General features: G+C 40.4%; 1 protein-coding gene across 1 annotated transcript; it reads right to left on the bottom strand.

The window, feature by feature from the left end:
- Positions 1-22,837: 22,837 nt before the first annotated feature.
- ISPD (Nucleotide-diphospho-sugar transferases superfamily protein) lies at positions 22,838-60,666 on the bottom strand. Its single transcript, XM_087668139.1, has 11 exons — positions 60,251-60,666; positions 60,082-60,144; positions 26,444-26,499; positions 26,268-26,347; positions 25,158-25,243; positions 24,889-24,966; positions 24,624-24,692; positions 23,892-23,960; positions 23,771-23,817; positions 23,539-23,629; positions 22,838-23,212 (listed from the first exon to the last, which is right to left on the bottom strand). The coding sequence occupies exons 1-11, from the start codon at positions 60,476-60,478 to the stop codon at positions 23,147-23,149; spliced, it is 933 nt and encodes a 310-aa protein (XP_087524265.1). The 5' UTR covers positions 60,479-60,666; the 3' UTR covers positions 22,838-23,146.
- Between the last annotated feature and the right edge of the window lie 11,423 nt (positions 60,667-72,089).

The raw sequence follows: 72,089 nt of genomic DNA, 5'->3' as shown, positions 1-72,089 counted from the left end.
ATTAATAAAGTGGGTCCCTTGATCACTGTCAATCTTGATGGAGCATCCAAAGCATGAAATGACTTGCTCCTAGCGTAGCATCTTTACTTTCCACCCAAGGAATCCTTGTCCTTGAAAGTGAGGAATGGAACATTATCCAGAAGGAAATCCATTGGACAATTATAGAATTGAGCAATGGTTCTCGTGTCCTTTTCTTTAGTAGCCCTAGCCTGTACCCAATTAGTCATGTAGTCTATCACTATGATAATGACTGGAGCCTACGAATATTGAGTAGCAAGTTTCATAGGTCCCATGAAGCCTATGCCCCACTTCTCAAAGTGTTGGTGGGAAATCACTTGTTTGAGTTTGATTTTATCATTTCTAATAGACAACTTTTTCCATTATCACTCATCACAATTCTTGACAAATTGGGCTTCATCTTTAAATAGCATAAGCCGCCATAATTGTGATTGAAGCATTTTTCTGGTTGTGGTAGTTGCATAAAAATTTCCTCCACCAATGTTACCATCTACCCCGTGTAACACAACCTCTATCTCATGTTCACATATCCATCTCCTAACATAATCATCCTACCCCAAACATTACAATTGACCATGGATTAATTTGTATGGTGACATTTTAATTAAGAGGCATGTGAGTTGTGCTTTTTTGATTGGCCATTCTAGTAGAACTTTCTCAAGGACATTGACAATATTGTCTACCCATTGAGGTGTTACATCAGCCTTGAAGAGCTGAGCTTCCATGATCAATATGGAGCATGTGACCATTGAGACTTGGTCATCAACTCCTATGGTCATCTCGCCACTAGTCACTCTAACAAGTGATCTACAATGAAGTGTTGTTTTCCCTTAAGCAGAACAACTAGGAAGTAAAATTCTAGTATAACAAGAGGAGCCAACGAGTGATGTGTTTGATAGCATAGGGCTTATTCACAAGATAAAGTAATGCTTGATGGTCCACAAAGAAGGTGAAAGAATGCATACCCAAAAAGTAATGGTGAAACGTCTTTATTGTATAAACCATTGCTAAGCCTTCACATTCTATGGTTGAAATTTTCATTTTGGTCTCAATGAGTTTTGAACTAGAAAAATTCACTAAAAATCCATGTTATGTTTATCGAGCTGGTACAACACACAACTCTAATCGCAATTTTGAAAGTGTCTATATGCACATGAGATGTCATTGTCAAGTCTGAGGCTCTTAAAATGGGTGTAATCATTAGAGCCTATTTTAATGCTTTGTAGGAGGCTTGGCAATCCTCATTCAATGCCTAAGTGACTAGTAGCTTATAAAGTGGTTGAGCAATTGCTACATAATTCAACATAAAGTGACAATAGTGCCTAGTATAACCAAGAAAACACTCTACCCCCTTTAGGTTAGTGGGTGGAGAGAGATAAAAGTGGATGCTTAGTGTAAATGCACTGTGTGTTATTATGGGTATACTAAGTAGTGCGGATGGATATAAGGATTCGCACAGATGCAAGTGTGACACACCAATGAGTCATCAAAGCACCCTAGTCTTCTTGCACTTCTTGCTATCCCCATTTTTACTAGGTTGGATCCAAGTAGTGGAGAAGAAGAGGGGGTTATTAATGGCCACTAGTATGAGAGATACATATATATGTTAAGGTAGTTATGGGTGTAAAGTATGTGCAATGAGTGTGTAAGAAGCTGGGAATAAGGACTTGGTGTAAAATAATATTGATATTATGCCATGTCACACTGACATTGGTATAAAAGGAGAGGACATGTAATTTTTCACATCTTTTTGACACATTAATACAATTACTATCCTTCTCTCCCATCTTGCTCACAACTTCCATGGCTTCTCTCTCTTTCCTATTTTTCTCTCTCCAAATCTAGTATTTCTCTCTCCTCGTCACTCTTCTTCTTTCTCTTCCTACAGTCTTTCTCTCTCTTTTGCAATATTCTCTCTTTCTCTCTCTCTAGTTCACTCTCTGACAAGTGGTATCATAGCATTGGTCTTTGATCCATTCTTTTTCTTCTATTTTCAGTCCTATTTTCCTCCATCAAAATCAATTTCAGACAAGTATTGTACAAGACAGTGACTAATGGAGTGCTGCAAATCATCTACAATTAGTAAGAGACTACATCTAGAGATCTCCAAGGTTAGATATGGCGGAGGATGGCTTAAGTGGCACAGGTCGTCATCAAATTTCATGCAAAACTAGAGGTAACTAGGGTAAAGGAAGGTTAACCGGGCTTAGTTAGAGGTTTAACTCTAGTTACTTTTCAAAAGGGAGCTTCTCTTCTCTCTCTTCCAAGCTTTTGGCTGAAACTTGAATGGTGGCTACCAAGAAATCTTCCAAGTTCTCTCTCTGCTGATCATCCCTCACAACCAAACCATGGGGCAATTATTCCTTATCACTTGAGCTTCAAGAAGAGTATCCTGGTCAGGTAGTTGATGCAGGAGATGGAGCAGCATTCAACCCGAAATTTGTGCCAAAAATTGCATTGATTTTCTTGCTCTCAACCTCTTCCTAATCTGATCTAGATCTTCCACAGATATATTACTTGCTTTGAAGCACTTCATCAGGCTCTATTTCACCAACTTCCAATTGGAGGAGAACTCTAATCTTCATCTCCTTTGTTCAAAACCCTAAAACATAGCAGGGCAGCCATAGCCAAAGACGTGGAAGCTCAAATTTCTTCAAATTTTGGACTTCTCCGATCTCCAAGGCTTCTCTAGTACTATGTACAAGTCGGATAGACTTTAAGATTCAAGACATTGTGGAGATTTCAGCTCATGGAGGACATTGGAGCTCAAATGGAAGGATTATTTTGGGGCTTTTCTTCAAGAGGCTTAAATCTTTGGTATTCAAGTGTTCAAGCAAGCTCGGGCATTGATTCTTCACGGATTTAATCATATTGGAGCTTGTATGGACTGATTCTATGGATATTTCAAGCTTTATGATGGATTTATGGTGGAATTTGAAGAATTCTTCCATCAATAGGATTGGAGCTGACATCTATCATCCTCTTAATTGAGGTATTTCTTTTACTCATCTCTGAAATCTCTCAATAATCCACTTGTCAATGCTTTTTTCACTTGTTGATGGGAGATTATTGATCAATTAATTCTCTAAATTGATCAATAGATCAGAGATTAGTGTTATTCCTCATTAATCTTAGCCTATTCCATTGAATTTCATTCTTGATTCAATCATTACTCTATCATAGATATCATTTGCCAAGTTTGATGCATAACCTTGACTTGTTTTGGTTGAATTCTTTTACCCAAGTTGAAATATTGTAAAAGGGTAAGTACTAGCAATCAGTGAGTCACTGAATTGCATTGGTAAGGCCCTTCCCCTATCCAAACTTTCAAGATTTCATTCAATTGCATCTCATGAAAGGGGCTGAATGAATATTTCAGAAATGCATTTCATGCTGATTGATTAGATTAGCAAGCTACTACCATGTTGATATACCCACCGAGGAAAAAGGTGGACGTCAGGGGAGATAGTGGGACAAAAGAGAGGTGACCCTCCCTCACTATCAAAGATCCCGAAGGGGTGCAACCAACCAACCTGGGGGGAACTTTGCCCACCTCCCAGTGATTTGGAGCCCGTGTAGGGAGCCTGTCATGTTGTTTTATCCCTCACATAGGTACAGCGAGTGGAGAATTGAAGATTGAAGACTTTCCAAAGGTTCAAGTATCTTCAGGTTCAAAACATGATAAAACTGGGATTTTACAGGGCACCACAGGGCATTTACAGGTTGTTACAGGTACACCCTTCATTACTAAAGTACAAGTGCATGTACTACAGGGTACCTATAGGTCCTATTCAGCCTTCTACAGAGTTTGGTAACCATTTGGGGTTATTATCTTGCCTTACAAGGTCAAAACAGGGCACTTACATGTTTAAACAGGGTGCAGGCCTAGACAGTTCAGACTCAAAAATCAAGTTGCAGAATTTTTTGTCCTAAATTTGTTATAGCATGCTATAGCTCATCTCGAAGAGGGAATTCTTGGCTTTTATTTGAACTAAAAATTTTTGAAATCAGAGCTATAAAAAGTTATAGCCATTTTTCTAATAGGGGGTTCTATAGGACTGCACTATTATAGCAGGACATAAGGGTAAAAATAAGGTCCATGAAGATTATGCTCAGAAAATCAGGGATTCCATGTTGGATAATGCATCTCAAGAGATCCCTGAAGAGCCTCAATAACAAGGGGAAGTTAGTATACTCAATAATACCTTGTGCATACATGAACAAAGACATAGGGAACGTCATGAGGCCATATTATCAAGAATGGAGCAAATGGTTTTGTCTACTGATCAAACGAAGTCTTCAATTGAGAAGTTAGTGGATTCAATGACTCAAACAAAGGCTTCTATTGATAAGTTGGTGGAATCTAATGCTCAAATTATGGCACAATTCTCCCAATGGATGCAAATGCAAATGGGATCTAAAGAAGCTAAGGAGAAAGATTATTCAAATAGTGAGCCTTCAGTCCCACTTCAGTCATCTAATCAAAATGGTCATGGACGTGGGATTATTGGAAGAAGAGGCATCCCAAATAGCCAATATGAAGTAGGAGAGACTTCACAACGACATGATGACTATTTGGGCAGTTTGAATGGAGCTAATTCTCAAGCTTTTGGGGCTGAATACTCAAATTCCTAGGGGTCCTATACCAACAGGAAGATTGCATAGTGGTTCTCAGCCACCTATTGAGAGATTTTTATCTCAATTTGGAGGTTCCATACATGATACTCATGATCAGCCTATTTTGGGACAACAACCATTCCATGAAAGAGAGCTAAAGGACAAGATTTTTCTAGCTAAATTTAATGGTCAGTCATCTTCACCATCTAATTTAGAGGAGTGGACCTCTAAGATGGAATCCTACTTTGACATATTCCCTAAAATTGTTGATATGAATATTTATTTTGCTTCCTTACATTTGGAGGGATTTTCCCATACTTGGTGGAGGTATATAAAAAAAGAAAACATACTTGTAGAGAATTGGGAAGCTTTCAAGGCACTTATGGCTGAAGTATTTGTCTCCCCTCTTGAAAAAGAGAAATTGGCATGGAGATGGTATGGTTTGGAACAAAGAGACCTAAGTGTAAGAGAGTACACTAACCAATTTCTCAACCTAACTATGTATGCAGAAAGCATCAGTGATGAGGCTAAGCTCCACAAGTATATGTATGGTTTAGAGCCATCTTTATCAGCTGATGTCATGGCACAAAACCCTACTTCCCTCTTTAAGGCTATTGAGCTTGCGGATCACTATGGAAGAAAATATAGAAGAGAATCTTCATTTCAATCTGGATTTGGACAGCCAAGGACTGTTTTTAAACAGAGGCAAGTTGGTAACACTTATGGCAGCAATCATGTGCCAAATGGGAGCTTACGAGTACCAACTTATCCACCATTCAATGCTTCTAGACCTCAAAGTAATTTCAGGACAGCAAACAATCCTAGAGTTGACTTCAAACAAGGGGACAGCAAGCCTAAATCCATTTCAGCATGAATCCTAAGTCTATTCCTATGGATCTTTACAAAGAAAGAAAGGAGAAAGGCTTATGTTTCAAGTGTGGGGAAAAGTATACACCTGATCATGCCTCAAAGTGTGTATACAAAAATGTCAAACCCAAGCTTCAGAGTATGTTAGTCTTTGAGGATTTTGAAGATGACATGGATGAAGCTAATGTAATTGCACTTAATGCTGAAAATGAAGATCTTGAGGAAGAAATGGGCAAGAGTATTTCTATGATCCATCCGAATCTTTTCCTTTTGATCCAGGTGGAAGTGTTCCTTTTGATCCAGGTGGGACTTGTCATGAGCTGCTTGATGCCACTAATTGTTCTATTTCCATGGATGCTTGGACAGGATCTAAGAGCCCTAATACACTCCGTATGAAGGGAAACATTTGTGGAAAGCCAGTGTTCATTCTAATAGACAGTGGCAGTACCCAACAATGAACCTTTCATAATTTTAGTAGCAAAGCACTACTTATATGAACTATAGTACTTATGCATTCCTTATTAGCTATACTAACATATCAAACATTTAATGTATTATTAAGATATTTATTTATTAATATGAAATTATAATAATTAATTGTGTGCTTATTTATTAACATTTATATCAATATAAATAATCATAGTAATATATTAGGCATTAATATATCAAATGAAACTTAGTTTTCATAATTATTTGCTAACTGTTAAGGTATCAAACAAAGAATCCAAAACATTCTCTACTTATGGAGCATCATATCTAGCATCCTCTCTAGGCATATCCTTGAGCTCGTGAACCATCTTAGAGACTCCAATTGTATTCTAGAAATCATGTACATCTAGCAAGTCACCAATCTCCCTCTAAGTCCTTGCATCCAAGAAAACATGATCCTCATAGGCTTCCTCATAAGCATTCAGAAAGTAGGCATATGCATTGTCCATCTCATCTACTTTTGGATAAGGTATCATCTACATGGGTACTCATAGCATCAAGAGTATCTCAATAACCATCATTTGTGTGAATACTGAAAGCATCAATAGTATCTATAGACACATCTTCTAAATGGTGCCATCAAAACATCACTAGTATCAGTAGAGACATTATCAATATGGCAACTCAAAGCATCACTACTCACTGCATAAGCATCCTTTGAAGAGGCATTCGTTGAATAAGTGCTCGAATTTACAATAGGCTCATCACAAATATCCATAGCAAGTCTATGCTCAGTCTTGGTAGCAAGTTGTGAAGCCTGAGCAAAAGCCAGTGCTTCCTTTGGTTGCATCAATATCCTTATTCCCTCCTCTTTCCACATCTGATGTATCTCTTCTATTTGTATTCTAATTCCTTCCTCTTCCCACCTCCTTTGTTCTTCCTCTTCCTGTTTCTCCCATTGTTCATGTTAATACTTATATGCTGCAGCAAGCCTCCTGCATAAATTCTCAAATTCCTTCCAAAGTTCATAAGTGACATAAGTTACATATGCAAGCTCACTCACCTATACACTAGCATCCATCACTTGATGTATCTTTTTCACACAAAGCATCTGTTCATCCCTAGAACCGTCTTGTGTCACGAGGGACTTATATGCTACAATGAGTATCAGATGCATAGCCAAAAGTTATCCCAACTCCATCATCTATGTGTATAATCTCAAGTAGTTGTTTAAGGTACTCTATGACCTCTAATTCTTGCCCAAAAAACATCTATGCATTTGCATCCATACTTGTATCCATACCTAACTCTTCACCTTGACCTCTAGGTCAAGTTCACCAAGATGTTAGGGAGCTACATCCTTGATAGCTGAAAGACACAGAACCGGGTGTCTTGAAGCAGGCACATTAAGTAGGGAGCTGGAACCTGTGAAAAATAAGATAGAAAAACTAGAAAAGCTACAACAAACACTAGTGAAATCACGCCTTGTCAATTCACACAGATCTACATCCCATTCTTGTACAAGATGTTGAGAATCACCAATCACACTCACTAAAACAGCCTCTTTGTATGGAGCTCCAGGGTCAAGGACATACAGGCTAACTTATCCCATATGCACAATGGTGCCTACTACAGTTTCCTACTTTCCTATAAAGCATTGTACTTGCTTCCTTTCTTAATGCAATGATAGTACTCTTTTCTTTTCAGTGAAGTGTCAATGTCATTGTCCACATACACAAGATTGTGTTTATGAGTCCAAGTCTCAATCTTGGAACCTAATTCACTTGTGTAACAAACAGTGTCTTTGTCTTCTCCATCATGAGTCCACACTTTTCATTTCATCCTCCATAGCTTCCGGTTTTGCCATGCTCTAGATCCCGCATTTGTCACATGGTATCAGAGCCCAGTTGGGCATGGCATTGCTTCTCTAGCCTCTCTTGATTCCTCTCAACCTCAGTCTAGCTCAATGTCAGCTCATGACTTCATCTCCCAACTCTACTCTCACTGAAGCTTCCATGGCAGCCATAGCCAGCAGCACCCTGTCAGATTGAGCTGCTTATATCTCACTCCATAGGTCAAATCTCTTGGAGCTTCCTTCTGGAAAAGTATTCCCCAACTCACAAAGCTTCACTGTATCACATCAATCTAGGACATTGGACCATCTGGAGCTCAGCATTGTGAAAATCATCAATCTCTGCTCTGTGTCTGCCATAGCCAGACAGGACCTACCTTACTTGGAGCTTCAATAACTCCTCAATCAGGCCATTTCAGCCCACGATTTCTTATAGGGAGTTGTTCCTCTACTCAAGGCGATTCATCCTGGTACAAAAATTGACTGCATTACTGTGCCCTGACTCCAGCATTGCGAAAATCACGGAAATCTGTCAGAATTGCGCCTGCTTACGTTTGAGATGCCTGCGTGCTGCATACAGTCCACGATGTCGACGATTATCATGGGGCTTTGATAGCCCATGAAGTCAGCTTCCTAGGCATATAAAAATTTTTGAAAATGATCCACTGTAGCTCCTGCAATCAGCAAAAAACCAGGCTGCCCCCAGAAACCCTAATGCAAAAGCCATAGCCAAAGCTTCAAAATTCTGACATTTCTCACTGTTTCTCTCACTGAAGTTATCAACAGTGATTTTAATCACTGAGCAATACTCTCTGAAGTTCATTAAAGTACTGTCACTCAGATTTGAAGGTATCAGCATCAAATCAAGAAGGGGAAGATTACACTTGGATTTTAAAAAGAGTAAAGGACTGTGCAGATTTGATATTCATTAACACTCAGTTAGTGTTTTTTAGCACTTGTGTCTCTCAACCAACTCTTCTACTACTCAAATCTAATAAGTCTGAAGTTGATTTGCTACTGTTCCCGTAAGTCTAACATGGGAAAAGACTCTCCAAATGCTCAATTCAAAGAGTCGGTTTTCACACCTAGCAAACCCGCATCAAGCTCATCTTGATGAAAAAGGGTCTCTGGGCCATCACAAATGGCAAAGAGAAGAAACCTCGGGACGCGGACCTTGCAACTACTTGGCAAAAGAATGATGACAGAGCCCAAGCCATTATCAAACTGGAGCTAGACGACAGTTATATCCACCATGTGGATAACTGTGAGACCTCACAGGATACATGGAAAAGACTTGACACCCTGTTCGGTGCACAATCTAAATCATCAAAGTATGGTCTCCTGATTGAGTTCTTCAGGCTTGAAATGAAGTCCAGTACATCACTTGCCACACATCTTAATTACATGGAAGGACTCCTAACCCAACTTGCAGGAATCAACATTAAAATGGATGAAGATGTTTGCATCAGTGTTCTACTTAAGAGTTTGCCTCCTGAATATAATAATGTATCAACAACTTTAATCAACATGCCAAATCCTGAACTTGTTGATATCCAGGCATCACTGTTAGAAGAGGAAAAGAAGCTAAAACTAAGGAAGAACCAAGTACCTCTAGAGATGAGCATGCATTATATGTTGGCAACAGGTACAAAGGCAAGAAGGATCAGCTCTTCTGCGACTTCTGCAAAAGGACCGGACACACCGAGAAGTTCTGCCACACAAGAAAGAGATCCCAAAAGGCCTATCTAGTCACAGTCAAAGAAGAAGAAGAAAATGGAGCAAAGGAAGAAGAAGATGAAGATGAAGACCACCAGGATCGGAAGGACAAGACTCATCAATCCTTGTACTCTCATAATTCTGATAGACTGTTTTAATAGTCTTGTATTTTCCTTGCCCTAATGCTTCCTACCATAAGCTTTGTAAACTCCTTATGTAACTTGGCATTACAATCCTTGTACACTTTGTGAGGCCCCTGTTACAGCCTCTGGATGTCCACCATGTTTATGGTACCCACACTTAGCCTTTTCTGCGATAGCCTCTGGTGTTTTGCCATGTTTGTGGTATGCCCACACTTTGCAGGTGGTTCTCATTACAGCCTCTACACACTTTGTGCCTTTCTAGTTGTGATTGAGGAGGGGTGTTGAGAATCAGCAATCACACTCACTAAAACAGCCTCTTTGTATGGAGCTTCAGGGTCAAGGACATGCAGGCTAACTTATCCCATATGCATAATGGTGCCTACTACAGTTTCCTACTTTCCTATAAAGCATTGTACTTGCTTCCTTTCTTAATGCAATGATAGTACTCTTTTCTTTTCAGTGAAGTGTCAATGTCATTGTCCACATACACAAGATTGTGTTTATGAGTCCAAGTCTCAATCTTGGAACCTAATTCACTTGTGTAACAAACAGTGTCTTTGTCTTCTCCATCATGAGTCCACACTTTTCATTTCATCCTCCATAGCTTCCGATTTTGCCATGCTCTAGATCCCGCATTTGTCACACAAGAACACCATAAAAATCACCTGCTCATACAGGAATAATAAGAAACACACTTGAGGCTATTAGCCCTCCACTTCATCCAAGTAAACTATCACTTGGGATTATCGTAGTTGATTTGCAACTCTGCTTAGCCCTCCACTTTGTTCGAGCAAACTAAAGCTCAAGAATGATCATAGCTAAGCCCTCAAATCACATCCAATCTTCAAGAATTTAATTGATACTAATAAGAGATATGACTCAAATTTTTGTGTAGTTTTCTTTTCATAAAGCAATGACTCACATAGACTTAAGGTCTTCTTTATCATATCATCTCATAGTTGAAGAGCTTGTTGGATATAATCATATTGAACTTAACCTGCAATCATCATATATACATAGCTAATTTTTCCCCTATCCATCATAAAGGAACACTTGCTTTATCACATCTTTGTACACCAAAGGTCAATAGAATACTCATATCTTCTTTTTAAAGATTACTCTTCCACATAGAGATCTCTAACATTGTTAGATGTTGCATTCTTAGTAATTGAAAGTGTCTCTACCGAGATGACCCTACTAGGTATTTCCTCTAGGGTACCTTTTCCCCTTTGCGAAATCTTCTTAGCGCCCTCCCCTTGGGTATTCCCATCATTTGCATGATGATTCACTAGCCTCAAGAAGAATTGTAGCTAAGCAGTAGGGGGTAATAGAATGGTGTTATCCAAACAATGGAAAACTTTGTGTAGGTTCTAGATGTATGCTTTCACACTCTAACTAAATTCTTGATGAGTCTCATTTAGGGCATGTGGCCAATATTAGCTTGCCTTTTCAAGAGAGAACTCCCTACAAAAATTAGTGTAAAACCCTTACATGTTAGTAATTGAATTTGCCACGAGTTAATAATTAATACCACTACGTTGCATTTTCCTTCAAAATTGTGTTGAACAACATCAAGTGATGCAATTTCTCATTGACTTGACAATTGAACATAAGTTTTTGGAAGTCTTTGATATGCAACTCTACATCTTCATTCAAACTTTAGCAATGAGTGATCATTTTAATAGACAACAATCTTTTAGATATACCAACCATAATGGGTAGCACTATCATTATGACAAGGAATACAAGGACAAGATCAATATATCCAATTTAAAAGGAGATAACCCTTCACTGCCCAAACTTGAAGAATGGCTCAACAAATTGGAAATGTATTTCACTACCCACGCAATGATCAAGCAAAGATTTGTTATGCAGCCCTACACCTAGAGGGATATGCACATACATGGTGGAGATACATGACCAAGATTGGAGAGAATTTTCAGACTTAGGAGGACTTCAAATTAGTCATGACTCAAGTATTCGTGTCACCAATGGAGAAGGAAAGGCTTGAAAGGAAATGGTATGATCTTAGGCAAAGGGGTTCTACCATGAGGGAGTATTCCAGCCAATTCTTAAACATTTCCATGTATGTGGAAGGCATTTCCGATTTACCCAAATTGAACAAATATATATTTGGTCTTGATCCAAACCTTTGAACTAAAGTAGGGGCAGCCAAGCTTACAAATGTTCATGCAACCATTCAATATGTTGAGAGGTACAGCCAAAAGTATAGAAAATACTTAACTTCATTTCAGCCCAAAACAACAAGAATGAATTATCAATCAAATCAGCCTATGAGATTTGGATAGCAAATCAACCAACAAAGAGAAGGATTTAGAGCTGAAAGCAGTTTTCAAAATAATTTCAGCAAGGTTCCAACCTATCCTACAGCATATGCTTCAAAATAGGGCAATAATTTCAGATATAATGCTGATCCAAAAGGAGATTTCAAAAAGGCTGAAGGTGCAATTAGGCAATATCCCAATAATAACAGTAACAAGGCACTTCCTAATGATAAATCCAAGGGTCTATGTTACAAATGTGGGGAGAAATGGTCTCCTGAGCACAAGCAGAAGTACAAGGGATATATGGCAAAATCTAACATGTTGAATATTGAAGACTCTAATGAAGAGGACACACAAGAAGGGCATCTTTTGCAAGTAGAGGTTGTTCCTACTTGTGATGAGATGCATGAGCATGATGATCATGATACACAGGAGGAGTTAGAGCCGGTTAGTAATTTTCCTTATGATCCTGGTGGATCAGAGATTGATGATCCTTCTATAGTTTCTTGTTAGCCCATGTTAAGTTCCATATCTCAGGATGCATGGATGGGTTTTAAAGGTGAAAGTACACTTCGGTTTAAGGTTACTATAAATTCAAAGATTACCCATATTCTCATTGATCCGGGCAGTAGCACACATAGTTTTGTCGATGCCAAATCATTATATGAGCTGAAGTTACTACCTCAAGAAATAGAAGCTCCACTGAAGATACAAGTAGCTAATGGTGCCCAAGATTTGAGTAAAGAGATATGATGGCATACTCCTATTGAATTATCGTAGACTTGCACTATTATGACGGACTTGATTGTCCTAGATATGGGTCCTATTAGCATCATCATTGGCTACGATTGGCTTAAACAGCTTGGAAAATTTTCTTTGGATCTAAATCAGATGTTCATAGAGTTTGCTTGGAATGGGTAGCAAGCAAAACTTAATGGCATGGAGAGAAAGCAAGTGGAAATAATCAGCAAACAAGAAGAAGATGAAGAAGGAAATTAATTCTATGTCTTGCATTTTCACACTTCTTCTATCAAATGCAAATGAAAATTAACAATGTACTTCACCTAAGGAGCAAGATCCATGTCTATGTAAACTTTTGGAAGAGTTTAAGGGCATATTCCAACCACCTAGATCATCCTATTTATCTAATGCGTGACAATAAACCCATCAACAAACCTCCTTATAGGTTATCCAAGTATGAGAGAGAAGAAGTAGAGAAACGGGTTAAAGACTTGCTGGAAATGGGGTTTATTCAACCTAGTCAGTCACCTTTTGCTTCTCCCATACTACTTGTCAAAAAGAAAGATGGGTCATTCAGGATGTGTATTGACTATAGAGACTTAAATGGTCATTTAGGATGGGTCATTCAGGATATGTGTTGACTATAAGAGCACCATAAATAATAGGTACTCAATTCCCCGCATTGATGATTTGCTAGATGAACTCAAAGATGCAAGAGTTTTCACAAAGATTGACTTGAGGTCAAGATATCACCAAATCAGGATGAAAGTAGGGGATGAGTACAACACAGCTTTTAGAACAGAAAGAGGTCTTTACCACGTCTTAGTCATGCCATTTGGGCTTTCAAATGCACCTGCAAATTTCCAGGCTCTTATGAACAAGATTTTGCAGCCATTCTTGTATAAATCAGTCTTGGTATTCTTTGATGACATTCTCATCTATAGCAAGAATAGAGATGAACATCTGAAGCATGTAAGAGAAGTCCTTCTTACCTTGAGAAGGCACAAGCTTTTTGCAAAGGAAAGCAAGTGTACCTTTATGGGGCTGATGAAGTAGAAAACTTGGGTCATATAGTTGGTGAGAAAGGGATTATGGTTGATCCAAAGAAGATCCAGTGCATCAAGGATTGGCCCATACCATAGAATTCTACTTCACTATGAGGATTTCTTAGACTATCTTCTTTCTATAGAAGATTCATCAAGAATTATGTCCATGTAGCAGCTCCTCTTACTGATAGATTGAAAAAGGAAGCTTTCTTTTGGGATGCTACAGCCACTAAGAGTTTCAATGAGCTGAAAAGTCTACTTATTTCAACACCTATTTTAGTGTGCCCAGACTTTGCTAAGGAGTTCACTATATTTGTTGGTGATAGTGGCAGAGGTATTGGGGATGTTTTATGCCAAGACCATGGTGTTATTACTTATGAAAGTAGGAAGTTGGATGATAAAGAAAGAGAGCTCCACGTCTATGAGCAAGAAATGTTAGCCATTCTTCATGTGATCAAGAAGTGGCACCACTACATTTATGGAAGCCATTTTAAGGTGAAGAGCGACCATCGTGTGCTGAAATATTTCCTCTCCCAGCCAAATCTTTCAAACAAAGACGATGGTTAGCTACACTTCAGGGATATGATTTTGATATTTCTTATATGGCAGGCAAGGATAATGTAATGGCATATGCTTTATCCAGGATGTGAGCATGTTCTGTTGCTAGCATTTCTACCATACATAAGGATTAGATCCTTGACATTCAAGAATAATATCTTTTAGATGAGCACACTGCCAATATTATGAAGAAATTACAACAAGATGATGGATCTAAATTTCCCAATTTCAGATGGCAAAATGGACTTCTTTGGTTTAAAGGGAGAGTATATTTGACCCCTCAGTCATTTAGATCTCAAATATTACAAGAGATGCATTCTTCTCCTTTGGCAGGACATATTGGATTGTTTAAAACCTTTGACAAGATTCATAAATGCTTCTATTGGAAGGGACTTTGGAAAGATGTCAAGAAATATGTGATGCAGTGCTTACCATACAAACAAAATAAAGATTCAAATCTATTGCCTAGTGGTCTACTTCAGCCTCTTTGCCTATTCCACATGGTAAATGGACTAATATTAGCATGGATTTCACTACAAGACTTCCTACCACTAAGCAGGGCTAGAATGGCATTTTTGTTGTGGTTGATCGTCTTACGTATTTAGCCCACTTCATACCTACCAAAGTCCAATATTCAACCAAATAGGTGGCGGATCAATTCATGGAAGAGATTTTCAGACTTCATGGATTACCTATGAAGATTGTTTCTGATAGGGATTCCAAGTTCATGGGGAATTTTCGGAAATGTCTCTTTACTTCCATGGGTACAAAACTAACTCCAAGTACTGCCTATCATCCACAAACAGATGGCTAAACTGAAAAGGTCAATAAATGGTTAGAAATCTACCTCAGACACTTTTGCCATTATACATAGAATGCATGGGATCATTGCTCATCTTGCGGAGTTATGTTACAATAATACTCATCACATGAGTATTGGTATATCACCATTTGAGGCATTATATGGATATAAAGTCCAAGTACCTTCAGTATTGTTTCATGATAGAGTGAATCCTCTTGCTCTTCGAGAAGAGTTGGAAAAGATGAAGCCTTAATGAAGCAGTGCAAAAGAAAATATTTGAAAGGCACAAGAGACAATGAAATCATATGCAGATGATAAAAGAAGGCATGTGGCTTTTGAAGAAGGAGAATGGGTATTTTTGAAAGTACCTAAATCCCGTTATGCTTCTCTCAAGGGTGGACATAATAAGCTTGCTCATCGCTATTATGGTCCATATCAAATTAAGAAAGTTGGGGATCTTGCTTACCAACTTGATTTACCTTCTACCACATGCGTTCACAATGTTTTTCATGTGTCTCAACTCGAAATACATTGGACCTAACATACAAGTTCTTGAAGAACTACCTCCTCTTGATGAAGATGGCTTAATCATGTATGAGCCTGAAAGAATTGTTGGCAAGAGAGAGAAGATTCTAAGGAACCATATTGTTATGGAATATCTTGTCAAGTAGAAGGGATTGCCTATGGAAGAATCATCTTGGCAATATGCTACTTATTTGGATCAGTTCCCATGGCTTCTTCAAGAAGATGGTTAGTTCATTGCATAGTGGACAGCTTGTTGTACTAATTTTCCGTCATGAAAATAATTGACCTCCCAACATCAAACTTGGAGTTTGATGATATGGATGGATACCTTATGAAGTATAATTCATTTCTACCTCTCAAATGCGACAATCCGCCATTTCAGTCAAAAGTTATGGGTCATTTATTATTGCTATCCTGTTCAAGACAGCATTCCAGATTTCCACTGTTTCGAGCTTATTTTGGAGATCCTTTTCAATGGAAGATTATCTTCATCAATGGACAACTTCAACAAAGATATTCAGCATTGGCTTCTCACTTCTTACCACTTACCATTCATTTTTCCTTTCACCCTACCAAAGTTTTGAGGACAAAACTTTTTGGGTAGGGATGGATTGTAATAAAGCCATTTTCATGTTGCTTTAATTAGGAAATTAGCCTAGTTTGGATTGGACTATAATAGGCAAGAGGGTGCCAATGTAAATCATCTTTTAATCATTTTACACATCTCTAATTCTTGGAGCTTGAAGGTATTTCCTTCCCCGCCATTGTAAGGGGTGAGTTCCTTGCTGCAGCCATCATCAATTGATTCTCAAGCTTCCATGGCTTCAATATCTCTTGTAATTCTTGGTTGTAAGACATCTTGAATTAAGGAATGGCAAGCTATGGTTTCCATCATTTCTTGTTAGTCTTTGTGTAAAATTCTCTTGAAGTGGTAACCTTCATTGCGAAAATGGATGCTGCCATATTTGTATAAGATTCAAGTATTGTGGCTAATATTGAAATTTGGTATAAAAAATTTGGTCGTGTGAATATGCAACAATTGAAAGACATGTAGTTCAAACAAATTTTGTATGGCTTGCCCAGGTTTAGGGTTGATGGGATACATAAGGTATGTAAAGCATATCAATTTGGAAAGAAAATAAGGTATGCATTTCCACATGAAAAGCATGTATGCAAGAAGCCACTTGAATTATATTTTGATATAGGGGTCCTACAAAGACTGCCACTTTGAGTGGTTGCAAGTATTATGTTTCCTTTATTGATGATAGTACTTGCAAAGTACGGATTTACTTTATGTATGAGAAAAGTGAGATATTCACTCACTTTAAAAGCTTTAAGGCCTTATTTGAGAAGAAGATAGAATTGCATATTAAATGCTTAATGTCGGATGATGGAGAGGAAGAACATCTCTCCAATGAGTTTTCTAGTTTTTTGCAGAAAAGAAGTATACAAGGGTAATATACATGTAGATATACTCCATAGCAAAATGGAGTTGTTGAGCGAAAAAATAGGTATATTGCATAGGTGGCTCGTGCATTGATGTCAGAAAGAAACTTGCCTCATTACTATTAGACTAAAGCAGTTGCTACTATTGTATACGTTATGAATAGGATACCCACTGCTGCAATACATGGTATGACACCTAAAGAGAAGTTAAAAGGTAGAAAGCCAAATGTATCACGTCCTCAAAGTATTTGGATGTATTGCTTACTATATGCTCTTGATGAGTTGCACAATAAATTGAATCCCAAAGTAGAAACACGTGTATTTGTTGGATATTCTCTTCAGTAGAAGGGATATAAATTGTATAGCCCTATTAAACGTGATATTATTTTTTATTAAATGAGTAGTTGGTATAGTAATCTTAGAGCTAGCAAGGATATTGTTTTTTATGAAATGAGTAGTTGGTATAGTAATATGTAGAATGTAGTTAGGATTGATGAGCATGAAAGTGTGATTGTGCAAAAAATAGGTTAATAGTCACAAACATTGAGTGGAGCATAAAAGTTTTCTAGTCATGGTTCTATTGATAGACTTGTTAGAAGTGGTCATATCATATGTTCATCGTACCACACCTGTATTTATGGGTATCCTCTTTATTCTTCATTTGGAATTGACCAACCTATTTTATGGTAGGACTCTTTTATTTTTTTCTATAAAAGGAGAGAGTGTGCCCATATTCCATTGTCAATCCACCCATTCATACACTTGCAAATTCTTGGTGTGGAGAGAGGGAGCTTTGTGGAGTGTATGAGTTGGCTTTGAAATAATGTATTGTTGTCATAATAGATTCCTATTTACCGGTCACATCTTGCATATTGTCTATTTCATCGCAATCATGTGTCTTTCATTATTCCGCTACATGTTTTTCTCTTCTGACATTGTATCAAATGTTTAGATTGCCCGAAAGATGTTCAAGGTTTATTGATAGGGGTATGATTTTGGCCCACTTGCTAACTTTGTGTACTTTTTTTGCATATTTTTGTCACCAAGGACCTGCGCTACTGCTAAGACTAACGTCCTTTACATTTGTAGTCTATAGTGTGCGTCAATCTACTGTCATTGTATAACTGCCTTGTCATGTGTTCATCTTGAAGGCTGCCATGTATCGAAATAATGCGTTGTGGTTGGTTGTCCCCATGTGTCTAGTGGCAGGCTGATTGATGCTGCTTCCCTCAAATTTCTTTTAATATGATGTGTCCCACTAACCTTGTGATTGTTGTGTAGACCATTGCTTATGTGTGTGCATTGACCCATGTTCTATCTTCGATGTACCTTCTACTTGCATGGACATGACTACCTTGACTTGATTGCATCAACATGACTACACTTTTGTATTCATGAGGTGCCCAATTGGTTACCTCGCCTAGCTTGCAACATTTCCAGACCTTTATTCACATGCGGAGTTCATTTTGATGGTTGTTCTTGTGCTCTTATGTTGTGGTTAGCTCACATGCATTTCATCCCTATTGTATTAGCTATGTGCATGCATACATGTAATCACTTACTCTATGCTCAAGTTTTGCAGGCATTCACACTCCCTTTGCTACTCTCTCCTAATTGAGGTAATATGCATGTACCTTTCATTTTCATTCACTTCATTATGATCATCCTTGTGCCCTTGCGATTACAAGATTCAATATTCCAACGCATCTCGTGGAGCTGTAGTTGAGTGTTTGTGTGCTTACTAGTGCTTTTCAAACATGATGTTGGATTGCTCTAGCCTATGGAGGAGTCTCTACTTCCATCATGATGTAACACAGTGGCAATCATGCATATGAAGGTAAAGGGACAAAATGGTGTGGCATAGTGTCACATTTGAAGAGAAAGAAGATACGAAAGACATGCTGTTACTTCGTGTGGTGGATATCATGCTCCTACTTAGCAAAGCACAAGACCATGGACACATCTATATCATTTTGAGTGGATGGTTCTCCTCCGCTCTCTAGTAATGCTACACACCCGCACTATGCTCCTAGCCAAAAGGGGCAATGTACAGGTGGAGAGAGCGAAGGTTGATGCTCTCTCCATATTGGTGGATTTGATGTGTGTCATCAAGTTCACATCTTCTGGTGATCCAAACCTTTGACTAGTGCTTCTAGTACCAAGTTCATGCTAGATGAGTGACATGATGTGTTGATGTCACAGCAAGCTATCCATGGAGCTTGTGTGGCTCCAAGAGAGGTACAAGGTGGCTAGCTCAACTACTTTGCTTTCAAAGAGGGCTTGGCATTTGGACTTCTTCAAGGTGCTTTCTTACCAAGGTGCGTACAACAAAGTACATATTGTTGGAGTATCCATGTTGCATCATCCTGGGTGCTCTTATTTATTACTTGTTACAACTTCTTTATTTCTATCTATAAAAGGAGGGAGTGTGACCACAATCCATTGTCAATTCACCCATTTATGTACTTGCAGATTCTTGATGTAGAGAGAGGGAGCTTGTGGAATGTGTGAATTGGTGCTCAACCATTATACTTGTTAAAGGTAGCGGTGGCATTTAACACAAAAGCCATGAGTGGCACATTGAAGAGCCAGTGGGAGCAGAGAAGTAAAGGTTACCAAGCACAACAGATGGGCGAAAAGAATGGCCCACTGCCTGACATGGCACATGGATAGAGAGAAGGTCCCGCCATAGGCAGCAACCTATATAAGGGTAGGAAGCGAAGCATGGTGGTGGTTGTTATTCAAGCATACTCACAATCTTGGAGACTAAGCAATTGAAAATTCTCTTACTCGATGCCATATCCTTCCAAAGTCTTTCTTCTAGTTTTCTTGACTGGCATCCTAAGTGCTCTCTCAATAGAGCTTATATTGCATTGTCCTCGATCATTGTGTTTAGTAGTAGTATTGCCTTGGTCATTGTATCCATCGATTTTTTTGTCCTTGTTCTCTCAAAGAATTGTGTTGTGACCATTTGTTCCCCAATTGATGTATCGACTTCGATTCCACCAATACACATCAAATTTAGTCTTAAGTACATTTTTGTGTTTGATTTCCTGTGTTGTGATTATGTCTCGCTCTTCAACCCAGGCTGCTCTGAACATCAAAAGTGATGTCCTAACTATTTGAAGCAATGTAACCATTTGCGTATGTTCAATCCTTACCACATTGGCCTAGGCAAGACCCATTCCTACTAGTTTTCAACTAGTTGTTATGCTCTATATAAGGCTCAAGTAGCATATAGTCAATTATGTGACGTGTTGATAACAAATGCCAACCATGTCTCAAACAATCATTGCTTGTTGGCCATTTCTCTATAACCTCTCATGAAGATGCATGAACCTACACATTACAAATCTTGGTTCAATGCATCACTTCAAAAGTTCAAGAGATCTTCTAGGAAGCTCACCATGTGATCACCCCGGCATATGACAAAAAGTGAAACCAAGATGGCTTATGTGATTTCACCTCTTATCATTGAAGGCCATTCTACCTCGATGGTAAGGGAGAGTAAGTATTTAGAGACCATGCAAGATAATCAACAAATAAGGGGAAAATACAAGAATAGATCTTGGTTCTATGTGGCATGAGTGGTCATGAGCAAGTGCACAAAAACTAGATGCATCAACTTTATAAATGAAAATGAGTGTGCATCAATTAGAGGTAGAGATATTTAAATACTCCATATTGGAAAAGAAGCACTTCAGTTTAATACTTTCAAGCACTTCTTCAAGGCATGATAAGCAACCCTTGCTTCAAAAAACTAACAATCCCTTAGAAGATAGAGCAATATCCTTAATAGCTTCCTTCACATATTTTTTTTTTACCATGGTTGATAGCATTTTCAGTGCATCAAACTCTCCTTGTAGTCATGCCTTTTGCTATAGCCTATATTTAGAGGAACTACTCATTTATGTTTCCAAAATCACCTAATAGAGCCTCTTTACATCTAATTAGCTTTGTAAAATGAGAGCAACCATGAGTTAGCGTACAAAGAACTAAATACATTGTTGTTGCTACTATGATAACTTGCATGCAAGTGAAGGCATGGTAGTGAATCATGGTTGGTAAGCAAAGACTAACTCCACAAAAAGATGCATTTATGGTGATCACTTTGAACTTCTAGAATAAGTCACTATTTGGAATGGATATATGAGCCCTATAATGTCTAATGCATTTCAAAACTTCATAATTATGTCCTATAGTGATTCTCTCCATGCTGGACATTTTCCATGTTTATAGCCACTTGGGTGTCATGCCATGCAATGCATTGCCATAATCAAGCATGGAAACAATGGAAAGATTGGGAAAAACATGCCCCCAATGTCTGGTGCAATGTGATGTGTATCTCTACTACAAGTTTACGTATGGCTTGTATTAATGTGGTCTTGTTTTTTATTTTGTAAAACTTAATATTGGTGTGGTCTTGTTTACGTCTTACAAGTTTACGTCTTAATATCACCTCTTAGGAGGCTAGTGCAAGGATGGAAAGGACATTGAGCAAAAGATAGTCACTATTTATTGTGTTACAATCCTTCTTGCCCAAGACTACTGAACACTAGATACAAAAACAATGCTTTGTTCAATGGTCTACTTGAAAAGAGTTATAAAAATGATATGCCAACTACAATAACAAACAAAGGAAATTGAGATGCAAGTTTTGTGGAAGTGGGGCACTTAGGAGTATATGAGTGGTTTTCTTGTTATGTGATGTGATTAGCCAAGGGGTTAAGTTGGCCAATGATACACAAAAATCACACAAACAAGGTGCAATTGGGCACATTGAGAAAATACTCCAAGTGAATCAAATCTCAAGTCAATGAAGTTGTGTACAAAACCAACCCAAATGCAAGGGGCTGAGGAAAAACATAGATGTGACAAGGTGGCTAATATTAGAATGGTCACAAGCGGGTCATGATGGAGGGGACCCATTTTTGCCGTATAGTTTGCATAATGTCCTTTATCAATTGGAACCACTTGCAAAAACACAGATGGAGGGTCAATAATATTGTGGCTCTATATTATTAGGCGTGTGTGGAATTTTTTAGTACCAAATAGTAGAGCTGAAATGAAAGCGTCTGTCTGTGTTTTTCCACTGCTAAGACTATGATCAGAAAACCCACATTCTACCCTTCAAATGTCCAATAATTAGGGAGCGACATACTAAATCGAATGAACCAAGAAGGCAATGGTGATTTGAGGACAAGCTTGGTGATCTTTTATCACTTGAGAAGAGTAGTTGGATAGTCCACCTTTGCTTGCCATTTTATGATCTTAGGCTGGTGATAGATTATATTTGACATACACAGCCTAACCCATTCTTCTGAATATTTTACCCTGCCTATCATTGCATTTGCAGCATACATAAAGTGCCCACATAGTTACTAGCTTCTTGGACTTACTAGCTGAGTTGCTTTGCACCCATCATAAAAATGCAGACTGTACATCAATCAGAGTAAGAGATATTTGCAAGAGGCTCTTGAAAGGCAATTACAACACTCAAAGAACATAGGCATGTATCTTCCTTTAATCACTGCTTGCACCAATTTTTATCGCAACAAATAAATTGGATGCCTTGTTAATCAAGTTCAAGTGTTCATGACCATGTTGACTAGATTGCCCTGTCACAAATTAACAAGCACGTGCACCAATAACCCTACAAGGAAATCTCAAGAACCAGTTGTATCAATTTGTTAAATACTTTTATGTTTTTGAGTATCAACCATGATTTTTGTACCCTTCCCTCCCAAAAATGATGTGACATTTATTTGCTCAAGAATCCTTGTAACCTTCCCTCCCAAAAAGACATTTTAAACAGCTTAGTCAAGGAATCCTTTGGATACAACAAACCTGAAAATCTTTTCACTGCTTCATGTGATTGACAGTGATTCTCGAAGTATTTCAGCAATTAGCTTATCAAAGGCAAAATTTCATCAATACATTAGGAATGTTTCTACTGGTACACTCATTCTGGCATCACATGAGAGCATCTGGACATCACCTCCACGCTCCTGATTTTCCCAAAATTTTGCTTGAAACATGATAGTTTTGCTACTTGTCTGTGTTTGTATGTGTCTGTGGGTGTGTGTGAGAGAAGTAAAGTCTTAGGTTTGCCTTTCTGTTTGTTGCAGAATTCTTTCTGCAACAATCATGTCATCCGGCGTAGTCACCTGTGAGAATTCAAGAAAGATTCAAATCAAGCACATCTGATGGAGAATTTGATAAAACTGTAAGGATTGAGTGGCGTCTATTAACAACTACATTCCATCATTCAGACTCCTATACTATTTGAGATATGTAATCATAGACTCTGTCAATATTGCTTAAGGTCCATAAGTGACTACCCAGCCACCATTGCTTAAGCTCCATGTGACTGGATGATAATTCTGATGGATATTATGTGCACAAGTCAGAACACATCACAAAATGCTGCAATGATGGCAGAACCATGAATCTACATCTAGAAAAACCCTATATAAATCAAAGGTGCTCTTACTTTGATGTTGGTGTAAGAACCTTCAGTGATAAGAACTGGATGCTTCAAATACTCGACAATGGACACATCGTCTGTCACCTCAAGGTTTTTTCTGGGAACGTCAAAAAAAGGTTTCAGGGTTTGGCCAAGGCTTTCTTCCAAACTTCTTGTCAGAAAACTATGTTATAACTTTAAGCTCCACTTCCCAGTTACATTCCAGATACTAGAACAACAAAGTGGGTAGAATATTTACTCCTCAACCAGTTCAAACCCCTTTCGTAACAAACTCGGTTCAATGACCTGTTCAAACATGAAACAAGTTCAGTCCATGTGGGTTTAAGCATTCTCACATCTTAAACTCAAGCAAAGAGTACCTGAGGTGTTTGCATTTCCCATAGTAGTCTCCTGTCCAAAGTTCTTGCGACAAAACCATCACTTCTTGCCTGCAAAAGTACTCTTGGTTAAATGGTACATGGCAGAACAATGTATAATGCTTTTGCAGAGACTTTAAACAAAGTTTACGATGCCAAAAGGCAGAAGGTAAACAGCTTGTTTGGTGAAACACCAAGAGTAAACTCAGAAATCTCAGTTCAAGAAAGCAAGTCTCTTTTAACTTTCTGGCCTGAACCAACATTGGCTAATCACACAAGCAGCCTATTGGCACAGGCACAAGTGCAGAACCAAACACATACAAACAGGCATGCTATCTATGCACCCCAAAAAAAATTTACCCAAATATGCATAGGCCTGTACACATGCAGAAGACATCACAATGCTACTAAATACAGCAATGTACAAACTAAGCCCAATCCAGACAACCAAATGTTCTCATATTTCCTTGATCGTGCATTTCCCCAGCATGTTTATGCCTCCATTTTGTAACTCCACTGCCACAGTGAAAAACATGACTTCTGGCTGGTTTGGTAATTCTTTTCCATGAAAACTGGAGGGCCAAAAACTGGGGTGAACTCCAGATTACAAGATTAATGTTATTTTTCGTTCAAAATAGCCAGAGTTTTGTTAAGGAGATTCGTGTCAGTGTGCAAGGCAAAGTGCACTGTATTATGCAATGGACTTCGTCAACCCTAGACAAGTCCATTACTAACCTCTTTGATTGTGCCTTTTACAGGTACTCCTAACACTGCTGCACCATGGGCATATGCATCAGCAATCACCTGTCAGAAAACAGAGCTAACATTAGTAAACAAGGGAAATTTTCTGAACTTTTACAGTCTTTAAATAAGTCAGTAATTCGGCACAGTTATAATACTTTGAGCTGTCACCAAATGGTTTAATTAGCCCAAAAATGATCTATTTTAAGGATCCAAATTCTTAGGCTGGATAGGGGAACAGGGCATTACATGCACCTACCTTGCGTATATCCTTCTCTAAGGCTAAAGGCCTTGCTGAGTCATGAACACACACCAACTTCGTGGTTTCACATATCTCCTGTAATAACAAACCGTGTGAAAACCCCCCAAGCTTTAGGCAACATATAGCACCAAACCCATATCTTGATTATTTTCTTCATCGTCAGTGTACTTCCTTCCCACTATTTATTGTACCTTTCACACTAACTAAAATACAGTTCATAGAATGCGTAGAACTTGAAAACAGGTTTAGTTTCGAAATTCACCTGCCTGGAGTCCATTCAATACAGAAAACTGCCTCTCTTTCCCAGGAGAAGCAAATTTTAATGTAAAATTAGGCTCCTGTTTTCCAGCCTCTGCAATACTATAGTCAAAGTGAGGCCTAAAGTATGCACTGCTTAATCTTTTAGTCATACTCAGAAAGAACAACCTCAAGAAAGAGAGCCTATATGAGTGAAAGAATTCCCTTAAACATGTGCCTGATCTGTCACATATAGGAAAAACCAAACTACATACACAAAACTATACAATCAAATCTTAACTCACAAGAGGTGGGAAAGGAGTCCGTTTTAGAGCTCTAGGCTAAAAACGAGCATACTTTCACTTACAAACTCATAATATATGAACAGAGAGGAAGAAGAACAAATGTTATTAAACAACACCTACACAAATCATCAGTTATGATTCATGAAGCATGCAGATGGAAAGTTGCATATCCAAATCAAATTATGTAAATGGTTTTTGTTTAGCAAAAATCAGCAGCAACAACAGCAGCAGCAGCACCTATCCAGATTCCATGCAAGGAGCCAATCGATTCAAAAATGAGAAGTTTATGTTATGCTATGAGAAATCGGATCAAAACTAATCCTCAATTGTCGGCCAATGTGTTTGGCTCTCCCACAGCCCCAAAAATCAAATAAAATTCAAATTAAAAGCCAACTACAAAAGTTTTGGCAGGACAAGTATATAAAGAACGAAAGGCTATTCCTCCATTCTTAAACAGACAGCACTCGATTCCACACACAAAAACCCACTACCACTACATTACTCAAAAGAATAGGTTTTGTACCCGAAAACACCACGAACATAATATTTTTATGTTCCTAGCATTTACAAATACCCGAGGAAGACATTGGACAAGAAAATAAGCAGCAGTCAAAGCAAAAGCTGTGCAAAAATCCAGCAGTATAGCTTTTGTGAAATAGTAACACAAAGTACCACATCATTATTTGGATAGGAAGGACATTCTAAACTATGAAAAGATTATAATGGCTGTGTGAAGAAAAAGAACTCAAAAACATTTTATATCTTTCTTGAATGAGAAACTTATTCATCTATTATCTGTTTTGGGCAAAAACATTCAGAAACACTAAAGGTCACCTTCAAAAATGTCTTGATATGAAGGATCACACACGACAACAATCTCCTTAACTTCCTCCATTCTAGCAAAGGTATGAAAGCTGCAAAACATGGCAAAACAAATGTTTAGGTGGGAGATATGAATGTCAAATGCCACATTCTATTCAAGTAGAGAAAACTTGAGGAACCTCACTTGCCTGTAAAGTGCAATAGGCTGACCTCGTAAGGGTAGATATTGCTTTGGCATGCTTGCCTGCTAAGTCAAATTAGGGGTTTGGTGAAATTTTTTGAAAAATAGCATTGCCTCTCTATATTTCCAAACACTACAATAAAGTCGAAGAGCATCCGATTTATGTTATGAGATAGAAGAATCAAGTACGATAATGTTCTACTAGCATCTATTCACACAGTAGTTCAGTTCATGTCTAAAATAGTTTGCTCTCCATACAGAAAAGTCCAGCTGAGGGCTGAACTGTAGGACTCCTGCTGAACTCAGATGGTGGTAAACCACTAAGACTTGTGTGCACTCGATGGCCATGGTTGTCCAAGACATATATCCTCTAACACAATGTGCTTGGTTTGTGAAACAAAGATTGAGCTCCGAGATAGGGAAATGGCACTTTGATCATGGGAGTAGACAATTGTTGGATTGGTCCTTGGATTGTTGTAATTGTCAAAGAAGTTGACGAAGGTACAAAGGCTCCTAGGTCACGAAATAGAAACAGTCACATGGACACATTATTTTAATGCCTAGCTTTGGCATTATTAAGTTGTGTACATGTGAAGTGCAAGTCAGTTACGTCGTGGTGATAACCTAAGTACCCTAGATATACGATGGATGATATTGGCCAAAGTTGTATTAAGTTATGTGAGACACGTATTTGTGGTGCCTAGTGCCAATTTGGACCTAGGCTATTAGATGGGCCTTTAAAATGTCTTGTGTGACATTAGGACTAGGCATTATTAAGTAATTAATTAATACTAGTCTAAGGCCATTTACTGTTTGCAACAACTCAAGGTTTCAAAAGGGTTAGCACATTAAATGTGGTTGGGAACCAACCAATTAATAGACATGGTCAAATGGATAATTAATTAAATTTCAAAAATTTAATTCTGAAAATTAATTAACTAATGCTGGAAATTGCTTTTGAGAGGCTTTCACTTGACAAACTTGCCCGTGCAAGCTAAGAGAAGGTTGTTGGTGCTTGTTGAGGGTGGTGGTAGCCATTCTAGAGGTTGAGAGAGGGTGGAGAGCAATTGAGAGAGAGGAACCAGCCATCAAGGAGCACCCAAAATCAGGTAACAGCTGATGGCACAGCATAATAGAGCGAAGGCAACATGTTTCCTTCTCCACTTCAATGAGAAGTGGTGACAGAAGAGGAGGGCCTGCCAAACACACTTGTGGCACTAGGGTTTTACCCCCCGTTTGAAGCTCTTGGTGCCATCAAAATCACCATCATAACTATCATTCACAAGATTCCCTCCCATCTAATTTTCTCTCTCATTCTCTAACAATCCCTCAACAATTCTAAACAAATTCTAGCCATTGGCTTGGAGTAGCAGTGATTTTTTCTGCTAAAACCCTAATTTACAACAGCAGTTAAGGTTTCTCAGCCACCTCAAGTTCCATGCCCAATAATTGAAGAGCCTGTACTCAAAGTAGAGTTGTGAATGGAGATTTTGCAAGTGATCTGAAGGGTGACACCATTCCCATTTGATTTGGCCCACATGCAAGAGCCCAAGGATAAATGTATGCCCAATCTCTAATCAAATCGAGGTGCAAATTGATCATTGTTGTTACTAGTCATTTATGGCAGCCATTTGTATTGAAGACTAAAGGAGATCAGCCCATATCTCAATGTACTTTAATTCACAGCAATACAAGATAAAGAAAAACCACAAGAGTCAACAACTGTTGCAGCCAATTTGGTATCAACTGTCCAAGATTGACATAATACCCCAAAACGTTGTTTCAGGCTGCCCCAAAACAGTACGGTTAGTTAAGTCCAAAATGGGACCTCTAAAATGGCGCTTCAAGCTAGTACTCATGTGGTCAAAAAGCGGGAAAAAATATTTTTTGCCCTAAATCTTGTGAATCTGCTCCGTCTCCTGCATTTTTGCCTCTACTTGAGACTCGTTTGCGTAATGAGCTCTCCGGCCTTTTGGAGCAAGTTTTGAGTTTTCATTGCCTCTAGCGATTGAAACTCGTCAAGGACGCCCTAGTAGACACTGGCATTGAAACCAACCTTCCCTCCATAGATGGGTGGTGATTCCCTGATTACAACTTACTTATAGCAATAACATTTATTACAAAACTGAGAAATGCAAATTAACTTACAATCTTGGGCAATGAAAACCTTGTTGGCCCTAAAACTAGCATTCCTTTCAATAATTCTTTAACTTAATTGAAGAAGAAGTTGATGTACAATGGGATTCTCCCAATCCCTTTCGGTATTCCTACTCCCCTTGCTATCCAAAATGACCAGCAAGCCTTCTGTTTGATTTGCCCCTTAATTCGAACAATCAATTGGCCTTCACCCACTTTAATGGAGATGGAAAATGCCCAAAATCCATTGATTTGGTGTCCCTCCAACTGAATTTGACTAAAAACAGCTTCAACCCTGTTAAATCTAAGTCTTGGAGCTTCCAATTTCTAGCATGCTTCCCGAGGCTGCTGCTAAACCCTAATTTCTACTCTGCAGATTAGGGTTTATAGCAAAGAAATCAGAAATTTCTCAACCTTTGGTGAACTCAATGCTATAGTCTTCCAAGTAAGAGTGTAGAAAGCCTAGGAGATAAGAGAGAATGCTGAGGAGAGAGAAAATTCAGACTTTCTTCCTGAAGAATTGAAGAAAACCAATCATTTACTGTTGTTGCCCTATCTCAACAGCTTGTGAATGCAAAAAACTAAAGAAAATCAATCATTTATTGCTGCTGCCCTGTCTCAACAGCCTATAGATACTGTCATTTGTTGTTGATTGGTCTTCTCCTGCCTTGGCTATCTCAAAAGGTTCTCCAATGGTTGCAAATCAGACCACCAGCATCTCCTCCCTCTCTCTTGCAAGCACTAAAATGCCTCCGGCCTCTAAAGACGTTTTTTAGTCTTGCATGGGCATTTTTGACAAGTGGCAACCTTTCCAAATGGTTTTTTCAACATTATCCACAAATAAATGTTAATTTTTAACCTTTAAATACTGAAAATTAATCTAATAATTATTTTGGTACCCAAAAATTTGATCTCACTCGCCAATAATTAAATTGGCTAAGCAACTTCCATTCTTGAGTGTTTTTGCGCCATCTTTGACCATCAAATTGGCGCTAGGTACCATTAAAAGCCACTTCTCTAGTATCACCTATTGAAAACCCTTCACCCGCAATTTGCGTTTTTGTGTTTCTGTGTTTTGCGTTTAGGGTTTGCAGCCCCAAAAAGGGGCACCATCCTAGACAGACTATGCATATTTATAGGCCACTCTCTCATTCATTCCTCGTGGCTGATTCATTCAGTCCGTCACCTTTTCTCTCCAACCTCTCCACTACCCTCACACCCCTTCAAGAAGACATTGCGATTCATGGTTCGTGGTTGTCTTCATCATCTTCCTTGTGCTACGGCACCCTTGGTCCCTTGTATCACATTCACTTCATAATTCAGATCTTTATAATTCCAATCATCAGAGTTTCTTCTCTCTTCCCTTCTCTTCTCCATGTTTGCCGAGTTTACTCCGTGTTCCTCCCCGCAAACCCTACTGTCTTGCTGGTACATCATCTTCTGACATGGTATTAAAGCTGGATCTGCTCAAACAACGGCAAAGATCCTCCACTCCAATGAAGGCAAAGACCGGTAGCAGATTCAACTTCCACTCTCTTCTTCTTCCGCTGCATCAAAATCTCGTTTTTGCAGATTTCAAGTGTTTCAGCTTCCTTGCTACACCCCGTTCGCAGAGGACATCTCAGTCGAAGCTGTCCATTGCTGTCTCCATCAATTGTTACCTTTCCACACCTTTCTATTCCCCATTCATGTGAGTTTACAAAGGCCATTAAGCCTTCCCCATGGCTTCAAGATTTCAATCAAGCAACTGTTGTTCCTGCGCAAACTTGCTGCCGTATAGCCTCCCACATCATCACAGTCCTGTTGCCTACGTTTTCAGCCCTTCTCTCTCCTACAAGCTGTCCTGCCTGCGTTTATAGTCTTTCTCTCTCCTGCAAGCTGTCTTGCCTGCGTTTTTAGTCTTTCTCTCACCTGCTACCTACGTTTTTAGTATTTCTCTCTCTTGCAAGCTGTCCTACCTAAGTCTTTCTCTCACCTGTTGTCTGCGGTTTTAGTCTTTCTCTCTCCTCTCCTCACCTGCATTTTTCTATTGGTTGCAACCTCTTACTGCTGGTCGCATCCTCCTCCCACTAGCAACTCACTTCCAACCCTTCCATTGCCTTCCTACCCCTTGAGGCAAACATTGTGGTTCGTGTTTCACACTGCCCTCACACCCCTTGAGGTGGACATTGCAATTCGTGGTTCGTGGTTCGTGGTTCGTGGTGGCTAACCTCTTCCTTCTTCGGCAAGGCACACTGGTATCCATGGCTTCTTTACCAACAAATGACCACACTACTGGGTGCTCCTACTGTGGCATCACCGGACACACCACCAATGCTTGTAAACATTGACCTTTCCTCTCCACCCCTCCGGAGTACATGCATCTTCCACCCGGCACTCCTTGTGCCACCTCTTCTTTCTAGGCCACAGAGATCGTTCTGTATCGGCTATCAGAGTACTATGCTTAAGGCAATAAGATGCATCTGATGCGCACTAAGTCCTTTCGAGCACATGGAGGATCGATTGGCACTACGACCTCCTGGAGATCGTCGCAATGTCAGTGACAGTCTTCTCCCACTTATTTTCTGGTACAATGGCTTTTACGACCTACAAATCTGCAATCCGCTCCATCGAGAGATTGATTGTTTGATACCGTCTCCTCGTTAGTCTGCTCCTTCGAGGAGACAGTGGCTACTCCACTCCTTCCTCTTCTTCCGTATCCAGTCTGCTCTTCCGAGAGACAACAACTACTGCCCATCTCTTGCTCATTTTAAGCCCCACCCTTCTCCACCCTTGGCTCCTCCTGAGCCTCCTTCCCCACCCTCTTTCACTCAAGTTCGAGATTCCACTTCTGGGTGCTTTCTGGCTTCCTCCTCGGCACCCCAAATACCTTCTTCGGCACGACCGGCGGCACTTCCTTCATCATCAAACATTTCAAAGTCCGTGATCCATGAGTTTTTGGATTCCCTATCTACTTCAAAGAGGAATTCTAAGGGGGATGTTATTTCTTTGCCCTCAGAGAGGGCAACTTCTTCGACTTTAGCGAGGGCCCCTCCACCTCCCACCTCAGAGGGAAAATCTACTCCACATAGAGTTCTTCACCTATCATCTACTTTCTTAGGGTGGCTGTCTTCGACCAATTATCTCTTCTACTGATACCTAGGATCTTCATGTACTACCTACATCGGAACCTCGGAGGTTCAGCTACGACTTGGTGACGAGACCTTCGTATTCCTTGCAACATGGATGCACAGAGCTAGTGGCTTCTCTCCCAAGATTGTGTTTCGGGTTCTCCAATTCACTATATCTATTGGTCTTTACTGCATGTCCCCTTTTCGGTGAAAATCTTGGATCTTAGGAGTCTTCTACATCTTCTTGCCTTGGTCACTTGGTCAGCATGGAGCCACCTCCCGTGATTGAGTACGGGCATATCCTTATGGTTCTCGGCACCACACAAAGTCCGACATTCCTTTGCATTGCATGTTTTCATCATCTTTGTACTAGGGCGCTTAGGCAAGTGAACAATTTTCCCACGAGGAACATTGTCCAAGTAACAGCTGTTGCATAAGCATTCTTCAGAATATAGCATTGAATCTCCACCTCACTCTTCTCTTGTTTCTCTTTTTTGGGCCTGAGAGGGACTGTTGAGAAACCCTTCACCCATAGTTTGCGTTTCTGCGTTTTACGTTTAGGGTTTGCAACCCCAAAAAGGGGCGCCATCCTAGATTGACTATGCCTATTTATAGATCACTCTCTCATTCATTCCTCACAACTGATTCATTCAGTCCGTCACCTCTTCTCTTCAACCTCTCCACGACCCTCACACTCCTTCAAGAGGGCATTACGGTTTATGGTTCGTGGCTATCTTCATCTTCCTTGTGCTACGACACCCTTGATCCCTTATATCACATTCACTTCATGATTCACATCTTCATCGTTCCATTCATCAGATTTTCTTCTCTCTTCCCTTCTCTTCTTCATGTTTACCGAGTTCACTCCATATTTCTCCCCGCAAGCTCTATTGTCTCCCTAGTACGTCATCTTTTGGCATCACCAACTAGTACTTATGTCCAAAGAAATGACCTAAGCCAACAACTGGCACCAGATACCACCAAGTACTTGTAGAGCATAACTTATAGCAACTTTTGCCTTTGACATCCCATGCTTTCCTTGGGTCTCGAGCTCATAAATTTACTTTAATCCTAGTTACACCTCACATATGTAACATTTATTTAACCATGTGATTAAAAATTAATCCACACGTTAAGTGAGGTTTCAAAAATACATGTCCTCATAACAACCCTTCCCCTTAAAAACCTTACAATCATCCTTGATTGCACTGCCAAATGCATCAAAAGTAAAATAGTAGACTAGAATCTCTACAAAGCATCATAGTTTACACAACATTGTGCACTGTTGCTCAATCATTCCATAGATCCAACACATTACCAGCCAATCATAACATAACATAAGACTCACATAGAATCTCAAAAGCATTTCCAGATTATCATGTGAATGTCTATTTTTCATGAGTTCAACTCATCCGGCAAAACCAAACCATAGCATAGCATAACCAAGCATAAACCAAGGCTAAATCATCAATGGAATCATAACATATACTATCGTCCATGGAACCAAAAGTAAACCATTGAAATTTGAGCATAATCTATTCATAAATTGATCACTTGCTAATCTGAAAACTGATCACAAACTGTTGCAAAAGTAAACCCGAACTAATCACAAACTCATTGCAAAAACTAACCAACAATCAATGCAAAAACTGATGCAAAACTGATCCCAAATGTGACCATACACGATCCTCAAGCTCATCAAAGAGTGAGCTAAAACTGATCAAAACTTTTGCCTAAGGCAAAATTCATATTAAATTGATCATAAGTTGATGCAAAAGTATAGTTCCAACGCCCAGGTGAAACTCATACTCATTTGCATACATCTCACAGTGACTAGTACACTAAGTAGTAACCTCATGGCAAACATACTGTCAACACAGTATCTTGGATGTATGCTGAATACATCCGAGATCCACTACATATGAGAGTTGTCTATAACTGGAGAAGTAAAAATGCTACCTCCCCCTTCAGCATCAAGCAATAATCGAGACTCTTGCTTCACTAAACCACCTAACGAAGCCCGAACTAAGGTCCGTTCTAATTGAAAGGCATCTAGGTGAAGCTGCAACAACTAAGGATAGTCGACCAAGTCATCTTCTTCTATCCATTTAGCATCCATTAGTAAACAATTCTGAAATTTCACCAAGTATCTCTTGGAAACTTTACATTTGGCCTTTCTTTCCTTATGTACCATAATCTGCTTGGGTACTAAAATCTCATCCAACTCCTCAATCTCAAACTAAATTTCAACAGACATATCCTCTAGCACATCATCATGAAAAAACCTCAACAAGCTGACAGGAAAGACCTTGTGTATCTGCCAATGTGGAGATAATTTCAATCAATATACCACATTGTTGATCTTCTCCAACACCTAGAAGGACCCATAGTATCTCATACTCAACTTCGGATACAATAATCCTCTTTATTTTATCTTTTTTAGCCTTGCCTTTTAAAAATGCAACAATATATAATCACCCTCTGCAAACTACAAAGCCCGTCTATGTTGACCAACTGCACTCTTTTGCTTTTCTTACAATCTTTAAAGTGCATATTTTATCTTTACATAGACTAAATTCAAGTTATCCACATAAAGATCATAGCCTCAAAGATCTTATCCTTAGTTTGTAGAATAGGTGGTACCTTCTTACCACCCTCAACCACCTCAAGTGAAGCTTTGCACATAAAACTATGCACTATGTTGTAAGCAAACTCAACCAAGAGTAAAGACTGCTCCCACTGTGTCTTGTGTTCTGAAACATAGCACCTCAACAAATTTAACACTGTGGAATTTACTTTCTCAGACTGACCATCTAAACGCGGCTGGAAGAATAATGAGAATTTCAACGTGATACCCATATTCTCAAACAACCCCTTCAAAAATAAATTGGTCATCCGAGAGTCTTGATTACTAATGATCGACTCTGGTATACCATGATACTTAAAGATGTGCTACAAAAACAATTGTGCCATATGATCAGCCTTTATTTTCTTTCTCACCGAAATAAAATAAGCTTGTTTGCTAAACCTACAAATGATAGTCGATATCCCATCATTCCTTGTAGGTGTCTCAGAAAGCTCAAAAATAAAGTCCATTGCAATACTCTGCCAAGGCTGATTTGGAATAAGCAAGGGTTGCAACAAACCCAACATCTTTTGCCTATCATGCTTGACCTTCTGACATGCGATGCATGTCTTAACAAAATTTTCTACATCATGCCTCAAAGCTGATCAATAAAAAAAAATACTCCACTACCTTGACCGTGGCATCAATATCTCTGTGTCCTGCATTTGGAGAAGCATGATTTTCAGTGACAACTCTAGCCCTTAATTGCTTTGTGAAACACAATCGTCCATGCATCATCGGAATTCCATCTCTTAGCACAAAGTGTTTATACCTTTGGCCATTGCAAAGCTAATCATAAACATTAGCAAAGTCTAAATCAGAAATATATTACTCTTTCATGGCATCCAACTCAATGTGATAAATCATACTAATGGATGAAATTTGTGACTTGCGTGACAATGCATCAACCACAACATTTTTTTTACCATCAATATATACAATTTGAAAGTGAAACATAGAGAGAAAATTTGCCCATCTCAAATGCTTCTCTGACAACTCTATCTGCATCAAAAAGTACCTCAAAGTTTGATGGTCTATCTGTTAGTATTTGAGTCATCCCCTAGACAAGTTGTGTTAGGGTTTCTGCACAGTTACGGTTTGATACAACAAGCAGATTACAGAGCCATGTTAGCAACAGACAGAGTACAGTGCCACGTCAACAGACTGTGCAAGTGCCACGTAGCAACCTGCAGTGCAATTGGACAGTATTTTTGGCATTATTTTATTGCAGTCAACTGCATTTAATGCAATCGACCATGTTATTTTATATCTTTTATTTCTGCTTTATATATCAGTCCTCCAGCACATTGTTGGTACATTATTCAATGATTTCACATTCTGATCTTGAGATCTGTTGGCTAAGACAGATTGTTCTCGGACTGATGGAGATCAAGATCATCAAGTCGAAGACATACGCAGATATTTCCTTTGCCCCCTTGTGTATTTCTGCACTCTTATACAACATACTACACCGCAGATTTTCGGCGTTTACACTGTCTCTTTTTCTCTCTCTCTCTTCTCTCTGTGTTCACTCTCTCTCAGTCTTTGTCCTACGCTTCCGCATCGCTACACTTTGACATGGTATCAGAGCGGTGAAGATGGACTGACTGAGGGCTGAACCTTTCTGAAGAGGAGATTTCAGCACGACACAAGACTGCATTTCCAGGATTTGAGGGCAAGCGGGAGGGTTGCGCATCGGATCAAGGCTGAAGCGAGCGTGGGTGTGCGGAAAAGGAGTCTAAACGGTGAATTTGCTGCAGGTTATTGCTATTCGAAGGGGAGAAAGGCTGCGTTTGAGGCCTTCCATTGCAGATTTTACATTTTCATCGCCTCCGACGGGTGAAGAAGGTTTGGGTAGCGGAGGAATCAGTCCTAGAAGGCTGCGTTTTCACAGTCAGAGTGGGCTGTTTTTGCGTTTGTACAAGTATTGCAGATTAACATGTCTACAGAGACTGATTTGGAGTTCCAAGCGATCATGGACAGGAAGGTGTCTGTCCTACCAGCTCTTCCAACGAATCAAAAGCTTGATGATGACAATTACCGCATCTGGCGGGTAATGATGTTGGCCATTTTAGAGTCTTATGATTTGGCGGAACTGGTGATGGAGGAGATCAACAGGCCCTTGGTGAGGCATGAGTCCAAACTCTCTTCCAATGCTCGTGCAGAGTTGACCAAGGCGACCAAGGCCCAACCTCATTGGGACAAACTGAATGCCAAGATTCAATCTTTTTTATTTCTATCTTACACCACAACCGTGATAGCTCACATCAAGCACTTGACGGTGGCTCGTGAGATATGACTGGAGCTCAATCAGATATACAACCGAATGACCTTGATGAAGAGGGTTTCTTTGGAGATGCAAATGCGAACTTTGTCCGTGGATAAGTCTTCTTCGCTTCGAGAACACATCAACAAGATTTTGCAACGTCAAATGCAAGTTCAAAATGTGGAGAAGCCTATTTCCTCCGAAGACATGACGATCACTTTACTATCCCAGTTGCCACCACGATTCGGTACTTTTTATTCCGCTCTTATTGCTTCAAGGCAGGAGTCGACTCTTCAGTGGAAAGAGTTGGTTCCTATGGTCTTGGACTAGGAGGAACAATTGAAGGGACAAAATGCTTCCAAATCGGAGACATTGGTTAGTCAAGCCTCTCAGAAGAAGGCGAAGGATCAAAAGAAAAAGGAGGAGGACAGCAAATCCAAGAAGGACAAGGAGAAGGAATCGACTTGTCATATTTGTGAAAGGACCGATCACTGAAAGAAAGATTGCCCAACAAAGACAAGAAGAGGATACCAAGAAAAAGGACACGAAGGACTCTGGAGAGGTGGCTGCACTCTCATCCAACTGCTTTTCTACACTTAGCAGTCATTGAGGACTCTACACCGACAACTTCTGATGCTGTGATGATAGCTTCCTAAGCTCGAGAGTGGATTGTGGACAGTGGTGCCTCACGGCATATGGCTCCTACTTCCGTTGGTATTGCCCATTTGCGACCTTCGCGTGGGCAGATTCTCATTGGAGATAGCTCTTCTATGTCTGTTGCTGCGCAGGGTGAGATACAACTTATTCCAGATGGACGTGGCGATACCCACACCTTTGAGGTGTTGCATGTGCCAGGATTGGGGTATCATTCACTTTCGGTTCATAAGATTTATGCTCTTGGCCTCTTGGTGGAGTTTGACAGTGATATTGTTCGAGTCCTTGATTGTTGATCGAGGAAGGTTCTCTCTACAAGGTATGAGGAAAATGGAGTCCACAAATTGAAGTCTTCTTCAGCTCTTACTTCTCTTCTTCTTGCTTCTCTTCTTGCTACTTCTCAAACACAGCCCGAGCTATGGCATGCTCGGTTTGGCCACCTGAACTACAAGTACATGCAGAAGGAGTCGCGAGGATCTTTTGTCCGAGGCTTGCCAGACATAGTGGTGAGCCATCAGCCATGTGTCTCCTATATTCATGGAAAACTGCATCGGGATGCAATTCCCAACAAAGCTTCTAGGCAGTCTACTTCACCCATGGGAGGTTGTATCTACGGATCTTTGTGGCCCGATGAGCACCGAGTCCCTGAAGGGAAGCTTGTACTTCATGTTGATCGTAGATAACTATAGCAGAAAGACTTGAGTCTATTTCTTGACTTTGAAGTCCAAGGCTTTCTCTCATTTCAAGGATTGGCTTCTCTTTGAGAAGAACCGTTCTAGCTGGCGACCGAAGACCTTGCGTTCAGACAAGGAAGGTGAATTTATGTCTAATGAGTTTGCTTGTTTTTGTACAGATAGGGGCATTCACCAGGAGTTTGCTAACACCAACACTCCCCAGGAGAATGGCATTTTGGAGCGGAAAAACCGAAGTGTGATTGAGATGGCACGCACCATGATGGAGCACCGACAGACACCTCAATTTCTATGGGCCGAGGCAATGGCTACCGCAGTTCACATTCTTAATCGATCTTCCACTTCGGCTGTTGATAGGATGACACCTTTTGAGAATTGCTTCGGGACTAAGCCTGATGTCTCTTATTTCAGGATCTTTAGATGTGATGCTTATGTGCACATTCCAAAGACGCAGCGTGATAAGTTCGAGACGGCTTTCCAACGACAAGTTTTTGTTGGCTATAAATCCCAATCCCAAGGTTATCGTTTGTTTGATCTTGTTAAACGGGATTTCTACATGAGTCGAGATGTGCAGTTCGTGGAAATACCGGCCACAGAGGCAAGTGAGGAGCACCCCGTCCTTGGAGATCCAAGGGAGAGTTGGACTCCCGAGACAATTCCTTTGGAGCCAAAGCCTCTTGATGGAGATTATTCTTCTGATTCAGAGTCTTCTCTTCCACCAGCAACCCTTGAGGAGCTTCCGCCAGTGGATGTTCCTGAGTCTTCAACAAATGAAGAGTGACAGGGATAGGTTCGTTCTCATCCTTGTTGGGCCCGTGACACACTCCGAGGTTCGCGGGGGTCCCTGAGGAGTGGAAACCGCAAGATGGACCACGGAGGTCGCGGAGAAACCAGGCACATTTTTCGAAGCTGAGGCTTTGCGTTCTGATCATAGGCGGAAGGCCATGGAAGCCGAGTTGGAGGCTATTGGGAGAAATGGCACTTGGTCTCTTGTGCCTTGTCCCTCTCACAAGATGGTGATTGGTGTCAAGTGGGTCTTCAAGACCAAGTACCTTAGCGATGATTCTTTGGACAAACATAAGGCTCGCCTTGTTTCTAAAGGGTTTGCTCCACGCCCAGGCATTGATTTCCGTGATACTTTTGCCCCCACTGCTTACATGGCAACTATTCGAGTTGTTCTTGCCTGGACTGGCCATAGGAGATGGCTTGTTTATCAATTGGATGTGAAGTCGACCTTTCTGAATGGTGACTTGCAAGAGGAGATCTATATTGAGCAGCCTCCTGGCTTTGGATCCTCAAATGGGAAAGTTTACAGATTGAAGAAGGCCTTGTATGGCCTCAAGAAGACTCCGCGTGCATGGAACGAGAAGATTGACTCATTTCTTCAATCAAAGTTGGGATATCGGCGCTCCAAGGCCGATCCACAGCTTTATGTGCACACTTTCGAGGTTGGTCGTGTGTTATTCGTGTTATATATTGATGTTTTGATTTTAACAAGGGATCATGCACAGAAGGTCCGAGAGACCAAAACAGCTTTACATCAGGTATTTGAGATGACGGATTTGGGGCTTCTTCATTTCTTCTTGGGTCACAAGATTTATCAGTCTTAGAGGGGGATTTTCATCTCTCAATAGAGGTACATTCAAAAGCTCTTGGTGACTTTTGAGATGGAGACTTGTTGGCCCATTACTACTCCTATGGATCCGAATTGGAAGGCCACTTCACAGTGAGATTCTTCCATGATGGATGCTTCACGCTCCCATCAGTTGATTGGATCCTTGATTTGGCTTCTCAACACTCGTGTTGATCTTTGTTTTGTTGTGGGTCTTTTGGCATGGTTCATGGCGAAACCCAAATAGGTGCATTGGCAGACTGCCCTGAGGATTCTTCGGTATTTGAGGGGAACTTCTGACTTAGAGATTTCTTATCCCGCATGTACAGATGCTTCAAATCTGGTTCTTACAGGTTGGAGTGACTCAAATTGGACTGGCGATGTGGACCATCGACAATCTACTACAAGCTACTGTTTTACCTTGGGTATAGATGTTATCTCTTGAAGTAGCAAAAAGCAGCCCATGATAGCCTTTTCTTCTACTAAGGCGGAGTATCGGGCTGCGTCTTCCACCACATGTGAGGTTGTGTGGCTTCAGAGATTGTTGGAGGAGTTTGGCTGCCCCCAGACTTGTCCTACTCTTTTGCAGTGTGACAATGAGAGTTGCATTGCCTTGGTATGGAATTCAATATTCCATGCCCGGACGAAGCACATTGAGATCCAGTATCACTTCATTCGAGAGAAGATTCTGGATGGAACCATTGATGTGAAGTATTACAAGACCAAGGATAATCTTGCATATTTGTTTTCGAAGGCGCTTCCCTAGGCCCTTCTTCAACAGCATTCCAGATCCCTCAGTCTGATGCCTCGTCCAAGATCTGAGAGGGGGTATTAGCATTTGAGTCATCCCCTGGACAGGCTGTGTTAAGGTTTCTGCACAGTTAGGGTTTGGTACAGCAGACAGATTACAAAGCCACGTCAACAACAGACAAAGCACAGAGCCTCATCAGCAACCAGCCACGTCAACAAACTGCGCAAGTGCCACATGGCAGCATGCAGTGCAGTCGAACAGTTTTTTTGGCATTATTTTATTGCAGTCGGCTACATTTACTGCAACCGACCTGGTTATTTTATGCCTTTTATTTCTGCTTTATATAGCAGTCCTCCAGCACATTGTTGGTACATTATTCAGTGATTTTAGATTCTGATCTTGAGATCTGTTGGCTGAGACGAGCTGACAAAGATCGAGGTCATCAAGTCGAAGACATACGCAGATATTTCCTCTGCCTCCTTGTGTATTTCTGCACTCTTATACAGCATACTACACCGCAGATTTTCTGTGTTTACACTCTCTTTTTCTCTCTCTCTTCTCTCTATGTTCACTCTCTCTCAGTCTTTGTCCTACGCTTCCGCATCACTGCACTCTGGCACTGTTTACACTACAAAATCAACCCCCAACAAATAATATTTCCACGTAGATAGTGTATGAATTATAGCCAAGAGCTCTTTCTTATAGACTTGCAAATTCTTTTCTGCGCCGTGGAAAATTCAGCTCTCGTAAGCCACAACTCACTGGTCTTGCATAAGAACAATCCCAATGTTGTTACCACGTGCATCACATTGAACTACGAATGAATTCCTTAGATCAAGCAACACAAGCACAGGTTCTAAAGTCATTTTTTACTTCAACTTTTCAAATGCTGAAATTTCTACTGCTATCCATCTAAATGGTACATCCTTCTTTTGCAAAGCATGCAATGAAGATGCAATTTCAGCAAGCCCGCGTACATACTTCCTGTAGTAAGAATATAAACCCAAGAAGCTGCGGATCTTGTGCACATTTCTCAAAGGTGGCCATGATCATATTGCCTCATCCTTTGCATGGTCCATGCAAATACCATCAACCAGTACAATATGCTTCAAAAAGTGAATTTCATGCAAGAAGAATTCACTTTTCTTATCATTGATAACCAACGTATGCTCACACAGTTCATTGAACACAATGTCCCAAGTAACTTTTATACTTTGCCTCATTCTTTGAAAAGACAATCATGTCATCAAATAAAGTGCCCATAAATCCTTTGATAGCGGACTTGCTAGTTTTAAGTGAAAAACATTGCATGCACCATTGTAGTCGGAAAACCACTCATGATGTGGTGTGACATGAGGATGCACCTGAATCAAGTATCCAAGTGTGCATGTCATTCTTAGAATCTGCAATCAATGCATGTGCACTCAAAGAAGCAAGAAGTATATCACCATCACTGTCATTCTCATGAGTGACTATATTTACCTCTTCTATTTTCACATTGCTCATCTTTGCAAGCTAACTGTTCTTTTTCTCAGCCTTGTTGTCTTCAAGGTTTTTGTTTTTGCCTTTCTCTTTCTTCAATTGAAAGCAGTCCCGTTTATAGTGCCCTTTCTTGCCACAATGATGGCACTCCACATTCTTACTACGAGACTTGTTGCATGCACTATTTTCAGAACTGCCTTTTTGTTGAAATTTGCCTCTAGTGTGCAATGCATTAGAAGACTTATTTGCTGCATTATTTTGCATGTTGAGTTTTTCCATCAGCAAAAAACTCTCCACATCAAAATATAACAATTGAGAATTTGAGTTACTCAAAGCTGTCCTGAAAGTATCCCAACTTTCACGCAAAGTGCATAGCAAGAAAGTAGCCTTGAACTCATCATCAATATGGAAATCCAAAGCAATCAGCTGACTGAAATTTGAGTTGAACTCAATCAAATGTACACAGCCAATACACCTTACTGGCTGCACCTTTTTTAGCAAACAATTCTTCAAGCCTTTGCCACATTGCATATGCTGATTTCAGCTTCTCAATGTTAAAGAGCAAGTTGTCTAACACCAAAAGTTCAATGGTAGAGTGTGCAAGCTCATCCAAATCATCCCACTCTTCTTGTTCCATATCTACAAGTTTTATTTCCTCCATTTTTATGGGCTTCACTTGTTTCTTCTACACTTAGACATTGTAGCACTATTTTTGCCATATTGCAAAATTATGTACACCCTCAAACCTCTTGATGTGCAAAAGATTGTTGTTGTCACTGTTTCCAGCCATAATTTGCACACTAAATTAACTCAAGAGTCACCAAATGCAAGCCCAAATTGCACACAAGTAACCACCGTACATTGTAAGTACCAACCAACAATGAAAATCCAAAGATTGCAGAAACTTCAGATTTGCAAATAGATTTTCAAAATTAGAGTGTTTGTTGCTGCACTTCACAAGCAATTACAATCACATTTAGAGGCCAAGGCATCAATTACATGTGAAATCCCCAAAACTTGATTGCAATTTTTGCTCCAAAAGCATTCACAAGCACAAATTTGACAATTTTGGTCAAAAGCCCCAAATTTTCAGAAGGAAATCCATCCAAATTGCATCAATACATGTGCCCAAGTGCACGTACCAAGCAATTGTTCCACAAATTGACGAAATTTTGCAAAAGCCCCAATTTTCTTGGGTCCAAAGTGCACAAATATCAATGAAGTTGAAGAAATTTCACTTAAATGTGAAAAGCCCCAAAATTTCTCGAGCAAATGTGTACCAAATGTGCAATTGCTGAGCCAGATTGTCTTGCCATGTATCAAAGTCTCCGAACTCGAGAAGAGCCCCAAATTTTTGGGCCAAATTTGCACACTATTGTACTTGTGCGCATGTCGCCTATTGAACCAATCCGTTCAACTGCTGACACTGACCCATCAAGGCTTGTTGCAGCCCTGTTGCAACACTTGCCTATTGTCTCCTCCCAACTCGCCTATGAGAGCTAACCAGCTCGTCTGCTCCCCGCTCTAAAACCAGTTTGATGGCAAATTTGCCTAAGAGTGCAAAGAGAAGAGTGAGTTGAAGGAGTGAGAGCACAACACAATCAGTATATGGTACAATGACTGGGTTTACCACTTTAGGTTTAGATACTATATAAAGTACAAGAGTGTAGGGGTGCATTCACACTCAAACACCGTAAAAGGCACAATGAGCCTTTATTCCTAACATCCTCTATGTGGCTTGAAGATGCAATCCATCATCCGATTATAAGTCGCAAGAGCATTTGTAAGTCCAAAGAGCATAACAAGAAACTAATACAATCAAAAAGATGTCCTGAAAGCTATCTTAGGCACATCTTACGATCTAATGTGTATCTAAAGAAACCCACTTTTCAAATCTATACGACTAAATGTGGTTGCCCCTTGCAATCTATCCATAACATCATCGATCCGAGGAATCGGAAAGTGATTCTTTATCATGATCTTGTTCAAAGCAAGATAATCAATGCACATACGCCATGAACCATCCTTTTTTTGCACAAAAAGCACTAGAGAACAAAAAGGAGATGAGCTCGACTGAATCAGCCCTTTTTCTACAGCTCATTCACCTGACTCATAATCTCCTCTTTATGGGCTGTACTAACTTTGTAGGGTAACTTATTAGATGGGCTACTTCTTGGAATATCATACCCAAATACATTGGACCTTGCACATCATGCATTGGTTGCTACATACCATAGGGATTTGTGCCATACATTCCCGTATACGGTCCTTGTCCAACCATAGCATGAAAAATCGTGCTTCCACCAACATATCCTCGTTGCCCTATCATAGCATGTATACCTGGCTGTCCAAAATCCATTGGATTAGCACTTCCGTGATGGTCTTGCATTTGCATTTCTTGCCCCATAGGAGCCAGCTGTTTTATTTCATTAGAGCTTCAAATGAAGGGTTTGGCATTATCTTCAATGCATCTTGCTGTCCAAAAGGTGTAGAAAACGTCTTCTTCTTATTGCCTTTTCTGTCCTTCAAGCTTCTTTGAAGCATTCAAAAATCGGAGAATTTGAGGATCTTTTGCCAATTCAACAAAAAGATTTGTTGCTGTCCTCATACGATTCTTGAACCAGTCATCAAATTCCTCTTTACTTTGCCAGTTATCAACCTCCTTATGCCCTGAAGGCCAGGCATCTTGCCCAACAGCAACCTTTTCAGCTTGCTATCCATGGTCTAAGCCTTGTTCAAGGTCAGATATTGCATTTCCTTCATTGTTCATTCCCATGTGAATGATCATACTGAGAGGCATCATCACTGCTTGAGTTTATCTCACTGTATGAAGACATATTGCTATAATTTTTGAGTTGAGTGTAAAAATCAACACTAGCACAAAGCTTTGGCTTGCAATCAGGTGCCTCGAACCCACCAAATCAAGGGATTGAGGGGTATCCCAACAATGGAACCATGAAACCATCCTTCCTTCTATGGATGGGTGGTAATTCCTTGATTACAACTTAGTTACTACAGTAACATTTATTACAAAACTGAGAAATGCAAAATAACTTACAATCTAAGACAGTGAACACCCCCTGTTGACCCCAAACTAGTGCCCCTTTCGATATTTCTTTAACTTAATTAAATAAGTTAATGTACAATGAGATTCCCCCAATGCCTTTCAATATTCCAACTCCCCTTGTTGTTCAATATGACCAACAATCTGATTTGCCCCTTGATTTGGATAGTCAATTGGCATTCACCCACTTTGATGGAGATGGAAAATCATTAAAGATGGAAAATACCCCAAATTCATTGATTTGGTGGTCCCTCTAGCTGAATTTGACTGAAAACAGGTTCAGCTCTGTTGAATTCAAGCCTTGGAGCTTTCAATTTCTAGCACACTTCCCAAGGCTACTGCTAAACCTAGCCAATAATTAAATTGGCCAAGCAACTTCCATTCCCATGTGTCTCTGCGCCATCTTTAACCATCAAATTGGCATTAGATACCATTAAACGCCACTTCTCTAGTGTCACCAACTAACACTTATGTCCAAGTGAATGACCTAAGCCAACAACAAGCACCAAATACCACCAAGTACCTGTGCAATATAACTTATAGCAACTTTGGCCTTTGACATCTCATGATTTCCTCAAGACTCAGGCTCGTAAATTTACTCTAGCCCCAGTTACACCTCACATTGCAACATTTACTTAACCATGTGATTAAAAATTAATCCACATATTAAGTAAGATTTCAAAAAAGTACATGTTCTCACGATAGGCATGGTGTGCGAAGTCGGAGAGGACTACCCTTGTTTTTGTACATGTTATTCTGTTGACACTATCTACTAAACTCGATACTGAGTTTCAAGCTATTATGGACCATAAAGTCCTTGTATTACTCGCTCTCTCGAACTTAGAGTCCTATGATTTAGGAGAGCTCATAACTGAGACTATATGCTGAGCTTAAGCTGAATTAGCGTGACTTAGATAACCCCAAAACATGCTTCAATAAATAAAGAAATCTTATTATTTCAAAAAGAAATATGATCCTAGAGAGTAACTATGTCCCACATGCCAAACCCTAATTTGGGTGCCCCAAATTTTCTATAAGTAGGCATCCAGTCTACCACTCTCCCTCAGTCTCATTTTTGCAAGTTTTAGGAGCTGTATCCCTACTACCCACCACCTGTTCATAGAAGACATCAAGGTCAAACCTTCACGTCTTGTATGCTACCATCTTGCATCTACTTCCAATCTCTATCTCCACCTTCTCACTGTCATCGTCACTCTGGAGTTGTCACCTAGTCCTCTAGAGCTATGTTTACTATTGTCACCCCCTGTTGGAACTATCACCATCATTGGCTTGGTTATCTCGTATCTACATTTGGTGTTTTCTCTCTCTTCTGCTTGTCACCTTGCTCTTGGTGGCTGCATTTCTACTCATCTACTATTGCCCAATTTTTTTCTCTCCTTAAGTACTTGCGTTTTTTGTCTTTCTCTCTCCTCGCTACTTGTCAGATCCACCCTCCTAGGTTGTGTTTGCTAATGTTCGACACACAAAGATTGCCTTGCTGTGTTTCAAGATCCGTTTCGAAGTACGACACTCTCTCCAACTCACAACCTCTGCCTTAATCCCAAAGATACAAGAGTTTGAGATTCAGTATTCACTAAATAGTATGTTTGTTGCATAAGCATCATGTATTCAATGGTCATTCACTTCATTATTCATTATCTCTAAGTCACCCTAACCCTAACTATATTCTATGTTATTAGTTTTACTTTGTCGTACAATTGGTTTTGTGTTTTCTGTATTTAGAAGTTTTTTCATTAAGTGCGCAACATTTACCACCATATACCACACCGAGGGGTTCTACACACTTTGGCATAACCTTTAGAACCTCTACATACCAGTTTCCGAGTGGTGTACATGTGACAAAGGCTTGACCTCCCACGCACACACTTTCAAGTTATCCTTCTAGGAGTGCATTCCAAATATACTCAAGTGTATGGATCGTTTGGTACCGCAATATGCCTCTATGGCATTACATAGTGGACCATCTGAAGATTATATTGTGTCCCAACCGACATTTGGACAAGGCTATCATGTCCCAATGCCTCCACCTCCACCTATGGTACATATGGAACCATGAAAGTTTTGGTACCTCTGCATCAATTGGCACTCATTGAACATCAACAACCTATTTCTATCTATCCACCATTATCCCCTTCTCCTTATTCACCACCACCACCACCATCTTATCCTCTACCCTACCCCACCTATCCAACTTCATAGACACCTCATGGTTCTAGCTTCTCATCCACCAAGCATGCTTTTGATGATAAGGCTCATAACAATGGATCGAACTAGACCACTTGGTCTAATTTGATAAGGAATGTCTTAAACCCTCACAACCTCTAGGATTTAATGCGCGGGTTGAAATCCCAACCTATCATGCACTTGTTCCATATGAGGTCATCCACTCATGGAAGTCTCATCATGCCTCCACTATTGTTGAGCTTATGCAAGGCTTATTACCTAAGTTTCACTCTAAGCTTCAACATTTACTTAAAATCTAAGCGTTGAGCACACTTGACTAACCGCTATGCAAATCGCGATAGGACCCGTTGCATCAACTTGGATCATGAGCTCCAAAACTTTAAAATCACAAATAATAATAACTTAAAAGTGAAGCTTGTTAGTAGAGTATGTCAGCTCATATGTGAATCTGCGCATGTATTGTGGATTGGGCAAATTATGTAGATTTTTTAAGTCGTGTATGCTGTTTTTGGCAGTTTTTGCCTGATTTTTTGACTTTTTGTAACAACTTTTGTCTTCTTTTGGTCAGATTTTGGGTTACACTATATGTGAACTCTTTTTTTTTTTGCAATTTGTGCTCGTGTTAAGGCTGTATTCCCTCTTCAAATGCCTTTTTTTTCTCTACTTCTCTTCTAAATCCTCTACATATGGCTCCATGCACATCCACTAATGACAAGCTCCTTGGGCCTGATTATCACACCGGAGTCTACCCTATTAGAGACACATCTTGTTGGTACGGTACTCTATAAGCTTTCTCCAGAGTTTGATGGAGTGGTGAATGCTTTACAAGTGCAAACATCTAGGACTCTTGTCAATTTTCTTCATATGTCCTCCATGTTGCTTGAGCATGAGGCGCCTCTGTGACTACAAGGGTGGCTTTTGTCACATTATAGATGTTCACGTGAGGCTCTTGCAACTTCAAAGAGGGGTTCGAAGATGAAGAAGTCGAAGGCCTAATGTTACCACTATGGCAAGAAGGGCCATTTGTAAAAGGATTGCAAAGAGTTAGTGACTTCCAAGAAGAAAAAGGAGCAAAAGACAAAGTGGGATGCGGACTCCTCCGATGAGTCATCATCTGCCTCAAATTCCGACTCAGATCCTCTGGCCAAGGCGAAGTCCAAGGCACGAAAGGGATCCTCTTCTTCAGATCATGGTAAGGGCTTGGTGGCTCCTTTCTCAACTACTTTCTAGTGGTGGTGATGAGATCATCCCTCACGACTCTCCAGTGCTAGAGAGGGAGTGTGAGAGGGTGGTGAGATGGGGCAACCACGCCTCATCTATATTTCTATACAAATGCACGGGATCTAGAGGACGTCCCTAACGCATCGACCTAAGTTTAGTAGATTCAAATCTTGGAGCTAGGATTGACATCCAGGTTCATGATGGGTTGGTTACTTAATAGAGAGCAGGTGGCTTTTGTCTGTAGGTCACATGAGGGGACACTTTGGCGGTTTGGCCAAAGAAGGGGGATCCATGGTCATTTATGCGCTACCACATTGGTGATAGGGGGTCACGTATGCTACATCAAAGGCATTATTGACAGACATTGAGAGTTGCTATGATCTTCTCTATTTTCAGGAGCTGGTACGATTGACATTAACATCAAGTTCTCTCGGAGACACCTTGGTGGTGACTTGATCACCCACTCCTTGGGTATCCATGGTTCTACTTGGAGGCTGTGTGATGTATGGACTATGATGAGTCATTTATCATTGTATCATTGTATTGTATCAGATCGCTCATGAACTGAGAGAGGATGTTAGTAGAGTATGTCAGCTCATGTGAGTCTGAGCATGTATTGTGAGCTAGGCACATTTTGTAGATATTTTAGGCATTTTTATTGTGTAGCATTTTATGCTTTATGGCATTTATTGCTGACCGACCTGACACATTTTATGGCATTATTCATGTCTGTATATTTTGGGCTTCTCCTCCTTAGTTAATTAGTTCACTACCTAGAGGTCCTGTGGAGAGAGGAGTCGGTGCCAGTGCCCACACAACCAATGACTCGCTGTTGTATGTGACAATCTCGTGTCTAATATATGGATTCCATTTCCCGAGCATACGTCTGAATTCTCATCTGTATTGTGTTCTCTCTTTCTTTTCTTTTCTCTTGTCTTGTGTTCAGCACTTTATTTCAGCACATGTTTATGCTTCCATTGTTGCACCACTTCTGACAAGCTAGTTGAGTATCAATGTCTTCTCGTTGAGTTCTCTACCACTAGGGCTCCTAAGTTCTTTGATCAAGTTACCATGTTCCTTAACAAGCTGCCCAAGAAATATTTTCCTTTTGTGTAGTAGGTGATTTCACAACCTCAAATGCTACCATTTTATGAGTTTGAGTGTCAGCTATTACATTATGCGCAATTGTTCAATCAGGTTTAATAAAACATTCTCAATAGAGGAGGCTCTCGTTGCATCTTCTTAAAAGAGGTAACACAGCAAGGCCAAACAAAATTCAAACTCAAATCAAAATCAAAATCAAAATAAGGCTAGTGAATTCCAAGGAGCCACACAATCCACTCTCAAACCTGGATGGCAAAATATACCTAATAAAAATAGGTATTGTCAACATTGTCAAAAGGCTAGCCATTATGACAACCAGTATCGATCTAATGGTGGCAACCCCCAACATGGGCAATGGCAAGGCCAAACCCACAATGCCACCCCACAGCCATCATAGCAGTGAACTTCTAAACTCCAACAAGTTTGTCTGACTAGTCTACAAAGACCCACATAGTCTCCTTGGAGACAGCAAATGTGATCTATGAGTTGCCTCTCAACAAGGTGACTACAAAGGCCCACTCGTTACAATCAAGTACACTAGCACCTATTTGGCTTGTGGACAGGGTCAAGATTCAAGTCCAAGGTCACGTCAATTTTACTGTTCACCAAGGTCCAAATCTGACTTCGCTGGATGATGTCTATCATGTCCCCCAGTTTGGAGTGAACTTGTTGTCCATTCAACAAATTTGTTGGTTGGGATGGGCAAACTTCTTCACAACAACCACAGTCAAGATCCTAGACTCTCAAACTGATTTAGTGATTGCTCGGGGCAAGGCATAGCCTAATGGCCTTTACCGCATAACTCATTTTCTTACCGAGTTGGCTGCCATTGGCTTAGACTTGCATCGCTTCCATGCCCTAGCCACCAAACAGGAGACCAAAGACTTTGAGCATCTTTGGCATTTTCGCTTAGGACATCTTGGCTATGACTCTCTTTATGAGTTATTGCACAAGGGATGTTGAAGGGCCTTCCACGCCTAAAACTATCTCAAGAGGTCTAAAAAGCTTGTCATTTGGGTAAGCAACATCATACACCCTTTCCTCAACGACCTACCACACGTGCTGAGAAACCCTTTGGGCTCATTCATTAGATCTTTTTGGTCTCAAGTCCACCGCCACCTTGAATGGAGCATAGCACACTTTTTTCTAGTAGATGATTTCTCTAAGTACATGTGGGTGTACTTCCTCAAGAGCACAAGTTAGATGCCTTCACTTATTTCAATGCTTGTGTGCTATTGGTTCATAACCAAAGTTGACATCATGTGGATACTATGAGGGGTGATTCTAGTAGCGAGTTTACCTCCCACGAGTTCTCTGAGTTTCTGCAAGAGCAAGACATTGCATCCCAACTCACCTCTACCAACTCCCTTGCCTAAAATAGAGTCATAGAGCGTAGAAACTGGACAATCATGAATATGGCACACTCTATGCTATTCGCAAAAAACCGCCCCAAGTGCCTTTGGGTTGAGGCTATTAACACTTCGATATGCATCCTTAACCAATGTCTACTGACTACCGCAATTCCTAAAAAGACTCCATACGATACATTTTTTAGCTCTTGGCCTATTGTTTTTCACTTCAAAGTCTTCAGTAGTTGTGCTTATACGCACACCCTGGATAAAAAGATAGAAAAGCTCACCCCTCAAGTTGATCTCTTGATCTTTATGGGCTATTCTTCTAAAGCGAAAGCTTACCATTTGATTGATCCTCTTACCATTTGATTGATCCTCGAACAAACAAGAAGATCATTAGAAGGGATAACATCTTTTGATGAGAGGAACATAGTGCAATCTTCTGTACCGAACTTTGCAACCTCACCTCTGCTCACTGTTGAGATATCGAGCTCCACTCGTGATATGCCAGGGTGACCGTTGTGCATTTATGTCATCGACGTGTTAGTTGCACATGCGGTTGGTACACCACCCATGAATAATAGCTACATGATAGCTATCCTTATCTACTCTAGTTCGTGGCTCAGTTAGTATGCCACCTTAGTTAGTTGAGTTTGGTTTGAGACCCGTATATAGGGTTCTTCTATTTCTTTGTATAAGAGTTCTTTTTGGCTTTTACAACTAAGAAGAGGAAAATTTGTTTTCAGCCTCCACCCTTGTGTGTATTCCCCCATTGTGCAAGCAAGAAAGCTACAAGTGAGACTCCTTCCTTCTCTCCCACATTCTTGACATGGTATCAGAGCCTTGTTCGTGGTAAGGAGCTCAAGAAAGCAAGCCAAGCTCGCGGTGTTCTGGTAAGAGGAGTAGTGTTGCTTTCATTTTCTGTTGTGGGAGCAGATCTCTGCAGGTAGCACAGTCGGAAATTGCAAGAGTGCACTGTCTCAGGTTGAGACGCCCTTCGCGGTGAAGCAAGAGGACAGTATATGCTGCGGGAAAGCGCTTTAGCCCTTGTCAACCTTGTTTTTTTTATTTGAGGCCATTTCGAGGCCTGTTTTGGAGGCGGAAGTTTTCTGCACGCACTAAGGAAAAGGCGTTGTTTTATGCTGTGCGACCACTGTTCTACAGGTCGGTGAAAAGTTTCTGTAGAAATTGCATCGTATGTTTGTGCGCAAAGATATTAGGAGTTATAGAATCATCCTTGGTTCGTGATTATGCAAAATCGTCACTAGGAAGTGACTGTGTGGTCAAATACCACTTTCGCCAGTTTTGCAGATTTGCCCTTATGAGGGTGAAGCAGAGTTTTTTGCAGTGATAGATTTTTTTGCAGGATTCTGTAATGGCGTCTGATTCTCTTTCACAGATTGTCACTAAAAAACTTGACAAGAACAACTTCCAAGCATGGAAGTTTAGAATGACGAATTTCCTTATGGGAAAAGGATATTGGGAATTTGTTGCAAGAAATGAAGAAAAACCAGTTCTTCCTGATGTTCCCAATCAACAGCAAATGCAGGCATTCAAAGCATGGCATGAGAGAGCCAGGAAAGTTATGTACTGGCTATCTATCAGCATTTCAGACTATGATTATGCATATTCAGAATGCAAGTACGCCAAAGGAGGCATGGGATACTCTGTCAAAGATGTATAGCACAAATACGCAAGCCAGGAAAATGCAGCTCAAGCAAGAGTTGCACAATGTGCAAAGAGAAAATATGAGCATCAATGACTACCACATGAAGGTGAAGAAGATTGCAGATGCACTTGCTTCCATTGGGTCACCAGTGGAAGATGATTTAGTTTTTGTGACCTTGAATGGTCTAGGAAAGGATTATGCATAGTTTCGGACATCCATTTCAGTTCGTGAAAGATTTCCTGATTTTGAGGAGTTGATTGCTCTTCTAATTTCTGAGGAGCAGAGAAATGGTGGTGCATCTTCTTCAGGAGGAACTTCAAAAGAAGCTGTCTTCTACTCAAATGCTGGAAGAGGTAGAGGCAGAGGTAGAGAAGGCCGCTTTGGAGGCCGTGGTAAAAATCAGAATATGCAGCAAACTCAAGAAAACCAGTCCTATGGAGAAGGACGTGGTAACTCTAGAGGCAGGGGGAGCCAAAGAGGTCGTGGTGGATGGCAAAGAGGTCAAAATGCAAACAGTAATGTTGAATGCTACTACTGTGGTAAAATGGGTCATATGGCTAAAGACTACTATAAAAAGCAGAATGACATCATGAATGAAAAACTGCAACAAGGGAATTATGCATCTTCTAGTAGACAGGGTGATGACAAAAATGAGCATTTATTCATGGTGCAGTACATGAACAATTCTGTGACAAGTGCAGAAGAAAGCAATGATGTATGGTATATTGACTCAGGTGCATCAAACCACATGACAGGTCATGCAGAATGGATGGAGGATGCAAGGAAAATGGAAAAACTAGGATTTGTGGAGACTGGTGATGATACTGCACATCCTATTGTGCAGATTGAAAATATTCCCTTGTCTATGCAGGATGGGAAAAATAAATACCTGTATGATGTATTTCATGTCCCGAATATCACCAAGAAGCTGGTTTCTGTAGGTCAAATGGTTGAGCAGGGCTTGCAGGTCAGATTTAATTCTCATGGATGCTTTGTTGAGAATATGAAAAATAAAGGTCGCTTGATAGCAAAAGGAAAGAATTAGGGCAGAATGTTTACATTGGATGCAGACATGTCTGAATTGAGTGCAGCAATGTTTGCACATGGGACTGGTGTAGTTGCAGATATTGATATCTGGCATAAATGCATTAGTCATGTTAATGTACAGCGACTTAAATCAATGCAAGCCCAAAATATTGTTGCAGGATTGCCAAAATTCAAGGTTGCATAAATACATAAGGTATGTGAAGCCTGTCAGTTTGGAAAACAGGCAAGGAAACCATTTCCTAGACATGTTCAAGAGAGTAAGAAGCCATTGGAATTAATCCACTCTGATGTGTGGACTACTATAGCTGCATCTCTTGGAGGCTGTCATTATTTTGTCACTTTTATTGATGACTATAGCAGAAAAGTTTGGGTGTATTTTATAAAAAAGAAAAGTGAAGTTTTTGAGCATTTCAAAACTCTTAAAGCTATGGTTGAAAAAGAAACAGGTCTGCAAATAAAATGCCTAAGGTCAGATGGAGGGGGAGAGTACCTCTCAAATGAGTTTGCAAGGTTCTTGCAGGAGCATGGTATAAAGCAGCAATATTCATGCAGTCATACCCCACAGCAAAATGGAATTGCAGAAAGAAAAAACAAGCATATTGGAGAGGTATCTCGTGCCATGCTCAATGAAAAAGACTTGCCAGATTTTTATTGGGCTGAAGCAGTTGCTACAGCAGTCTATATAATGAACAAGACTCCCACTGCAGCAATACATGGGATGACTCCAGAGGAGAGGTATACTGGTAGGAAACCAGATATTTCTCATTTGAAAATTTTTTGTTGCATTGCCTGTATACATGTGCCAGATGAGTTGAGATCCAAGTTGGATCCAAAAGCTGAGAAGTACATCTTTATTGGTTACTCTCTGCAGCAAAAAGGATATAGATGCTATAACCCTTCTACTCGTAAGTTTACATTGAGCGGAGATGTTGTTTTTGATAAGATGAGTAGCTGGTATAAACCAGTAAATGTGATTGATAATGTAGATGCACAAAATGGTAATGTTGCACAGAATTCTCAGCAGCAGTCACAAAATATTAGTGGACCTGGAGCGTCCTCTAGCAGTGGTTCACATTCTTCGCCATGGACAGGCAGATTGAGATCAGGAGAATCTTCTGAAAGCAATGCAAATAGTGGTATGCAGGTATCACGAAAAGGAAAAGAGAAGGTAGATCAACCCATATTTGATGTGAATGCAAGTCACTCTTATGTGGATGGTGAATCCAGTGGCTCAGAACAGAGCATTGATGATGAGTTGGGTATTCCTTCTATTGTTACACCTGGAGTAAGGAAGACCAAGAATGTTTTGAGAGCACCTGGGAGTGAACCTACTTTGTGCAGGTCTACGAGAGCTAGGTATCCTGTGGATAGGCTGAAATATGATGGATTTACAGCCATTCACTATGCATATATGGTCAAAGTGATACAGGAACCAGAACCCACTTCTTTTGAGCAAGCCATGGGAAAAGAAAAATGGGAGAAAGCCATGGATGAAGAAATGGATGCCTTGGAAGCAAATGCTACATGGGAATTGGTACCTTTGCCTAAAGGTAAGAATGCAATTGGCTGTAAGTGGATTTATAAGGTGAAGCACAATGCAGATGGTTCTGTGAACAGATACAAGGCAAGATTAGTAGTCAAGGGGTATGCACAAACATATGGCATTGACTATGAAGAAACATTCAGTCCGATTGCAAGGATGGCAACCGTAAGAGCAGTCATTGCTATGGCTGCATCAAAGGAATGGTCTTTATATCAGATGGATGTAAAGAATGCATTTTTGCATGGTGACTTGCAAGAAGAGGTCTATATGGAGCAGCCACCAGGTTATGTGCATGATGTTCATCCTGAGTTTGTTTGCAGGTTGAAGAAAGCCTTGTATGGCTTGAAGCAAGCACCTAGAGCATGGTCTGACAAGATAGGACAGTATCTTGTTACTATTGGCTTTCAGATTTCCAAGGCAGATTTCTCACTTTATGTGAGAAAAACAGAGAAAGGTATTATGCTACTTGTCATTTATGTTGATGATTTGATTATGACAGGTGACAGTGATGAAGATATCCTTCATGTGAAAATGCTATTAAAGCAGAAGTTTGAGATGAAGGATTTGGGAGAGCTGCGTTATTTCTTGGGCATTGAGGTGATTAGATCACCAAGTGGGATACAGCTCTTGCAGAGGCAGTATGGATTGGACATGCTGTCCAAATATGGGATGACAGGCTGTAAGCCTATTTCAGTTCCTTTGGAGCAGAATGTGAAGCTGAGTGTAGATGCAGATGAGCTTCTGGAAGACCCTACTATGTACAGACGCATAGTAGGAAGCTTGATTTATATGACTATTACCAGGCCAGATTTGAGCTATGCTGTTGGATTGGTAAGTCAGTTTATGCAAGCTCCAAGGAAATCGCATTTGGATGCGGCTAGACGCATACTCAGGTATGTGAAGTCCACATTACAATATGGACCATTTTATGAGACTGGGGTTCAGATACAGTTGCATGGATACACTGATGCTGATCGGACTGGTAGCATTTCTGATAGACGTTCTACCAGTGGATATGTATTCTCTTTTAGGAGTGCTGCAGTCACTTGGAGCAGCAAGAAACAGCCTACAGTTGCCTTATCGAGCACAGAGGCTGAGTACAGGGGTGCAGCAATGGCTGCATGTGAGGTAGCTTGGTTGCATAAGCTACTTTATGATATGCATCAACCTACAAATGGGCCAATTGTCATTTATTGTGACAATATGAGCAGTATACACTTGGCAAATAACCCAGTCTATCATGCTAGAACAAAGCACATTGAGGTGCATTATCACTATGTGCGGGAGAGGGTTTTACTAGGTCTTATTGATCTAGTTTATGTCAGCACAAAGGATCAGGTAGCTGACATATTTACGAAGGCATTGGGCGCAGAGAAGCTGCGCAAGTTCAGAGACCTGCTTGGTGTGCAGGAATTGGGATTGAGCTGGAGGGCGAGTGTTGAGATATCGAGCTCCACTCGTGATATGCCAAGGTGACCGTTGTGCATTTATGTCACCGACGTGTTAGTTGCAGATGCAGTTGGTACACTGCCCATAAATAATAGCTACATGATAGCTATCCTTATCTACTCTAGTTCGTGGCTCAGTTAGTATGCCACCTTAGTTAGTTGAGTTTGGTTTTGAGACCCATATATAGGATTCTTCTATTTCTTTGTATAAGAGTTCTTTTTGGCTTTTACAACTAAGAAGAGGAAAAACTATTTTCAGCCTCCACCCTTGTGTGTATTCCCCCATTGTGCAAGCAAGAAAGCTACAAGTGAGACTCCTTCCTTCTCTCCCACATTCTTGACACTCACATCATATGAGATCGTGTCTTCTATTGCAAGTCTATTGTCCACTCCTGACCTTCCTACAAGCACTTCGGCTTTCAAGCCTCCTCCACGAGACCCGTTACCTTATTGATAACAACAGACCATGCACGATTCGAGGATCCTTCCACTGAATTTCACTCCAAATGGCCCTAAAAGATTTGCTTGGCTCACATGTTAAGCTTCCTATGCATCATTGTTTACAACTGATTACAATGCACATTCTGAGCCAATCAATTGGCAAAAGGTTCTACAAGACCCTCTATGGTGTTAGGCCATGGAAATGGAACTAGATAGTATCAACCAAGATGAAACTTAGACCTTGGTGGATCATCCTCGATCAATGGGACAAATGAGATTTTTAGGACCAAGCTAAAGGAACAATACTTTAGACAAATACAAGACTCGCTTTATAGTGCAAGGTTTCAAGCAAAAGCACAGCATTGACTATGAAGAAACCTTCGCACCTACCACTCAGTTGACATTATTTTGTTTATTGGTTGCACTCACCGCTCACCACAGTTAGGCGATCTATTAGACGGACATCAAAAAGCTTTCTAAACAGTTATTTCAAGGAGGAAGTCTAAGTGCAACAACCTCCCGGCTATTCTTCTGCTGATTGGAACAATAAGGCATTTCGCTTGTGCAAAAAGTTTTTTATGGACTAAAGCAAGCACCAAGGTCTTAGTACCATAAGACGGGTGAGTTCATACAAACTCATGGATACCATTCTATCCTCTACGATCCAAATCTATAGGTGCATAGCACAAGTGCAAGGGTTAGCTATATTTTGCTATATGTTGATGGCATACTTCTCATTAACTCTAATTCTACGGCCATAGCAAAGTCTCATTGGATTACTTATCTTCATATGCTAAGATACTTAAGGTATACTTTTAATTATGAACTCACTTATAATCATGGTTTATACTTGCAAGGGTACACTAACTTTGATGGGGTCAAAGATCCTAACACCAAGCATTCTCTACTAGAGAGTCATTTCTTGGACAGCAAAGTGCCACATCAGCAATACGGACAGCGCAATAGCCACATCAACAGGACACGTCCACAACCGCGTCAACAGTCTACGCAAGTGCCATGTGGCAACTTGCAATCGGACAGTTTTTATCATTACTTTATGCAATCAACTGCATTTACTACAGCCAACCTGGTGCCGAGCACTAGTTTTTCCTGGCTATTTATAATCAGTTTGTGGCACACTTACACATATTCTAATCTGACATCTGACAGAGTTGATCTACTGAGACTAACAATGCATTGACAATGGACTGTGGACACACTCCCTCCTTTTATACAAAAATAAAGGAGTTGTCCTACCATGAAATAAGTTGGTCAAATTTCCAAAATGAAAAGAGTGCCCATAAATTAGCCCATGGGCACCTATGAACTTGTGATATGAGTACTTCTAACACCCTCTCTCATAGCACAAGTGAACAAGCAATGAACAAGAACACCCAAGATGCACCATGGATACTCCAACAATGTGCACTCTACCAAATGTGCCTCTGTAAGAAACCACTCTGAAGAAAAAGTCCACATGCCATAATCCCTCTTTGAAAGCAAAACTTGTAATCACACAAGCACCATGGATAGCTCGCCATGACACCAACATTCCTCCACTAAAGCATCAACATGCCCTTCAAGTCTCCTCATGCAAGACCACATGAACACATTATGTTACTTGTCCCAACATGAAATTAACACTGGACACACCAGTCAAAGGTTTGGGTCGCAAAAAGATGTGAACTTAACAACACACATCAAATCCACCAATAATGAAAGAGCATCAACATATCCTCTCCACCCTAACACTTACCCCTTCAAGCTAGGAGCATGTGAGGATGTGCACTATCACTAGAGCCAAGAAGAATTGTCCACTCAAGCCATCAATGGGCCCCAAGAGACTGGAGGTCAAAGCAAACAACCATTCAAAGCACAATCCCAATCAATCACTTCGCGTTGCCACACCAACATCACCACAAATAGAGCAGGTCAACGCAATGAGTCAATACACGAAGGCCGCGTCAAGCCACATCAATGCAAGCAAGCTCACCATACAAGAGTATAGATGCTCAAATAAACTATTGAACACAAGACAAAAGAGATAACACAAAGGAACACTACAAAGAAGAGAGTTGAGAAGAATGCTCAAGAAATTGAATCCATATCCCAAACACAAAACAGTTGCGCACAACAATGAGTTATTGGCAGCATGGGCACTGGCACTAGCTCCCTCCCTCTAACAAAACCTCAGGTAATGAATGAATGAGATTGAGGAGAGACCCCAAAATATGTAGGCCAAAATAATGCCATAAATGGCAGCAGGTCAACCAGCATTTAATGCAATGCTGGTCAACCAACAATAAATGCCTGAATAATTGATAATATGCCCACCATAAAATGCCTAAAATACCTAGTAATGCTAGGCATAGCCCAAACTCATGAGTTGACTAGACTACTGACAAATATGCACAAATGTCAACCCAATTTGAGTTACATGGCTTCAACATGGACAAACTAACCCCCCTTTCAGTACTCCCTTAATGCACCATCCCTTACTTTGAGCCAATCAAAGATCAACAATAACATCAAGTAAACATCACCCGACTACACACCAAGAGGACATGACTAACACTAGTGCAAGAGTTAGGGACAAAGATGGCTTTCTGTATAGAGAATCTTGTCCATACTACAAGCGATGGCTTTATTGTCCATCTGAGATATATGGACACCCACCTCTCTCATGGGACCAGAGAGCTATTGGTCAATTGCACACAAACTAACATCAATTGGAGATTTGAGACTAGCAAATATAGATCCATACCACCCAAGGAGCACATCTGTCAGGTATGTAAGCTTGAGCTAGAGACCGAGGAGAACTAGATCTGCTGCTGCCTAGTTTATTATGAGATACAAGGCCACGTTCATTATTTGTTCACTTGTCATGTTAAGCACAGCTTGCAGACTCAAGCTTTGATAAAACTATTAAACGCTCTCCTGGATGGCCTGCAAAACCCTATCCGGTAAAGGTATAATGCTACTACATGAGATTATCAAGCAATCAGCACTTAGTCATGTATTTCAAAGATTGTTTCTCTTACCCTTGATAGGGTATTTACCAATGTGGCAGGTGTGTTGAGGGGCAACTCAATGAATTTCCCAAACAAACCCACAACCCCCTCTTTTAAAGAAAAAAAGAGTCGAGCAAGCCGAACAGAGCAACAATCCGCACCGATTAACTACACACACCGTGTGACTCAGATTGGGTCACGAGTAGCTCACCCCCATTCGCTTCCCTTTGCCTCCCGCAAGAAGAATAACAGACACGCTGCCGGGAGGAACCACCTGCATTACGCGAGAGGAGACCGTTGTAAGTATTTTAGGTTATCACCAATCCTGGAATTCAATGAAAGGTAAAACAAATGAAAACAGGGGCGGTGCAGCGAGAGACCTGTGCATTTGAAACGGCAGACGTTGAGTCGTTGGATGCACAGACTCGGATGCAGCGGTGCGCGATGGAGGTCGTCTTAAGGGCGCGATGGAAGCGAGGAGAACAGACAAGGGAGGAGAATGAACGGGGCAAGGAAGACGGCAGCACAACAGGTGAACGAGAAAACGGAGAAGGTGACTGGAGCGAGACTTGCTGCCAAGAAGAGACCGCTAGCTCCAAGGACGCCATTGCCAAAAAACACAGAGAGAGAGAAAGAGAGAGAGAAAGAGAGAGAGAGAGCTGGAGGATGATGAAGCTAATGGCGGGACTGATCCATGCACATTGCGCTCCTCCAAGTATATGATTCCGAAGTCCGATCTTGAGGCTGTCTTTTTTCTTGTCTTTTCGATTCCATTTTGTCGAGGAGGCATGGAAGCCGTGAGTGTCCCTCAGTAAATAGGCCACGTTAATAGTTCAGAGCTGGCGGTAAAGGCACGATGTAAGTGCCTTGCTCAATCCAAGCCATTGAAGATAATCGAGAGGGAGATTAGTTTTGAATACTTTGCATGACAGGTTGCTTGTGAAGTATACATTACACCATTAAAGAATTTAGGGTCGGACTTTCCTGTGTTTTTGCTTGAATTGTTGAATTATGTCATATAATGGGTGCCATTATTAATGTAAATTTGCTCCCATTAGATCCTCTTGTTGGGAGACGTGTGTCTAGTATGGTCATCTCATGCATATGAGCCTCAACCCCAATTAGACAAGGGCATTAGGAGCTATGACATAGACTTTATTCATTTGTTTCTCTCTCCTAGACATTTTAGGTGGAGGCCCATTCATGCATGCCTTGGCATCCTATTTCATCAACATCTAGCGAGCAACCTTTGTGCCACATTAAGGGATTTTTTTTCTTAAGACCAAATTAGACATATAGATTAAGTTTAGGATGGACAAGATATTAAGGAAAGCATTTAAAGTGTAGGGGGGAAACCCTAATAGGACACACCAAATAGAGAGGAGAGGTTGTTAGCTTTTAGTGTTTGTTTTGAATAAGTTCTTGCAAGACTTAGAGAAAGTTGATGAGGGAAGAGGCCATGTGAACAATACTATAAAGAGGTTTGTTTATTACTTGAACTTTGCACTCACTAGGGTTTATATATAGCATGACACTACATTGATTTCTTTAGCAATGTACATGGGCTCTTTATACCCATTCTTTTAATTCATGGAGAAAGACATGTTGAGAATCAAGTTGTACCGACTCTTCGATACATCTATAGCTTAGCTATATAGTTGTCATCCATTACCATCACGTATGATATAATAAGTGAGTCAATGACTCAACCATAGTTAGTTAGTGTGGTCAGTTAGTGACCTATCTCTCCTATTTGTTGTGTGTGACTAAGTTAGTGCATGTTACACTGAGTGATATGAAATAATGAGAGACAGTGAGGGCTCTCTCTCTCTCTCTCTCTCTCTCTCTCTCTCTCTCTCTCTCTCTCTCTCTCTCTCTCTCTCTCTCTCTCTCTCTCTCTCTCTCTCTCTCTCTCTCTCTCTCAACATGGTATCAGAGCAGGAGCTATAGAGCTCGGTGTTGCAAGAGCTAGAGTGCAAAGTTGGAATTAGTGTTGTTGACGTGCAACAGCTCATGTCATGGATAGCCATTACATCAAGTTAAAAGGTATGCATTTGATGTGTCTCTTGTGTTCAGAGCCTATTGAGGCATCCAAAGAGGATTCATTGACATGTATCGGAGCATCGGCTTGTGCCTATTGTGACCAGTAATCACATCAACAAACTAGCATGGGTTAGAGCAGATTGTGCATGGTTTCTATGCATTAAATGAGCAGCATCACAATCATTAACTCGATCCCATATTGCGCTTGATATTGGGTAGCAACCTTGGCTACATTGTGGAGCTTCTTTTATAATCACTAAATACATCAATCAAAGCAACAGATATTACAGCTCTTTAGACTAGCATGGACCAAAGAAGAGTGCATATGTTTCTTGACAGTATACTCTGACATATACAACGGCCTACGAGGGCTCATTGGCATTGAGTACTTATTGACAAAACTTGCCAAAGTCTTTGACTACTTCCCTGGCATTAGGAGTGTGTTGTTGGACTTCATCGAAGCTTTGTACGCTGATGGTATGTGTTGTATATAGCATACATATTACTGTTATGCAAGATTTAATAGATACCTAGATCACTTATGCCTCAATGATGCAAATACAAGCCCTTGATGCTTAGATGATAATTGATCTCTATGGAGTGATATCTAAGATGTTTAGATCATTGAATGCTCAGCTCTCATACTATTGGTATAACATATTTGTAGGTTGGTTACTACTTGTGTAAAGACTCTTCTTCTTTGCTACATGTACATGCAATCAATGATGCCTATATGGATATGGTTTGACTCCCAGATGATATGGCAAATGTTTTGAGAAGTTGTTGAGCTGAAATACCTTGGTTATTGTAGAGATATTACTATTGTTCACTATAGTACTAAAATTGTCCTATCTAGCAAGGTGCATGCCTATACTACTTGACTAAAATTTTGGGGACTTTGACTGAAGTATTGATGTATGTTATTTGATTGAACTGAGCTGGATGCAGAGTAGCTGGTTAATGTACATGTGTTATTTGAATGCTATGCAAGCACTTTGTTAGTGGAAATACATTTTGGTGTGCAGGGAGTCAGGCATTGATAGCTCAAACAACTTAGATATTGCAATAAATACTTAAAACTGTAAACATGGCAAATGCAAGAGGATCTGACAACATCACTCGTTGTTAGCCGACTGGTGATAAGCTAGACAACAACAACCATGCAATATGGAAATTTCACATGGAGAATCGCTTGATTGGAAAAGGAGACTAGGATCTTGTTTACAAGTGATGAGGCTGATGAACCAAAGCTTCCAGAAAGAAATCCCACTGTTGAGCAATAGAGAGCACATCATGCTTAGCTTGAATGAGCTTTCCGAGTCTTGCATTGACTCTCACTCTATATTTCAAATGCAATGTTCATGTAGATCATGAACTGCAAGTCATTGAAAGATGCATGGGACATCTTGATGCATTATTATGGCACTACTACTAGTGCACGAAAAATGCAACTGAAACAAAAGTTTAATACTATGGATAGAAAAGAACGGTCAATACAGGACTATGTCACTAAGATCAAGACCATTGTTGTGATCAGTTAGCTTCTATTGGAGCTAAAGTCGAGGATGAAGACTTGGTTGCAATTACTCTGAATGATCTTGGACCTGAGTATAAGTCGTTTGATACATCTATATCAATGCGGCAGGAGATGCTTGCTTGTGTTCTCTCGCTGTGTGTGTGTGTGTGTGTGTGTGTGTGTGTGTGTGTGTGTGTGTGTGTGTGCGTGTGTGCGTGTGCGTGTGCGTGTGCGTGTGCGTGTGCGTGTGTGTGTGTGTGTGTGTGTGTGTGTGTGTGTGTGTGTGTGTGTGTGTGTGTGTGTGTGTGCGTGTGTGCGTGTGTGCGTGTGTGCGTGCGTGTGTGCGTGTGTGCGCGCGTGTGTGTGTGTGTGTGTGTGTGTGTGTGTGTGTGTGTGCGTGTGTGTGTGTGTGTGATGCTTGTTACAATCCAAAAATGCCACGCTCAAGTTTCGATGCCTTTTTTTCCATAGTATACCATCACTATTTGTGTCACAAAGTGTCGCTATAAGTGTTGCAAATCATCACCATCTGCATCATTATTTGTGCCAATGCAAAGAACAACATAAATAGCAATGCTTTTAGTGACATCGCTAAATCTCATCATCATAGAAATGGCAGTCACTATGGTTCCATTTCCTTGTAGCATTTAGTGAGCTTGGATCATTCAACGTAGTAATTATACGTCCAAGCTTGTTTATGAAGGGGTAAAGCTTGGATTTGCTACTAGCTCAAGTAGCTCAAAGGGTAGAGATGCAATCTTCTATTCAAATCAAAGAGGCAATGGTAGCCATGGTAGAGGGTCCTCTTGTGGTCAGGGAACTAACCCCGTTAGATGCACAGTGGGCTACCAAGACTCACAAAGGCAATGTTCAACCACTTTAAACTTTATTTTTTAGAAGAAATAGTGTCCTTGAACAAAATTAAAGGGATGATTGGCTTACAAATCACAAAGCAGACAATATATACTCAACAACCTGCAAGGGTGTTAATGACGAAGGGAAGGGGTGAAGAGGTAGGTATCACCAGTGAAAACAACTGAGGATATACTCAATGATGCATATTGAGATGCATAGAGGAATGCTGCATGATGAGAATGCACATCTTGTAAGGTGCCACTTAGACAATGTCCCTCTAAGAAAACCCAAAATTCTAATGATCTTAGAGACTAAAAGCTTGCCAATTATGTTTTATGTGCCTCCAAATTGAGAAGACATTGAAAAGTAAATTCTACTTGGAAGATCTTTCAAGCATGCCAATGAGTGTGAGATGGACTATAGAGCATATCAAATACACTTGAACCTGCTTGATGTCAAGATAATCACGACTTTTAGTAATGAAAACCATGCCGATGCACAAGGAAAAGGTAAGTGACCTATCTTTGAGCCACCATAAAACCCGAGAGAGGAAAGTTAAAAAGTTCTTAAAGAGCCACTAAAGGCACACAATTGAAAGCAAATTCCCATTAGTAGGAACTTTCCCTATCCTAATGTGATGGACAAAGCATCTAATAGCTCAAATATAGTTCCCACTACTGCTAGAAAAGGACTATCATATAAAAGGAGGTGAAGATCTTCAAACTACCACCACAAATAAAAATAGAGAGTTAGCACAATGCCACTATAGGTACCCAAAGCATTGCTACATGCTCAAGGGTATTATGTAGATAACTTATGGATTTGGGTACTTAAACCATTTATGCCACCACCTCTATCAACCAAAGCTTAAATCTCACCAAAAGAAAGAAAATGAAGGAAAGACTAAAACAATTTAAGGTTAGAGTAAAAATCATTGGTGAGATTGAGCCCTCTAAGGTAGAACCCAAGAAGATGAACTTTACCTATCGCAAAAAAGAATCTCATCCCCACATGCTTGAAGTGCAATTTCTTGATGTAGTTGCCAAGTTCGATGATAGATTGATAGTGCTTAATGAGCCATCAACCTCAAAGGAGGGAGTAAAGGGTCATTCACAAGGTGCTATCCAAGCTATAGAGAAATGCTCAAAGAAGAAAAAAGTAAAGCCATCTAGGAAAGAAAGCAACAACTAGAGATAGTAACTAGCTCCCTTAGGACTCCCAAGCCTCCTAAACCTTCTTCACCCAAGTAGAGATGGGAAGCATAGCAGCAATAGCCTAGTGCAATTTCTCAACCTAGGCAAGTAAATATGCAAAGTATAGCTAAAGACACCACAACCCCCCAATCAGCTTAAAGCAATCACCCTTGACTAGGCAGTCTATAGGCTCAATTGCTACTTCTTTCAAAGAGGGATCTTAACAATACTGGCTACATCAATGAAGGAACAAGCCCTTAACAATCCACTCTCAAAAGTGATACTTTAGAAAATATCCTTGTCACATCCAAAACCTCTAAAGTACTTAAAGCTTAGGCACAATAAGAAATCTCTTGAGGATATGGCTAAAGAGATAGTGCAACAATCTAATGAGCCAGAATGAAGTGTTTAGTATAGCTAGATTATTGGAGCTATATATAGCTCACCCTATCTAGACTAGGTCTCACCTATATATATGTAAATTTAATCAATATGATATAGTTTTTGGGAGTGTACATGGTGTGTCTCTTGTCTCCCTCTCGCATCTCTACATATCTTCTCTCTCTACATCTCAACATGATATCAAAGCTATTACGATCGACTACAACCACTTCCTTGAAGAAGACAATCAAGAAGTATATCAATGTAGTATCTCTTCAATTCTTGATTCATGTTCCTTTCATGCTTAAAATTGATGTACTTTGTATATTATGAGCATCGTATATTATGCATTTAAGCATAGAAGAAGTTCACTCAATCATCATTTAGATTATAGATATGTTAAATTGCAAATATGGCTTGCATGGACACCCTAAAAGTTTCTATTTGGGAAACTCTTGAGGAAATTCATTTCTCAAGAAAACCAGTCTTCATAATGTGCTACGCCTCACAAGCTTTCTTCCTATCAAATCCATGCTCAATTTGGAGTTCTATGTCAAAAGTTATGTCAGTTTGAGTAAACTACACTTGAAACAGGAAACAAACAAGACAATAGTTTTTCATGCAAACTTCTATGACACAGGTTTCCTCACAATTACCCACTCTTGCATTTATGCGTTTTTGCCAAAATTAGCCAATCATTATCTATTATTGGCCAAAAAGTAAAGCGATAACATTTTGAGCGTTGTTCATATTTCTTGTTTATGTTGGGCCGATTTCTTCTCTCACACATTTTGTCTATTTTGGCTCACTTTATTCTTGCCCACATTTTGTTTATCTTGGGTCTCTTTCTTTTGGAGTATGCTTTTTGAACAAAAAGTATTTTCTTACAACATAGTTTTTGTGTACGATTTATTGTGCTGCACTTTCGCCTCATCATTTCATATATGGTGTGTTGATTTTGTGATCTCATATTATACGTATTCTCTTAACCAGCTATGTCAAATTCTATAATCGTCAAGGACAAGGATTCCTTGTGTGGAAAGTAAATATGCTGTAGATTCTCGAAGGCCATGAATCACATGACATTGTTCTTGGTAATTATGAATGTCCGCCTCAACCAATTGATCAGGCTCATGATAATACCCTTATAAACTGAAGGACCTATCTTTGAAGAATGGTAAACTATTTATAATGAGTGCGTTAGATGCAACAAAACAACTCATTGGTATATTCTTTCTGCTCTTCAAGAATCTCTTATGCTTGATGTATACCATCTTTCAACCTCACAAGCTTTATGGGAGTATTTGATAGCAAATTTTGAGAAGAAATCTATTACAGAAATACTTTATCTTCGTAGTCATCTCACTGAGTTAGAATACAACATCAGAACTTCTATGACAACACATATCGAATCATTCAAGAAAATTATCAATAAATCAGCTTATTGCTACTAGTGATGCTATTCCACAAAACCAATTGGTAACATAGCTTCTTGGTACTATAAAGGATCATGCTCACGATAATATTATTACCATATTATCTAACAAATATGGGATCGATTTTGATCAAGCTTGTATATCTTTGATTAAATACTCACAACAACATGAACGACGACACACAAATCAAGAAATATTCACACTCTACACATAGAAGTCATCATGGTGGTAACTTCTCTCTCTCAAGTTTTATAATAGACATTATTATTATTGCAATAGAAATGATCACACTATAGATGATTGCTGGGCAAAACAATATGATGAAGAACATGGTATTACAAATAAACAACCACACTTATCCAAAGATTATTCTCCTTGTGACTACTACAAAAAGAGTGATCATCCAATCCATCTATGTTTCAAGAGGTGTTTTGATTCAAATCGTAATAGAGCATATGTTGTTACACATGACAACACTACTAAAGAAGCAAATTGTGTGAGTTATTCTCTCTCTCCGAAAATGATACTTAATGTTTGTGATGGATCTCTTTTTATTATTGATTCTGGTGCTACGGGAAACATGACATATCAATTCCAATGGTTACATGATTATCATTATATTCCTATCAAGATATTGGTTTATATTGCTGATGACACAACCTATTAAGTCAAAGGTATAGGCGATTTATATCTCAGTACACTTTCTTCAACAAGAATTCTATGTGGAGTTTTACATGGCCCACTTTTACCAAGGAATCTTATTTCAATTACAAGACTTGTGGATCTTATTCTCTTTGTCGGTTTTGACCATACTAAGTGTCGCATTGAGAAAGATGGCCAAACCATAGCTGTTGCTCCTTGAAATTGTAATATTTTCTAGTTATCTTTAAATGAAGATGTTGCAAATGTTGTTACAGCTCCTAGCGATCTTAACACCAAAATATGGCATAATGGCTTTGTTCACTCTAATTTTTCTAAGCTTGTCGATCTATATTGACATGACCTTGTTCAAGGTATGGAATTCAAAGCTCGTCCTCATATGGGTATTTGTGAATATTGTACACTTGGAAAGCATTTTCACAAACCCTTTTCCATTTCCACCACAACTCATCTTAGAGATTTGCTTGATCTTATTCACACTGATATTTGTGGACCTTTTCCTCCATCAAAATCTCAATATCGGTATTTCATGACTTTTATTGATGACTTCTCAAGATATACCATTGTTTTTCTCTTGTGACACAAATTAGAAGCTTTATTATCTTTTAAGCAATATCTGTTGGGGGTAAAGGCACCTCTGCCTAGCCACCCGTGTATTACTACACTGACAGTCACCGCCACTGCACATTGCAGGTGGTAGGTGCCTGTCAGCGTCACTTTATTCTTTATTCTTTTAGTGACAGTTTGAATAAAGGAAGGCCCGGTCACACATTGTGACTATTGGAGTTCCCATTTCTAGTCTCTCCCTTTCTTGCTCTTGTTCTCCCATCATAGCTCTTGAGTCCAACCTTCGATCCGTCGCTCCCTTTCAACTAGTATCAGAGCTTTGCTTTCCGACTCTTGAGCTTGGTTCGTGGCATTCTCAGTATCCCATCGACTCCCTACTTGCATTGGGTCTCCTTCCCGATAGCCATATCCAACTCCTTCGAGCTCCCATCACTCCCCGGCTTCCCGAGCACCTTCCTGGCATTGTTGGGTACCTTCAGGGCATTACATCAGAGGTATTTGATCATTTTCTTCAAGGTTTACTTTAGTTCTTAGGTTTCACTGGCTGTAAACAAGTTGTGGGTAGCCATAGCTCACACCTCTTGGAGCTTCCTTCACCTGGATCTTGCTTCCAGCCTATCAAGGCTTGCTGAGGCTTGGTGTAGGGCTTCTTTGGCCCTCATTTGTGCCCCCTTTGGGCCCCATTATTGACACGTGGGACAACAAATCCCCCCCCCCCCCCCCCAGCCAGCTCACGTTTTTTTTGTGCCTGTTTTAAAATCTGGCCCAAAAATCACTATTTTGTCATATCTCAGGCATTCGGAACCCGATTCAGGCAAGGTAAGAGTCTAAGTTAGGGTTTTGGCACGCTCTGGGCGTGATAGTGATGTCAAATTTGCCAAATTCTGATGACAGAATCTTTTGCAACAGATTTCAGGTCTGAGATAGCATGTATTTGTATGCCTATGCTTGTTTGGGCATGACTACATAACTAGTTTGATGCCTATTGCATCCCGATTGATTGGGAGATTGAAGCTACATGTAATGCTATGATTTTGGCCTGATTTTGGGACTGGAAATACACAGTTTATAACAATAAATTTATGCTGAATACTCTTGGGCTGAAGCTATCTTTCATGCTTTGACATATGCCTATTGGTTCCAAATGTATGTCTTGGGTTATGCTATGATGTATTGATCATCGAGGGACGAATTTGAGCTTGTCATTGAATCTGGATGCTTTTTGGAAGCTTGAGCTTATTTCAGCCCGCACTTATTGACATTGGTATATACTTTGACAGTGATGCTTTTTGGGTTTATGCATACTCGTTGCCTACGGCTTGATGCTCATGTCATGGTTAATCACCCTATGCATATGTTGAGCTTGAGTGCTCATTGAAGCTCCACCTTGGATGCATTTTGGATTATCTGGAGTAGTCTTGGATGTTACTTGGCTTGTCAGAGTTGTATCTTGGGATGTATTTTATGTCTTACATGCTTACGGATGCTACATACGAATGCTCTACCGCCTACATGTTCGGGATGTACTATTAATGTATTGTCTTGGACTTATGTCATTGGCACTGTGTCTTGCCTTGGCTTGAGCTCTTGAGCTCGTACATATGACTTTTGTGCTAGTGGGAGCATTCTTGAATGCTTATCAGACATTAAGCAGGCGGTACTTTTATGCATGGGGGTCTTTGCCCTGTCTTCCAGCCATTTTTGGCCCATCCGGCTGCTATCACCTCCTCCATTACCTTAATCGACAGGACCATTCTCAGGCTGTTAGGCATGAGAAAACTAAAAGGGTCATTTTCATTTTCCTGTTGTTCCCAAATTACCAGCTCCGCGTGGAATTGCATTGGGAGGTCATCGGGGCATGGTGGGAGGGATGCAAATGGCCGCACAGCTGGTTTGGCTTGCAACTGCCTTCTGGTTTCTTCCACTAGTTTTCTCCATCGCTCCTTGAGTGTGGTTTGTCTGTCCAGGGGTGGGTTGAGTTGTTGCTGTTCCTGATCGTGCGATGAGGGGGGTTGTGGGATTATTTATTCGCTGGTTATTCTTATGACAAATTCAATATCAGTGTCCTTCCCCTGCCGATCGTCTAGCTGCACTCCTTCCTCAAAGCCGAGTGCATCTGCCTGGGGGGTTAGGTCGGCCAATAGCATGTACTTTCATTCTTCTAAGCCCAGCCTAACCTCCGCAAATTGGGGTAGTATCTGTAGCCCCGCATGCAGGGCTCTACGTGCGATGCTCAGTTTCTTCTGCACCACCTCCAATGACTCCTTTCCCTCCGGTCGGGTCGTGTCCAGTAATGTGTTGAGGAAAGCATGCATGGCTCTACGTGCGTTTGCTTTGCTTTCTGCCAAGATTTTTTCTTTTTCCACCAAAGTGAGGCACCGCGCCAGTGCCTTCACCCGTTTCTCATTCTGCGTGGCTCATTCCTCGGCCCTTTTGTTCATTTCTTCTATGATCTCCCCCTGCTTTTGTGCTAGGGTTATGAGCTTCTGCTCCTAGGCTCTGAGTTCTGCCTCAATTCTATATATTTGGCCCTATGGTCATGGTTTCTGTGCTCTTCCCTTGGGCCATTTCTTTACTGATGAAGTATTGCATCCAGGCCACAAAGATGGAAACTTCCATGCTGGTGGGGATGCTAGGGGTGAGCATAGTGGGTTCAGTGGAGGGTGCCATGAGGGTGGGGATAGGATGGAGGGGTGCTTTGCCTTTGCCTTCCAAGACTGCGGGTGGCGCGGCTTCTGGTGCCTGCGCGCTAGAGCTAGGCCCTTCTTCCCTCAACTGGCTTGAGGCTCCTGGATCATCCGCCCTACATTGTTGCTCAATGGACCGACGTGTGGCCTCGGCCAAGTCCTCCTCTTCCTTTCTTCTTAATTCCTCTTCTTCCTCCGTAGCTCTTCTTTGCCTTTCTTTTTCGGCCTTTTTGTATTCTTCCTCTAAAATCTCTTTTTCTTCCTGCTTCTCTCTTCTTCTCCTTTCAGCCCCCTACTTTGACGCCTTTTTAGCTCGCTTGACTTGCTCTGTTGTTTCTTCTTATTCCTGCTTCCTCTTCCTCTCTCTCTCCTCGGCCTCCCTGAGGGATTATCTTTTTGCTTTTTCCAAATCTTCCCTCTCCTTCTTGCGGCCTTCATCCGGTTTCTTTTTCTTCTGCGCTGCCTTCTCCTTGGGTCCTGTCAGGCGTTTCTCCTTCCCCCTCTTCTGCATCTTGCATCTCTTTCATGGCCTCCTGGATGAGCGCTTTTAAGATGCTTCCATAGGCAATGAACGAGGCCTTGGAGGAGGCCTTCTTTCTTTCTGTGGCCTTAGACGCTGGAGTCTCTCCTCCTGCGGGCATGCTTCCTAAAGCCAGTGCTTTAGCCGCCTGGTCGATGGTTTTGCGCACATAGCCGTTCCAATCGACTTTATGCAGGGTATGAGCCGACACATTCTCCAATATCGGCACACTGATTCGGTGCATCAATGCATTGTAGCGCTGGCTGGAAAAGAGTGCGTGTATTAGTTTTGTCTGCAATCTGGTTTCTGCATCGAGGATATCTTGGACGCTGATGCCATCGTTTGTCAGCACGTCCTCCTT

The sequence above is a fragment of the Lygodium microphyllum genome, chromosome 26 (genome assembly GCF_053477565.2).
Source record: "Lygodium microphyllum isolate KBCC chromosome 26, Lygodium_microphyllum_v1.1.10, whole genome shotgun sequence".
In the NCBI taxonomy this organism is placed as follows: Eukaryota; Viridiplantae; Streptophyta; class Polypodiopsida; order Schizaeales; family Lygodiaceae; genus Lygodium; species Lygodium microphyllum.
The sequence above is the reverse complement of the archived record's forward strand: the minus strand, read 5'-3'. Positions and strand labels throughout refer to the sequence as shown.

Excerpts from the sequence above, each read along its gene's own strand:
- ISPD (XM_087668139.1), bottom strand. The coding sequence starts at position 60,478 with ATGGCGTCCTTGGAGCTAGCGGTCTCTTCTTGGCAGCAAGTCTCGCTC. Across the intron at positions 26,500-60,081 it reads GCAAAGGGAAGCGAATGGGG|GCAAGCATGCCAAAGCAATA; the intron begins GTGAGCTACTCG and ends TTGACTTAGCAG. Across the intron at positions 23,213-23,538 it reads GTTCTTACACCAACATCAAA|GTGACTACGCCGGATGACAT; the intron begins GTAAGAGCACCT and ends GAATTCTCACAG.